The sequence below is a fragment of the Octopus sinensis genome, unplaced genomic scaffold, assembly GCF_006345805.1.
Source record: "Octopus sinensis unplaced genomic scaffold, ASM634580v1 Contig14057, whole genome shotgun sequence".
Classification (NCBI taxonomy): domain Eukaryota; kingdom Metazoa; phylum Mollusca; class Cephalopoda; order Octopoda; family Octopodidae; genus Octopus; species Octopus sinensis.
Window position 1 is genome coordinate 1 of NW_021833090.1, and position 59,202 is coordinate 59,202.

At 39.5% G+C, this 59,202-nt stretch overlaps 1 protein-coding gene and 1 long non-coding RNA gene across 3 annotated transcripts; both read left to right on the plus strand.

Annotated features, from left to right (window-relative positions):
- Positions 1 to 5,494: 5,494 nt before the first annotated feature.
- On the plus strand, positions 5,495 to 7,437 carry LOC118761487. The gene is made up of 2 exons (XR_004997418.1): positions 5,495 to 5,784; positions 7,049 to 7,437. It is a non-coding gene; the product is annotated as an uncharacterized LOC118761487 (long non-coding RNA).
- Positions 7,438 to 25,419: 17,982 nt separating this feature from the next.
- On the plus strand, positions 25,420 to 51,650 carry LOC115230016 (enoyl-CoA delta isomerase 2). 2 transcript variants are annotated; one of them, XM_029800256.2, is made up of 10 exons: positions 25,430 to 25,558; positions 26,320 to 26,399; positions 39,349 to 39,499; positions 40,133 to 40,231; positions 41,148 to 41,327; positions 41,719 to 41,788; positions 45,615 to 45,717; positions 49,456 to 49,576; positions 50,274 to 50,363; positions 51,408 to 51,650. In XM_029800256.2, exons 2-10 carry the CDS (start codon positions 26,335 to 26,337, stop codon positions 51,633 to 51,635), a joined length of 1,107 nt encoding a protein of 368 aa, XP_029656116.2. In that variant the 5' UTR covers positions 25,430 to 25,558; positions 26,320 to 26,334; the 3' UTR covers positions 51,636 to 51,650. The 2 variants fall into 2 exon arrangements, with proteins under 2 accessions (XP_029656117.2, XP_029656116.2); XM_029800257.2 differs by lacking the exon at positions 26,320 to 26,399 and having other exon boundaries at positions 25,420 to 25,558.
- The last annotated feature ends 7,552 nt before the right edge of the window (positions 51,651 to 59,202 follow it).

The following is a 59,202-nucleotide window of genomic DNA, read 5'->3' on the forward strand; positions in this document are numbered from 1 at the left end:
TTTGTAGGCAAACACGTGGTTACAAATATATATATTTAAGGTCAGTTACTTTTGAAGCTGTGTAGCTTGCTACTGACTTGGGAGAGAAACAAATAGACGTCTGTCCACTTCAACAGTTAATCCACTATCCACTATCCTTCAGTCAGATCTACTGGCTGTTATCCAATGGGCAGAAAAAAAACAATATGCTGCTGAACGAGGATAAATTTGAGCTAATCCACTTTGGAAAAGAGGATGCCCTGAAACTCCCATACTCCCTTCCTTCAGGTGAAACTCTCGCGGCGTCCAACAACATCAGAGACCTGGGAGTAATTGTGGACAACAACGTAAGCTGGGCCATCATCATAAACACCAAAGTTGACATGGCCCGCAGAATGTGTTCCTGGATTCTCAGAACTTTCCAGTCGAGAGATATCCACACCATTATCCTTCTCTTCTCCACTTTTGCCCGACCCCACCTTGAATACTGTTGTCCACTGTGGTCTCCCCACACAATACAAGGTATCATAAAAGTTGAAGCACCTCAAAGGGCAATCACAAAAAAGATAGATGGCATGACAGGCCTCGACTATTGGGGTCGACTAGAAAGCTAAAACTCTATTCTCTCCACGTCGTCGTGAGCGCTACATCATCTGCATGATGTGAAAATATTCCATCAGCATTGCCCAAATGATGTTGGCATCACCTTTAAGGTACATCCAAGGCTTGGGCCCCGTGCCATCCGCCCAAAACAAAAATCGCACTCTCATCTCATAACAACAATACGGCACAATTATTTCACCTCAATTGGCCCCGCTCTCTTTAACATTACACAAAACACATTAAAACAGAAACTGACCCTATAGGGTTCAAGAAGTCTTTGGACAGATTCCTTCAAGAAATCCTGGATAAACCCCCTACACCCGGATATGTCTCTGTAAACAATAACTCTCTACTTGAGTGGGCCATAGTGCCCAAATTCTGACTTGAAAGACTTCACCAGGTGGTGCTATTAAGTTAGACATGGCCTGGGCCAATAATGGCCGAAACCTATCAAAGTATCAAAGTATATATATATATATATATATATATATAGATAGATAGATATCTGTCTGCCTGCCTCTATCTCTCCTTTGAATTTTTCCAAAACATTTCCTTATAATGGGTTTTACTGTTAATTTACTTTTTCTATTTTCATAGTTATTCCTCCCAATCTTTCTCTTTTTATACTTTCGCTCGGGCCCCACTTTTCATTTACACATTCCCAAATATGCTGCATCACTACACATGTTTTATTTCCATATTTTCTCCATCTGTCTGCCTGCCCCCCCCCCTTTCTCTCTCTTCCTCACACTCTTTCCCATTATATATATATATACTCTTTTTTTTTTTACTCTTTTACTTGTTTCAGTCATTTGACTGTGGCCATGCTGGAGCACTGCCTTTAGTCGAGCAAATCGACCCCAGGACTTATTGTGCCAATGTGGACTTGGACCAATCGCATCGGGTCGTCTAGATCGTACTTAGATAGAGTGTTTTGTAGGCCAGCGGATAAGGACAGCGTAGGGTGTCCACAATTCCACCTAGTCGACTATATGGACCACAAATTAGGGATCTGTACGGTCGACTTAGATAGGCTACATAGACAGGGACCCGGCTATTGGAAGCTGAACACGTCGTTAACGGCATGCAAAGCTTACTAGTTAAGCGGGCGCTCACGGGGGCAATCATCAACAACAACTGGTGGTTTGCCCTCAAGAGAGTAGAGTCGATTAGGTATAGTAAGACTCTAGCTATTGAACGTAGAAAGAGAGAGCGGGATTTAGTTAAGAAACTAGACGAGGCTCTTGAGACAGGCATCGTGACCGACATGTTGGCGGCAAGGTTGGCCCTCGACCAACACTTCGATGCCAAACACGAAGGCTGCGTTGTCAGAGCTAAGGCACGTTCGCTAAGCGGGGAGGGGACTAGAGCCGCTCGATGGGCCCGCGTGGCGGAGGTGAAGCGAGGCAACAAAGCAACCATTTGGTCTTTGGTGGACCAGAATGGGTGCGAGGTTACCGAACCGAAGCAGATGTGTACGGTGCTTCAGCGGCACTTTGCTCAACTGTTTGGGACGAGCGGTGAAACGCACAATGGTGCAGACTTCGGTGTGTACCTGGACGGCCTACCACAACTCTCAGACAGCGAGGCAGAGTGCTGCAAAGGTCCGATATCTGCCTGGGAAGTGGAGGAAGCGATGAAGAGTTGCACGAGAGGTAGATCGCCGGGTTTGGATGGTTTGCCCTACGAGCTTTACACTTCAATGCCAGACTTGTTTGCGGGCCTGTTGGTAAACGTCTACTGCAACTGGCAGCAAAACGGGAGAATTCCTGCTTTTGTCTGTTGAGGAGTGGTGGCTTTGCTGAAGAAGGACCCAAACAAGGGGGACGTTATAGGGAATTTTTGGCCCATCACTCTGCTCAATGCAGAGTTGAAGATTTTGGCCAAGGTACTAGCCAAGAGATTGGCGCTTGTCGTGGACAAGCTGGTTGGCAAGACGCAGATATGCGCCGTGCCGACCAGGTCGATACACGACAACCTCCATCTCATGCGCTACATCATAGAGAGGGTGGGTAACGACGCTGGCGCGGGTGGGGCTTTGATCAACTTAGATCAGAGTAAAGCCTTAGATAGGGTCGACCATCGGTACCTGGCAGCTGTTCTCAAGGCAGCCGGCTTCGGTCCAGTCTTCTGTGGGTGGATAGCTGCTTTATACAGCAACATCTGCTCGGTGATACGGGTGAACGGTCACCTTTCGGAACCGTTCGACATCTCGCGTTCGGTCCGCCAAGGATGCCCTCTCTCCTCCCTCTTGTACATATTGACTCTCGAGCCATTACTGCGCAAGTTGGAGGCTTTGAGGGGTATCCCGCGCGATCTAGGAGGCGGAAGCAGCGTGTCTGCCTATGCCGACGACGTCATCGTGATGGTGTCGAGCCACAGGCACATTGGCAAGACACTAAACGAGTACGAAGCGGTGACAGGGGCAAAGATTAACGCGGAAAAGTCTGTGGGCTTGCAACTGGGCACCTGGAGAGGCAAGCCCATGCCGTCCAACAGCGTCGTAGGGCACTGGACAGATGGACCCGTTAAACTGCTCGGGGTCTGGTTCGGTCCGGACCTCCAGGTGGATAAGAACTGGGAAGAGGTGACAAGCAGGGTGGCACGCCTCACCCAGAAATGGGCCGAGAGGAAGCTGTCCCTGAAAGGTCGAGCGGAGGTGGCGAATGCGTACATTGCATCCATCATCTATTACCGCTTGACCATCGTCCCTTGTCCCGACCGCTGGTTGGCCAAGCTGGTACGCCTGCTCTTCAACTTTTTGTGGAAGGGTCAGGTGCCACTGGTCAGGCGATCCATCTGCTGTCAATGACCGCTGAACGGAGGCCTTGGAACGCCGTGGTTGCTGATGCGCAGACATGCGCTCAGGCTGCGACATCTCAAGTGTTTCCTAGACGGTGAACAGGTGTGGTCGTCTTTTGTCAGACGCAACTTTCCGCAGCTCGTCTTTTTTGCAGACCTGGATCAAACGTAGACCGAGAAAGGGCGCTTGGCACCTCGAGTGTCGTCAAGCTCTCTCCGCGGGCAATGCGATCGGTTACAGCTCCACTCTATAGAGGGTTAGCGGAGGAAAAATGCGACAACGTTCTCAGGGAAACTCTAGGCATTGAAGATGACGAACTGTTCGGGAGGACTTTCGGGTCGGGGCCGATGGATAATTTCCAGAGGTCGCTCGCCTGGCAGTGCTACCGAGGGGCTCTGCCTGTTCGGGATAAACTCTACCGGCACAGAAGTGCTGGGCCTGCCCGAGGTGTTGCTAGGACGACGAAACCGTTCTGCACGCACTCGTCCAGTGCCCAAGTATTGCTGAACTATGGGTTTATGTCGAACAGCTACTGTCACGTGTAGGACGGATCCGACTATCAGCCGAATCCATAGTGAAGATTGCCCCGTCGACCTCCCTTAACAAGGAGGGCGAGGCCGTTTTCTTGTGCCTAGTGGCTGTGGCGAAAGAGGTGGTATGGTGGACCCGTTTGAAAGGGCTAAAGTCAGACACTTTCCTCTTTGGTCAAGGCCTCATCAACTTTTTCAAGTTTCACTTGAAAAGGAAGATGAGGTTAGAGAGGAGAGTGCTGTCCGATAGCAAGTTTTATGAAAGGTGGGTGAATTGTGCGAGAATGGCCAGTATAAATGGACCAGTTCTCAGGTTTCGCCTGTGATTCAAAAAGGTAATATAAAAGGAGAAAAGGGGCCCTCTACCCCCCTTTTTGACCAGGCTCCCGTTGGCTTTTATGGGTTTTTTCCACCAGGAACTTTTCGTAACGCCTCCCCCTTTTGGGAATTTTTCCTGGTTAAATATTTTCATTGTAACCTTTCGTCTTGTTCTGTCCCTTTATGTTTTCAAATCATGTGTGTCAGCCCTTGTGGCCAATAAAAAGAATAAATTATTATTATTATCATCATCATCATCATCAAGAGGAGTCGTTCAGGTTAATAAACAAATAAATGTTAGAGTTTATACAGGGGTGGTAATTATTTTGAAAGAGTAGGGCAGTAACATGAAGCATCCCAAAAAGTCGATGATTTTTTTTTCTTAAATCTTACGAAAGATATGGATAGCGTCAACGCAAATTAAGACAGGTGTCTAAATCGTCCCACAGTTGTCTTTACGATGTACTTCCCCACTTTATTACTGTGTTTAGGGCAGAAGGGTTTTGCCCTTAACAGAAGGGTTTGGGGTTATAAGAGAGAAGAGAGGGGTTGCTGTAAAAGTGGAGTGCGAAATGTTAGCAAGTCAGTGTAATCTAATTATAAAGTTTGTTTACAACACTATTCTAAACATTCAGAAATGTGTCGGGTAATTCGAGAATAGAGAGGAATTTCATACTGAGAACTTTTTAATTCTTAACATAGGGCTAAGATCAAATTTCAACAATATCTTGACGAAATCACTAGTTGTTTTACGACGACAGTTTTCGTGTCTTTAAATAAATAATTATTTTACATATATGATAATTTGATCACAAGGGAGGGGTGTCACGATTATTAACATTATATAAAATTGTCATCCATTTAACATTGTATTTCATCGAGACCGCATTTATATTTTAGTTGTGGATCCATGTCTGTTTCTAATAAAAATACACGATTTTTACCCTTAAAAGTCGAGTAACTTCTACAATGAAGTCAAAGACTATATTTTAATAAAACCCAAATAATTAAATATCAAATTACTATAACGAGCATTTGTTATAACAACTGAAAATCGTGGTTGTTTTTGTTTTGTTTGAATACAAGATTTTATAGAAAAAAAAAGAAAAAAGCAACAAATCAAAACATAAACTATTTTATGAAAATAACTATTTCAAAACAAACGTCCGAAGGAGTAGAAGAAATATTAATGTAAAAAATAAAACAAAACATCATTCAAAAATAAATAAATATTGTGTGATTTTTTTTTTTAAAACATGAAGTAGTATTACCTTATACAAGCAGACAGGTCTTTTCAGAGACATCGGAAGACACTGAAGAGCCGAATCATTTTTTTTTTATTACATATTTGAAACTAATTACATCTAAATGCCCTGGTTTTGATTCATACGAAACTCACGTTCACCCAAGATGAAACAAAATGGTCGACCCACAAAGAATATGAATTATACAACTGCTAATAAATGTTACAGACATTATTATAGTACTTCTAAACATACACTTATCGGCTCCTAATTCAGTTGGATTGCGTATGCAATTTATCTTTACAAGGTAAATCGAGTTCATTAGTTCAAAATTCAAATGAAAATGAAGGACATTAAATGAATAAAACAAAGAAAAAAAGTTTATAATAAGAAGCATTACTCGCTCAGAGGTGCTTATTATGTTTCGTTACCTTTAAAACTTTATTATTGTGGTTATAGTTATTTTAATATTAAAAAGCCAAAAATATTATTATAACTGTTGCCGATGTCACTGTGTCCTGCCTGTGATTTTTCCACCCCGTTTTACAACAAGTATTTATTTTACATTCCTATAGCACCGAATCACTGGTTAAATTTAACTACTCTGAGAAATATATCGCATTTATACACTAGAAATTAAAAAAAAAAAGTAATAACCGTGAACATAGACAATTAAATGATTTTTGAAGTTTTAAATTGTGCCCAGAATCATAAACATCATCAGTTATTGAAATAATTAGAGCTGATAATATAAATACCTTCGTTTATGGTAACCAAAATATTCCGTTCCATTAAGTAAGTTGTCTACTACAAAATATCATCCTCTCAAGTGAAAATAGAAAACCTTCACCTTCCTTTTTTCTTGTTCTGGTTTTGTTTTTGTTTTTGTGCTCTTTTTACTTAAACGTAGGTAAGGTTGTTGCTGCATGTTGTAATCATCTGAGGCTGATGTTTATTCTAAGTCATCTTCTATAATTGGATATAGTGTTTACAGATAAATATTAATACTCTCTCTCGAGTTATAATATTGATTTTTATTTTTTTCATGGGCACGAGACTTGTAGATTTATAGAACAGGTGGAGGCTGTGTCATTTCCATGCCTTTCAGAAGGGCATCAAGATCGCATACGATGTGAAATTGCTACGGGTGTTTTGACGAGATGCACTGAGATTTACCATTAAATTTCTTGAGATTGGTACAGTTTATTTTTGAAATGAATTAAAATGGTATGTCGAAGTTCTTTTCAATAAATAAATGAAAATATAAAACGTTAGAATCCCTAATCCAAACGTGGCTACTGTCTCACTCTGCTCTGAGTTTTTATATTGATTTTCTTGGGGCACATGGCCAATTTTTTGACGAGAAAGCTTAGTTGTTGAATAAATCCTAATATATCACTGACTTTTAATTCATTAACCCTAGCAGAAGCCTTATTGTTTCTGAAAGCTCATTGCCTTCTTAAATTCTTAGATTTCATAGTTATTGTTGCTTCTTAGATCTATGTCACCTCTGATGGAGCAATTCTATGATTAAAGACATTCCAACCGTGATCATCCTATCTTCTTTTCAGATAAGTTTCTCTGCCAGTTTCGATAATTAGCCTCCAGTTGTTCGGTCAACTGAATTCCTTCTCGTAAAATTAACGTGTAAATGGTTGCGTATTCTACAGGCACGTGTGACTTACGCAACTGTCGGGCTGAATTAGCGAGACATTGTGACAAGACTAGACTTCTTGAATTGCAAGAACAACCCAGAGAATGAGAAAAGAAGGAACGGCGCTTCTTTTGTTTCTAGGGCCCCCTAAAGTGAAACGATTGATCTTGTCAGAAGCTGGTGCTTCTCAGATTAAGCGGATATAAAGTTTTAAATAATAGTTCAAGTGTGTTCGTATCAATTTCAATGGTCACACCAACACCATTGATTTGAATTGGATTTTTAGTAAAAAGCCCTGTGCATATATTACGACGAGCAAAACGCCCCCCCCCCGTCCAATGGACGGTGCTGAGTTGTCAAACATGTAAACCAAATTTTCTCAAAATAACTTGTCCGACCGTTCCATAGGCCTCCCCTTTCAGAAACACTGATTTAACCTAAATTTGAGACACCGTGCATTTTTCTCGCGTACGCGTAGTATAGATCGCAACAGCTGATGTACTTTCGCGTACAAATGCACGTTCCCACGGCTTTATCGATCGCATTCTCACCTGGAATCGATTTTTGTAATTTTTTCAAGACTTATACACGCCCTGATACCGTCGGTATTTACATATCAAATTTGAGCGCAATCGGATGGAGGATGCCCGAGATCCTAGAAGACACACACAGACAGACAGAACGGATTTTATATAATAGATAGTTGTTCTTCCTGCTGACACGCTAAAGCGGTATTGGTGGTGGTAAGTGATTTAGCTATTAACCTTTTTATTACCATATCTCTGTTGAAACTCACTACCTTTGTTTCAATTAATTTTTAAAATAATGAAGATTATTTTAACAATATAACTTTGTCCTTATTAAACTTGAATGTGGGGCATAAATTAACATGAAATTTTGATGAAGGCTTTTAATTTAGATTGTTTTAAAACATGAAGTTTGTTTCATAGAATCAGGGGCAATCTTGGCCAGGCTGGTATTCACATCTATTATTTATTCTTTTGTTTGTATCTGAAACTGAATAAGTATTAAATACATAAATATACAAGAAATACGTACACGTCTAGTTTAGAATATTCAAATGTATGCATGTGTGTGTGTATGTATGTATGTATGTATGTTTGCATGTATGCATGTAAGATTATCTATCTATCTGTCTGTATGTGTGAGCAGATCTCTCTGTTAGTTTTTGTACCCCTATTGCTTCTTGACAATAGGAACTGGTGTTGGTTTGTTTATGTCCTTACAACTTTGTAGTTTGGCTAAAGTGACTGATAGAATAAGTAATACTAAATGCACCCTTTTAAAGCCTAGCCAGGCTCATGGGCTCAGTTTCCCGGTTTCAATGGCGTGTGTGTTCCCTAACTGGACGGGACGCCAGTCCATCACAGCGTTATTCATTTTTGCCAGCTGAGTGAACTGGAGCAACGTGAAATGAAGTGTTTTGCTCAAGAGCACAACGTGTCACCCGGTCCAGGAATCGAAACCACAATCTTACGATCATGGTGCTGACACCCTAACCACTAAGCCACACGCCTCCACTGATAGAATAAGTATCAGGCTTTAAAAGAAAATAAGTACTAGGTGTCAATTTTGTTTGAATAGAAACCTTTCAAGGTGGTGCACCAGCATGGCTGCTGTCCAACAGCAAGTAAAAAAAATCCCCAAAAAGCTAAAAGATATTCCACAGTTAGGCGCAGGAGTGGCTGTGTGGTAAGTAGCTTGCTTACCAACCACATGGTTCCGGGTTCAGTCCCACTGCATGGCACCTTGGGCAAATGTCTTCTACTATAGCGTCGGGCCGACCAAAGCCTTGTGAGTGGATTTGGTAGACGGAAACTGAAAGAAGCCCATCATATATATATATATATGTATATATATGTATGTGCGTGTATGCTTGTGTGTCTGTGTTTGTCCCCCTAGCATTGCTTGACAACCGATGCTGGTGTGTTTATGTCCCTGTCACTTAGCGGTTCGGCAAAAGAGACCGATAGAATAAGTACTGGGCTTACAAAGAATAAGTCCCGATGTCGAGTTGCTCGACTAAAGGCGGTGCTCCAGCATGGCCGCAGTCAACTGACTGAAACAAATAAAAGAGTAAAAGAGTTCAATACATTTCTTTTTAGTATCATCATTTTGTTAGTGATTAAGGTGGTGAGCTGGCAGAATCGTTAGCATGCTGGACGAAATGCTTAGCAGTGTTTCACCCATCGCTATATTCCGAGTGCAAATTCTGTCGAGGTTGACTTTGCCTTTCATCCTTCCAGGGTCAATAAATTAAGTACCAGTGTAACAGTGGTTGATGTAATCGACTGGTCGGCTCCCCCAAAGTTTCAGGCCTTGTGCCTTTAGTCGAAAGTATTACTTTGTTGATGATTAAGAGGCAGACCCAGTTGCAAGATGAAGACTTAAAACTAATTTTAATCCTTAAACTAGCTCTTTTGATAGATTAATCTGTCATGTTTACAGCTTTCCTCCTTTATATGTCCTTATATTCAATTAAGATAGAGAAGTGAAAAGCATAACAAAAGCTTCAACTAATCCTAACACTATCCTTGACTCCTAATTCACCTTAGGTTTGAGCACTAAATGTAAAACTTCATGTGAATCTGTAAATTGATGTGAGCTTGCCAACAAGATTGAATTGCTGAAAGCTGAAATAATCCCTTTTTAAGCCACACTTCTTTTTTATATTCTATTATGTCTGTGTGTGTGTGTGTGTGTATGTGTGTTTGTCTGTCTGTCTGTCTACTATAACCTTGAGCCAACCAATGCATTGCATGGAAGCCTGTCATATGTGTGTGTATCTTTACGGCCATGTTTGCTCCCTTCACACTGTTTGACAACTGGTGTTGCTTTGTTTACGTTTTTGCGATCTAGCGATTCAGTTAAAGAGATTGACGAAATAAATACCAGACTTTAAATATAGGGCTTGATTTCTTTGATTAAAAACCCTTCAAGGCAGCACTTCAGCATGACCACTGTCCAATCACAGAAAGAAAAGAGTATATATATATATATATATATATATAGCAAATGAAAGAAAGAAGATGGAATAGATGAGAATTTATTATTAATTACGACAATTGTTTTGACACATCTAGCATTGTTTCCTCTTGGACACTCAACAACTGGTTCAGAAGCATCCAGTGATGCAGGTGTATCTCATCGGGTGATAAATAAATGTGACTTGTTAAAATGACTGTTCTGCAATGTAACTTTTCATTTTTGTAGAGAAAAGGCAACCAGACGGAGGAAATATCTTCATTTATATAGAAAATCAAAAATAAAATCACAGATAGCAAAAAAAGAAATGAACACGCAATCCAGCAAGAAAAGTATATATATATATATATATATATATATATATATATATATATATATATATATATATATATATATATATTATATATATCTATATATATAAAACTCTAGTTGTGTGAGTGTCTGTCCCCTTCGATTTAGATTCCTAACTCCTCCCACATTTTGCAGTGCAGTTTAACCAAATTCGGGTATCTTATAGTCGTGATTCATATCGAGCCCGTCTGACTATTAGCGCGCGTCAACGATGAGTCTACGATTTTAAAAATAATTTAACATCATTTTTTATTCCATTTTAATGCATAAAATGCATCGTATGTCGATGGCGGCAGAGTTGGCGTCCACGCTCACAGCTGCACCTGTTTGCTTCTCCCCCTTCCCTCCCTCGTGAAGCTGTGGGGAAGGGAGTGTAAAGAAATCAACGTCGTAATGCGTTGTGAAGGAAACCAGCGTTCTTTTAGAACAACGACTTCATGGCTTGAAGACACCAAAACAAAAATGGCTAAGAAAGCCCGAATTTATAAGGGAAGTAACTCTCTAAAAATGCTTATATAGTTATTTCCCTTACAAACCCGAGCAACGCCGGGCGATACTGCTAGTATATATATATATAGGCGTAGGAGTGGCTGTGTGGTAAGTAGCTTGCTTACGAACCACATGGTTCTGGGTTCAGTCCCACTGTGTGGCACCTTGGGCAAGTGTCTTCTACTATAGCCTCGGGCCGACCAAAGCCTTGTGAGTGGATTTGGTAGACGGAAACTGAAAGAAGCCCGTCGTATATATGTATATATATATATACAGCAGGAAATTGTAGTTGTGGCTGAAGCCAGTGCAGCCTGCCTGGCACCTGTGTAAGTAGCACATAATAAACACCATCCAAACGTGGTCAATGCAACTCTCCCCTTACTGGCTCCTGTGCCGGTGGCATGTAAAAAATCACTATCCAAATGTGGTCGATGCCAGTGCTGCTTGACTGGCTCATGTGCCGGTGGCACATAAAAAGCACCCACTACACTCTTGGAGTGGTTGGCTTTAGGAAGGGCATTTAGCTGTAGAAACCTTTCCTCATCACATTTGAGCCTGGTGTAGCCTACTGGCTTGCCAGTCCCCAGTCAACCATCCAACCCATGCAGGAATGGAAAACAGACGTTAAATGATGACGATGATGAATATATTCAAAATGTGACCGCGCGTGTACCGTTGGCGATTTTTCTTATATATATATATATATGTATGTATGTATATATGTAATGGCAGCAATTGTAACGGTAGATATTTGATTTGGTACGCAATAATATGTTGATGTTGTGGTCAGCAGTTGTGACGATAATTATTTGTTGTTATGACAGCATGTTGTAAGATGTGTAAGATGAACAATGAATGAAGTTTTAAGGAAATATTTATTTACCGTTACATTACAATACCTTGCCTTGACGAGCAGGTTTTGATACATCCAAAAACATGCGAAGTTTGGTTCTCTTTATGTTTAGTAGTAATTGCGGAGAGAGATAGAATGATGTTGTAAGAGAACAGAATTAGAGCTAGAGAGAGTTATAAGGTGTTGTCTCACAGTTGCTTTCTCCCTCTGACCAAGGTTGGTCAGCCAGACCTTGTTGAGTCGTCTCAATGTGACTGACTGATTTTTGCTTGGGATGTGCTTGCTTATATTAAGATCCAGAAGGATAGATATATCATTGAGAACAATAGATTTAGTTGGTGGTCTTGTTATCTATTCTAGCTTTTGGTGAAGTAGAAGCGGATAGAAAGGGTCAAGTGGTGAAGACATTCTTTTGGCCTAGCTAAAGGCATCTGGAAAAAGTAAAACTGCTGTCGGAGAAAAACCATTGTTCCATCGTGGGAAAAGTTCTGTAGCATAGTTGATTTAAATTTGGCTATGGTGGATCGAATCTGCTTCATGCATGCAAGATTCACTACATACAATACACGTTTTTATTTCTATAGAAAAAAATTAAACATAATCAAAATAAAACTAATAAATATAATGTTATGGTGCTCACTCAGCATAAAACAAAACTGTTGTTAGTTTAAAAGTAGATACTATAGTATCTCATAGCAAAGTACATAACTCTACTTACCTCATTCATAATAATTAGGTAGCTTAATAGTAAGAAGACATCTGTAAAAATATTTACTTTGGCAATTCAAATGGAAATATTTAAATTTACAAAAAACAAAAAGAAAATTCTAAATCCTGATCGTGCTTATGACAAACGGATCTTTTTCTCCCAAAATTCTAAATTACAAATAAATACAAGTACAAATGCAGAGGTCATCAACCTCAAAAGCTGGCCTTAAAATGGTCTAAAAGTAAATCAATAGTTCAGACATTATAGGCAAACATTCACAAACATTTAAAAATTACTTATTTATAAGACTACATGTATCAGAGTATATGTGAGAATGATTTTTCTGTATACATTGGCTAAATGTGATGAATAATTCCTTAGGTGGTTATGTAATGGGTAATGAGGCTCGAATGACATTATCTCCTTCTTCATGTCAGACTGACCATCACTTTTTTGTAAATAATTGCAGTTCCCTTCTGCTTACTGGAGGCTCTTAGCTTCTTTATCATCTACTCCTACTGCTAAGAGATGCTAAGGGGGAGACATTTATAACACAATACATGTGACATTTACAATGCAAATAGCAATAAATAATAAATAACTCATGCATCTTTTAAATGCACAAATAGATCTACTGTCAAGAGAGCAGCAGTCGACATAATGAAATGGGGAACAAATAGTGGATACAAGGAGGAATTTGGAATTATTGAAGCAGCAATCAGTACTGAAAACTGGTGGTTAAATATTTTATTTTGACTGTCTACAATAATCTTGAACAAAAGATTTATAAAAGCATATACAATTAGTTGATGGTAACCAACACAGAATAAAGATAAAAGCATGAGAGAAAATAATAGTTTATAAAATACTGGGACATTTAGAGTTAAACAGTCAAAAATGGCAATTATATGTGTCAAGCAATTTATGCTTAAAGAAAGTAAGAAATAACATAGAACATGGTAAACAATAGCTGGGATGAAAATATAGATTTACTTTTGAGGAATGATATACTCTGATTGAATTTCTTCTTCTTCTTGTCTTGAGATAGCATTCACTCGGGGTGGGTTGAGCTGGCTTCATTCATCCTCAATGCTGCATCTCTCACAAACGCCAACCAGGCTTGGCGATTTGAGGCTAAAGATTGCATGATCTCCAACCACTCCCTAAAGTCCAACCCCTCCTCATTGTGGTAAGGGGGTGAAACGGGAGTGTCAGAGCTGTGCTGTCGGATTGTTCTTACACCCAGCGGTATCAGGGCCGCACCCGGCTAACGGGGCTCTAGTGAACAGAAGCGTCTGATCCAGCAACTGGCAGCTTCAACCCGTCCTGTCCCTGCGTCTGGAAAATCTATGCAAACAAGACGTTCTCCCAACAGAGATATACTTGCGGCTGGGGACCACTAGTGAACTTCCTATTCCCAAGATCCTTCAAACATCCCTTATGATTGAATTTCACAGTTCTATTGTTAATAGCATCTAACAAAACTTGTATAATAGATAAGAAACAATCATGTTGAGATTTTGCTGGAAAACTGTAATATTGTTGAAAGCACATAAAGAACCAGAAAATATGTTTTTAATGAGATTGTTTTTTTTTTCTGAAGCATTTGATTCTTGGGATTGTGTAAAGTCCTCATAGGTTGTATTAAAGGTGCAATCTTAGGAGACAACAATTTTGAAAACTGTTCTATGTTATACACTTGTCATCTTTTCTGGCTTGAGTGTTTTCTATTATTTTCACCTTTACATCAAGAAATGAATGTGTTTTAGAAAAAGCTACATAAAATTGTCCTTGAGAAAATACTTTCTTGTGAAGAAATAATACAACTTCATCAAATATTCATCCAAAAGAATTATTTATTGTTTACTTCATAAAGAAGCACCAAGCTCTAATTGTGGAGGGAACCTATGGAAAGGGTAGACCCAGGAAGATGTGAGATAAATTAGTGTGAAAGGATCTTTGGATGCTGGGCCTCACTGAGGGAATGACAAGGGATCAGGAGTTGTGGTGATTTGCTGTACTTGAGAAGATGCATCAAGCCAAGTAAAATCACTGTCATCCATACATACAGGCCTGTCCTTTACAAGTGCCAGTGCCTCATAAAATGCACCCATGCCAGTGCTGCGTAAACACACCCATGCCAGTGGCATGTAAAAAGTACCCTGCACACTCTGTAAAGTGGTTGGTGCCAGGAAGGGCATCCAACTGTTGAAACCATGTCACAACAGACAACTGGAATCTGGACAGCTTCCTGTCTGACCAGCTCCTGCCAAACTATCCAACCCATGCCAGCATGGAAAATTGATATTTAAATGATGATGATGAATGCATTCAATTACATTGAAGATGCTAAGTAAATGTTTTGGAAACTGATCTTTCTCTAAAATGAAAGTTTAGTTGGCACTCACTTGGTTTGAGTTTGATCTATGCAATTAAATTCTTTGATCCTAATCAAGTGTTATTAATCAAGTCAGTTCAAATTGGCCAGGTTGCAGCTGACCAGGAGCAGGCTGAAGAACTATGTCAATGGAATTCTCCTTCTTCATTGTTAAATTCATGTTTCTGTTTTCATCAATGGGCTATATTTGTTATAATATTTCAACTAGTTAACACCAACTTTATGTATCAGTGAGATGTCGCTACTCAGTTTTTGATGTGCCATACAGTTTGTCTCATTCTGATGAAGCTTCACATAAAAGCTGGAATGGGGTCGCTTTGTTTGGACTGGTATCAACAAAGACACTCATGAATGGACTAAGCACTTCATCACTTTTCAGAAGGCTGAAGTCCATCATCATGTTAAACTGCCTTTTGGCACCCCTGCGACACCTATCAGACATTTCCAACTTACGCGTATCGATATTGTTGAAGTACTGTTGCCTTCTCAGAGTTACATACACTTTTTGACCAGCATTGATTGATTCACCAGATGGCCCAAGACTGTTCCACTGAATGATTCAATACTGGATTGTATGAATTGGCACACTACAGTCAAGATATGAAGAGGATGTCAGTTCAAATCAAACTTCTCCAAAGAGCTGATCTGTCTTGCATGACTGCTTACCACTATGTGGTAATTGCATAATTGAGTGATTCCATCTGCAGTTGAATTCAGCTCTTAAATCTTACACAGATAGCAGTGACTAGTTAGAATACCTTACTCTTGTTTGTCTGAATATTTCTTCTACAGTTAAAAACAGAATCAGTTGTATAACAGCTGAACTTGTCTGTGGTGATACTTTGACATTATTGGGTCAAATAGCTTTTAGAGATGTGCACAGTAAAGAACACTTGGCTCTGTTGGGATTTTGAGAAATAAGATTTGTTCTTTCTGTACATACAAAAAAAAAGTTGTCATTACTCTGAATGATAGAATGTGGAGAGAGTTTTTGTTCTGGGCATAGTCATAACAGCAAATAAAGTGTTGTTAATTGTTTGCCAGCTACTGACTTCTAATGTTGTCATCCTTCAACTGTTCATTGCTTTTGTGTTGTCAGCTGCTGTTTGCTATCTCTGTTGGTCATCTCTTACTGTATCTGTCAATGCATCCCTAATCTCTCTGCTAAGTAATCATGGTGTGTCAACTTTTATACTGTTTGGTAGGCTCAGAAGGAAATGTGCTAAAAGAAAAGATTGTTGTTGAAGTCTATTCAACACAAAGTTGTGATTGGTTGGGTTTTGTTGATGTGTGGGCAGTATTCTGGCAAATTGAGATGCTGAGCGATTGCTGAATATTCCTGCTACAGATGTTCCAGATCCAGCTCTGTACATTGACTTCAAACCTACATGTCCAGCCTGCCACTTTTCTTTTCAAATAAATACTACTATTGTTAACAGACATTCAACAATGGTCACATTGTCTTTGTTCAAAACGATGTGATCCAAAAACCACTTCAATCACCATATTCGTATCTACATAAAGTACTTCTAATAATTTACAAGTACTTCATCATTGACATACATGGAAAGAAGGAATCTATCAGCATGGGCCAATTGGAATAGATCTATTTTGAAAGTGATACATCTTACTAGATCATTTTTACTCCATCATTTCAACCTTCTTCCTGTATTCTTAATTAATTGCCTGCAATTGTGAAAACAATATCAGATTCAACATCTTTTAAGTTGAGTTGATAAATAATGCTGGTTTGAGTAAGGTTGTGTGTATAGATAAAGTAAGAACAAGGAAACCAGGATTATGTGCAGCAGTTTATTCAGTCCATTAAAAAGTGTTAAGATGACAAAGCTGTAGAGATATGTCTTGAAGGAAAGACCAGAATATATACACAATGGTTTAATGTGCAGTTGGTACATAATGATGATGTATGCGAGATAGAACAAGAAAAACACATACGAAGCATAACTTCTGCTGGAGAACAGGGACAATGTATGCGTCTAAGAAATAGCTGAGGCTGCCTGCAGAATAAAACTTGCTCTCTGCTGATGATCCAAACATGATCATGTAAAACCCACTTCACTGAGGAAAATAGCAGGAAGGCATCCCCTATATAGCTGATGGTGGTGCACTTGGTTGATCTGTCACATGATGGGGTGGACAGCCCGTGTAATGCTTCAGGGTCTTGACCATCATGTGATGAACCAAAATGTGGACACTTAAAGGTAAGGAGACAAAAAATTGTGAACATGCTTCTGCTACAATCTCATCAAATCAATTCAATAACACCACTTCTCTTGTCGTTAAAACCAGCGCTCAAAAACGTGCACCAACTAATTTGTTATGTATAAATTATTGGTTAACTACTACAACAACACCAGCAATAACAACAACAACAAAGTTAATTCTCATTTACAAAAAATAAATGCATTTATATCCACATTCTTCAAACTATTATTCGTTGTTCAGTCCTGTTTAACTTTTTATTTATTATTTAGAAAGGAATCAGTATAGTGTATCTCTTACTCTATATTTCTACTAATTATATCTTTTTCAATTTTATGCATGTTTTCAACATTCCAGAGAGGTAGCTTGGTCTTCTGTTCCTTTGCCGATAATTTCACAGAATCTTTCTTACTCATTAACTCTCTCTCTCTTCCTCTGTTTTAAATTCAAGCAGATAGTTACAACACACACACACACGACTGAATGTCTTGGTCAGTTACTACTATCACAGTCGTGATTTCAGCACCCATAAGAATGTACTGTGTCATATGACATGTTTACTTGAATGTAGCAAAGAACTGGCAAATTACATGACTGTTATTATGGGCTGTTGTCAGGAAATCTGTTTTTTTTTTTCCTTCTTTTTTTTTTTGTTTACAATGAACTGCTTGCCAGGGCCTGCTTGTCTTAGTATAAGCAGCTGCTTTCTAAATGTACAGGAGAGTCTGAACGAATGCAGTAGTGTGTGTGTGTGTGAGAGAGAGAGAGAGAGAGAGAGATGAGTAGACGGATAACAATAAAAATAGATGATGGTTAGAGAATGGGAATTATCATCATTTAATGTCGATTTTTAATACTGGCATGGATTGGATGGTTTGAAAGGAACTGATAAGTCAGAGGACTGCATCAATCTCTGCTGTTTGGTTTTGTATGGTTTCTATGGTTGGATGCCCCTCCTCAGGCCAACTACTTTACAAAGTGTACTGGGTGCTTTTTAATTTGGCACCAGCAGTTGAGAGATCACCTAATAACTTGCAAGACAAGATCCATCAATTGAGGGAATGGGGTAGTATTGAAAAGATAGTAGTATTGAAAGTTTTGAAAAGGGGTCTTGCATTAGAAAGGAAATGTGGTTGCCTCAGATGAAGAGAAAGTGGAGAGAGAGAGAGGGGAGAGTGAAAGAGAGAAGATGGTGGTGGTAGTGGTGAATAGGTCAAGGGACTGGACAGTGTGAGTGGGTGAGTTCACAAGATTGTGAAAAGAAAGTGGTAGATGGTGGTGGGTGTAATAAGTGGGCACAGGCAGAGGAAGAGATTCAATAGGGACATATTGTGTGTGGGAGGGAGTGTATGGACATGAATGACATGCCTTTATGGCCTTGATTTTTACCTGGCTGGCTGGTTGGGTTTTCTTCATATATAGCAAAATGTCTTATTCCTTTGTCATCTCCTTGTCTTCCTCATCCAGTGGCATCCTCCACATTTAGAGATCAGAACTTCTTTATGCAGCTGTCCTTATCCATTTGCATCCACACGACCATACCGGTACAGTCTCCTCTCTTGCACATTACATCTGATGCATCTTATACCCAATTTTTCTCTTAAAACATTTACACTTTGTTTTACCTGCACACTGACATTGCACATCCAGCAGAACATGTTGGCTTCATTTCTTTCAAGTCTTTGCATGTCCTCTTCTGTTACAGCTCATGATTCACAGCTGTGCAGCATAGCTGTTCATACACAGGCTTCAAACAATTTGTCTTTCACTCTGAGGGAGAGTAAAGTAAATAAAGTTTCCTTCTTGAGTTTATGGTTCCTGGTTTCTATGGCATATATATTCCTCACCTGGAGCAATGTGAAATGAAGTGTTTTGCTCAAGAACACAATGCATCCAGGAATCAAAACCACAATTTTATGATTATGAGCCTAACAACCTAACCTCTAAGCCATGTACCTCCACAACTCTGAGGGAGAGACTCTTTATTACTAACAAAGTTCTTTGAACTTAGCTTAGCTGGTTCTTTTTCTAGCAACTAAGTTTTCAGAGCGACCTCCTCTGCTGTTAACTTGGTCAGCTAGGTAACAAAAACTCTCTACAACTTCTAAGAACCCCACTTCTGAAGAGGTTTATTTCTTGTACAGTCTTAAAGTTTATTGTACCTGCACATCTGCCACACATAAAGACTACTTTCTCTGTTAACCTTCCTGTGATTCTGCTGTGCCTCTTATGTGTCCATAGCTTGCACCAAGTTCACTATATGAAATTTCTCCCTACACCTTTTCTACATATTGAGCAAGTCCATTTCCTTGAAGAGATTAGTAATTTGTCTGCTTTTTTGATAATAATGAGTAATAGAAGGAATAATTGCAATAAAGAAGTAATGATAGGGGAGGACTGGACGGATAGCCTGGTCAGTCACATGATCATGTAAAATAACTTTTTAAACCTTAGTTCAAGGTTTCAGATTTATTGAAGAGCATGTATATAGTAGAGTGAATATTCCATAATATATGCTGAATACTTATTTAATCTGCCTTGGAAGGATGAAAAGACACTGCTAGTGGGATCTGAACTCAGAATGAAAGAGATATACTTAATTCTTTTATCTTTTGCTTGTTTCAGTCATCAGACTTTGCCTATGCTGGGGCACCACCCGGAAGAGTTTTAGTTGAACAAATCTACATCAACACTTACTTTTAAAAAAAATTTATGTACTTATTCTCATGGTCTCTTTTGCCACACCACTAAGTTATTGGGGACATAAACAAACCAACACCAGTTGTCAAGAGTTAGGAAAGGACAAACACACACACACACATCAACCCATGCCATGATGATGATGATAATGATATATATATATATTATATGTATATATATATATATAAATTGAGATAGGGGTTGTGAGTGCAACCCACCATGGGATAACATATATCCAATATACTGCCAGTAAAGCACCCAACAAAGTTAATACATAAATGTTAAGAATTGCGATGCAATTAATTCATTTATTGTATTATATGGGCAAAGGTAAAATGTTTTACCACAAATTAATAATACAAAATAAGAAAATGGAGAAATACACCTTAATCAATAATCAACTACCAGATAATACCCAATCTCATAATTTATTAAACCACTACATATGAACATCACGGTCAAACATAATAGTACAGAACAAAACAATGCACATCAATGAGTAATTTTGATACAATAAGTACAATATGTATAAGTGAATATAAATAAATATAAATATAAACTACATCTTACAGCTGTTTCAGCCATGTAGATATGGGTATCTCATTATGCTCATATTAGCCAGGTGTGATAAGTTAATATGTGGTTATAAATGAGACACTTACAGAAATATCCCAAGGCCTCTTCAGAGATTATAAAGTACAATCTAAATATGAATATCAGAGGAGGTACACCCATACAAGAGTGGGTACATACCCAATTTATATTTATTTATATTCACGTATAAATATTGTACTTATTGTATCATATTACTCATTGATGTGCATTGTTTTGTTCTGTATTATTATGTTTGACCTTGATGTTCATATGTAGTGGGTTAATAAATTATGTGATTGTGTATTATCTGGTAGTTGATTATTGATTAAGGTGTATTTCTCCATTTTCTTATTTTGAATATATATATATATATAACGGGAAGCTTTATGAAAATAGACAAAAGACGAAGGCAGGTGGGAAACAAACAAACAATTGTATTAGTATGGCGCTCAGGAAATATAAATAAAACAAGTCTTTAACGTTTCGAGCCTACGCTCTTCAACAGAAAGATACACAGAGAGAAAAAAAACACAGAAAGAAGGAGAGAAAAAAAATGCGTGCAGTAACTAACGAATCAACATGGCGATCTGATTTCGGCCAGAGGTCAAAGATCAAACATGAGACGCGAGAGCGAAATAAGGGGAGATAATAGGGTTGAATGACCAGCTCCGACATGAGGGTGTGTGTGTGTGTATGAGAGGTCTGGACGTGTGTATGTATAGGGTTGGTGTATGTATTAGTATGTATTAGTACGTATTAGTATGTATAAGTGTGTGTGTATGTGTATGAGAGAGTATAAGTGCGTATGAGAGGTCTGGACGTGTGTATGTATAGGGTTGGTGTATGTATTAGTATGTATTAGTACGTATTAGTATGTATTAGTTGGTGTATGTATTAGTATGGCACATCATATATGATGTGATATGTAAAGTCGTGTGGTGTAGTGTGGAGAGAGGAGAAGAGGGGAGAGGGGGAGGAGAGGATGGGGAGAAGGAAGGGGGAAGGAGGAAAGAGGGAGAGGGGGAGAGAGAAGGGGAGTGAGGGAGCAGAGGGAAGGAGGGAGGGAGAAAGAGGGAAGAAGGGAAGGAGAGTAGGGGTGAAAGGATGAAGGAGTAGGGGTCGGGGGGGAAAGGTAGGTGAGGAGGGGGGGAGAGGGGGGTTAGATGAGGAGGGGGGGAGAGGGGGGTTAGATGAGGAGGGGGGGAGAGGGGGGTTAGATGAGGAGGGGGGGAGAGGGGGGTTAGATGAGGAGGGGGGGAGAGGGGGGTTAGATGAGGAGGGGGGGAGAGGGGGGTTAGATGAGGAGGGGGGGAGAGTTGAGACCAAATGGCGTATAAGAGCGAAGAGAGAAGATTAATTCCTGTTCACGGCGCAAACGGGAATCCGGATGGCCTCTGTGTAAGGACAAACCGAACACAGATAGGTGTTGCAAGGAGTGACCGGTGGAGCGGAAATGGCGTGAGACCGGTGTGTCGTTCGCAAGGTGGATGTCACGAAGGTGTTCCGCGAACCGGTCAGCCAAGCGGCGTCCCGTTTGTCCGATGTACAAGGAATGGCAGAGAGAGCAAGAGACGCAATAGATAATATTGCTGGAGGTGCAGGTGAAGGAGTGGATGATGGGATAGGGTCGATGGTGGGTGCTAGTGAGGAGGGTGGTGTTGGAGAGGTAAGGGAAAGTGCGGCAATGTGGGCGGGAGCAGGGGAACGAGCCGGGTTGGGAGGTAGGGTCAGGGAAGGAGCTATGGACCAAAAGGTCTCGAAGGTTGTGGGCTCGTTTGAAAGAGGGGAGGGGTCGGTTAGGGAAGAGGTGTGAAGTGGACGGGTCGGACTGGAGATGACGGAAAGCTCGAAGAATGGTGCGTTGGAGAGGTAGGGTCGTGGGGTGGTAAGTGAGGGGAAAATGGAGGCGGGAGACTACAGGGCGGGTTCGGGGAGAGAGAGCAGATACACGGTCCACGGACCGTGCTCTGGCAAGGGCGGTGTGGATAGTGGTGAGGGGGTATCCACGTAGGGTGAAGTGGTGAGCCATACGTTGAGACTGAGTCTCAAAGTCATGGTCGTCACTACAGAGCCTACGTAGACGGAGGAATAGGGGATGGAAAGCTTGGTGTGTTCTGGGTGGGAGGAAGAGAAGTTGAGGTATGAGTGTGAGTCTGTGTGTTTGTAGTGAATGGAGGTGGTAAGAGTGGAGTGAAGAATGCTAACCGAAATGTCGAGGAAGGAGACAGAGGTGTTGGAGATAGTGGAAGTGAAGTGGAGGGCTGGATGGAAAGATTGGACGAAAGAGAGGAAGGAATCTAGATGTTCACGGGAGAGTGATATATATAAAATTAACGGAATGAGATAAAAAATCCAAGGCTATGAAAGATTTCAGACCATTTATAAAGAGGTCTTACAGCTATTTCTGGGATATTTTATATGTCTCTTCATCAGAGATGGTGCAAGAAAATGGTTAAGCAATAGTTATTATAGCGAAGATATGAAATACAGAGTGAAGTGCAGGAAGGAAAATAGAAGTGAGATACATAAGGATATTGTGTCTGCAGTTCCATTATTTGAGCAGAATGGTGTATATAAAAGTTTCCTGTACTTTGTGTGTGAGTTCCAATGTTTAGAAGTTATGTCCCTTGCTTGGGTATGTTGTGAAGCTGGCAAGAATTATCTTGAAGTGCGGAAAGTGTGTATTATTAATGCGGTGCTCCTGTGGGGATGGGGTGTGTGTCATATGTATAAATTTTTCTGGGGGTGTAGGTATATACATCTGTGTTTGTTGGTCTATTTTCTTTCTGTAAAGGATAAAGTCGTGGGGGTGGGGGTTATGTTAGTGTGTGGTATGCAATGTGTGTGTGTGCATTGGATCTGTGTATATGTGAGGGTACAATTTGTGCGAAGGGATATGTGTTGGTGGGAGAGACAGTTTATTTTGTGGGGTGTTCGCCTTATAGAGGTATGTGTAGACGGGTGCTTTGGTCAAACTCTTTTTGCCAGGCCCAAGGGCATTAGTGGAAGGTTGTTTGCGGAAGGTTAGGGCAGAGGATCTGTGGTTGCAATCATGGTGGGGCGTGCAGGTATGATAGAAGGTACTTACTTTCATGCGGGCAAAGGTTAACCACCTTCCGTCTGCTATTCAGGTAAACATCCAGGTGTTGGGTACCTTTTAAAATTGCTCTCTTCTCAGCCAGGCACAATCTGCACTTCCTGCTGCAATTGAAGTGTGGTTTGCATGTGAGGGGATCATATATCCGAAAAAGAAGCACACTCTAAAGAATAGAGCAGTAAAGTATTTACAAGCAGTTAAATATATGTCCTATTATAGAGTGACTAATGGTTTCGCATCCATGAAGCACTAGGCCTTATAGCCAGCTCATCAGAGTCAATGGCAAATGCATATCCCACATCAAACAAGAAGTAGAAAACCATAATGGTCAGTTAATATGTAAACAGTGGCCGTTTGAGGCTTAGTCGAGTTATCTTTCTTAGACTAGTTCAGATGGCAGATTTTACGGACTTACGTGGGAAAAGGGCAATCTCTGCTCCTAGATTGTTTCCAGTCTGCAGGGACATTTTTCAGCTCTAATCAGTGAGTGGGGAATCTCATACTTGTAGCAGGTAGCACTTGAAGTAGAGGCATCGGCTACAAATCTCTCTTCTAGCATTTGATATAGACTCTGTGTCACTTGAGTATTCTTGCTTGCTTTGCTATGAAGAGCTTGCATCAGCCGCTCCTGTTAATGTAGAGCCCTAACCACTCTATGACCCTCTATTTAATTTCGTATGGGGTTCCATTAACCAGGGATGTGACGTACCATCTTTCCGTAATCATGTGTACAGGTACCTGTGGTTGTACAGGTGCTGCTTAAAGGCAGTTCCAGCTGCTCCGATATATCTCCAAACTTGATTGCTGGCTGCGTTCACATGCCTGGTGTATCTTCCATAGACTCTGGGCCTAGGGTTGATGTTGCAGCCGCTGCTGTTACCGGAGCTGTCACTGGTGCTATTATTGCTGAGCATGGGTCTGGCGATATCGCTGTAGTTATTATCGTTCCAGTAGCCATTCTTGGCTAAAGTGTTAGTGTTACAGCTGCTGTTTGTTTTTTTTTGTTTGTTGAGCGAAGCGGTCTTCGTGGGAGAAGTCCGAAACGTGGTCCTTTGCTATTCGTAAGACCCGCAGAAGAGAAAGCAGGTCAACCGAGAGCATCGACGGATGGATGAATGCGCATCCAGGCTCAGCGGTTGTGTAGGAAGTTAGGGACAAGAAACAGGAAGAAAGAGTGAGAGAAAGTTGGAGCGAAAGTGTACAACAGGGGTCGCCACCAGCCCCTGCCGGAACCTCGTGGAACTTTAGGTGTTTTCGCTCAATAAACATACACAATGCCCGGTCTGGGAATCGAAACCGCGATCCTCCAACCGCGAGTCCGCTGCCCTAGCCATTGCGCCTCCTGCAATGTCACTGTTTATGTCACTGTTACGAATGTTGTTGTGGCTGCTACGCTGGTGCTCTTGCCCGTGGTGTTGTGGCTACCGTCGCCACTAACATTGAGTGTGGGAGTGGTAGCTTCGCTAGTGCTGCCGTTGCTGTTGTGACAGTGGTTATAGACGAAACACAATTTGAACTGATCTAAGGGAGATAACTCAGCGAAGCCTCAGAGGGCCCTTGTTTACATATTACCATATTAACTGACCGTAATGGTTTTCTACCTCCAGTTAGAAGAGGGTTGTGCACCCGCTATTTCGTCTGACAAACCGGCTATATGGTTTATATGACCGGACATATATTTAACTGCTTGTAAATATCTATCTATATCCACATATATATATATATATATGTATACACACACATACATATATATGTGTGCGTAATATACGTGTGTTAGCGTGCGTATGTAAAATATATGCACAAAATTATTGAAGAACTACTGTTTATATAGAGGTCGGGGCAAAATGAGTAATTTGTAATTTTTATCATTTTCCCTCCCTACTACTTTGAAACTATTATACTGCAAGTATTGCATCGTCTTTTAGTGCTGTTGTATCATCTTTCGGAGTAAAAATTGGTCAGCATTGTTGTTGTTGAAGTTGAGAGAGTTTGAAACATAGCTGACAGGTACTTTTTTTCAAGGAATTTTTTAACTCTGACCCGATTGTAATTGACGTTTGTTAGAAAATATCTGGTTAATTTTTGGCGTTTAACAATGAAAAGTCTTTTCTCTGTTAGATTCCAAATCAATTTTTTCCCACACTAATGTCTAATTTGAAAATTTTCAAAAAAAAAAAAAAAAATGATGCCTAAAGCGGGGTAAAATGAGTAATGATTTATTTCAACAAATTCTTCTCTTTAACTGGATGGTGCGTAAATCTATCGGCCAGAGAGCTACTCTAGCAGATCGTGAAGAAACCATAGATAATATCTTCAGTCGAATTTTGTTAATTCTATATCATGTGCCATTTTTCCATGCTCCTCTTTCATTTGACCTAGATATTTAAAATTTTTGTTGCATTTCTGATTAAGGATGGATATTGTTGCATTTCTGTTTAATGAGGAGTATTGATGTGTGTGAGTCTTTTCTCAAATGTAATTATGGATAACTGAAAAGGCAAATTTATCTCTGTCTTTTTCATTTTGCCCCATTTAAATGCTCAAAGAGAACAGAGATGATTTTCTGAAATATTAGCATATTTAATGCCTTCAGAGACGGTCATTTACTTAGCTGATATTGTTTTTGTAAGATAGTGAACATTAGTAAAAAATATATTTCCTCCTCATAGTTAAAACTGCAGTTCCTCACCACCAATTAGCTGTTATAGTACTCAAGAGTTATGTCCCATGAAAATTTGATCTTACATATTGTTTCTTCGTCTGTGCAGAACACACATTAGTCAATGATCAACATGATACGAAGTATATTTTCCGCTCCTAAGTTTAGGACTCTAGTATCCTATACTAGGTAAGTAAGAAGTTTATTCTTGTAATTCTTTTTTTATATTTATTAGTTTCATAGTATTTTTAATTTTGGAATATTTTGTATAATTTATGAAGATCGTAACTATGCATACACAAACTTTTACTTGTTTGTGTATGTCATTAGGTCAAAAACTAGAGACATTTGCTAACGCTTATTAAAAAGCAAAAGGAAACAAAAAACATATCGTTTAGTTATAAAATAAATGTTAAATAGTTAAACCATCAAATTTCACTTATATTTTTGATTGATTATTCACTTTCAACAATAATTATCTTCATTACCTTCTATTCCGTGAAAATCGAATTAATGAGAGTTACCTGGTTGGGGTTGTTTGTTTAGCCGCAGGTCGGGCTTGATCAACTCGGTACAAAAAGAGTATAGATAGGATACAATCTAGACCACTACCTATTTCTTTATTACCCACAAGGGGCTAAACACAGAGGGGACAAACAAGGACAGACATAGGTATTAAGTCGATTACATTGACCCCAGTGCGTAACTGGTACTTAATTTATCGACCCCGAAAGGATGAAAGGCAAAGTCGACCTCGGCGGAATTTGAACTCACAACGTAACGCAGACGAAATACCGCTAAGCATTTCGCCCGGCGTGCTAACGTTTCTGCCAGACCACTACCGGGCGTATCCCTTTCTCATACTTAAAGCATTTTAGTCGTCCCTTGTTAACGTTTCCGCACAAACTTGACGTCGACCAGGCGCTACTCTTAATGTACATGTCTGTCACCTGAGTGGACTGGAGCAACATGAAATAACGTGCCCCACCTCAAAGTACAACGTGTCTCTTGGATCGAGGATCGAACTCACAACCTTACTACTAGGCTTCACGTCATCTCGAATTAATAGACCTACGGTCAAAAACATTCCAATCGTGACCATCTCTTTTTTTTTTCTATATGCAAGGAACCTAGAACAACATTATCTGGTGTGTCCTTTTCTAAGACGGTAGGCTGGGATTCGAGAGAGACTTGGTTGCTTTTCCTCGCTGCTCGAGCAGCGACATAAGGCTTCCATGTTGGATCGTCTCTGCGTGGTCACTTGGTCTGCTAAAAATAGCAGCTCAAATTACACACTACCGTCTTAAAAATTGGAGGATACGTTGGATAGTACTAGACACAACGAAGACCAGATGGTAACGACCGGAACACCTTTGATCATAAGGTCTGATACATTTCATGACAGAGGCTGAACACAAGTGAAAAATAAACATCGATGGTTGATTGATCATTGACAGTAATTTAACCTACGGTGCTCGTCTTGCGTTTGATTCTAGTTGTTGCTTATCTTCCAGATAAATTCTGATCATGCAATCTCACGGTCAAAGACATTCCGTCCATGACCATCTGTCTCTTTTTCAACGTATCGGAAAGACTTTCATTGCCCCCCTCCCCATTTTCTTCCAAATTTGTTTATTTAAAATTTTTTTTATTGCCAAAAACACCCGTTTTCGGATACGGAGGTTCCGGAAAATTGCCAAATATCGGCATAGTGAAATTTGTCCCCCCATTCCTCCCCCAAATTCTTCAATTTTGACTTTTTTCCCCAACACTAACCCTAATCATAACAACAGAAATGTTTTGAAATTTTTGTCCAAATCATGATGTCTGTATTTTCCCGCATATTTAGAATTAAAAAAAAAATTTTTTTTCAAATTTTACAAAAATTTTTGGAAAGTTTTTTCAGAATCATAATCTCTGTATTTTTTCACATATTTTGAAAAAAAAAAAAAATCTGAAAAAAGTAAATAAAATGAAGGAAATTGATGGTGGGATAATTTAAAAATGCCGAATTTTGGCAATTTTTTTGCAGATTCATATTCCCTGTAGCCGTAAAAAAAAAAAAAATTTATAAGGGTGGTTTTAGGGTTAGGGATGGGCGGAAGTCTTGCCAATGTATCTAATATGATTATATGTTTATTCAATTATGTTCCCTTTTTAATGACGGCAACTTCTCATCTGATGGAGATTTCTTGCATGTTGAGGTACTGCACAGGGATTCCCCTATTGACTGAATTTTGTTGTAGCGGTTGTTGTTTAGCTCCAGGTCAGCTTTGTCAGGTTTGATTTCATATAGATCTGGCAGCTATTTCTAACAGATCAAGTGACCAACAGTGGGGCGGCCTTGTTTGCTTGATTGGTTTTTGTTCACAAGATAAGTAGAGAAATAAATCCTATTGATAAAATTTATGAACGTTTCAATATAGTGTCAAATTTAATCCAGACAGACGACTTTTTGGTATTTGATACTTCAAATAGATTCCTGCCAATTTGAATTTTTAAAACATTTTATGTTTTTTAAATTTCAGTCATTCTTCTTCTTATTATATCTTTAAAGTGTTGATTTTTAAAGATATATATCAGGTCATCCCATAAGTTCTGTCCGAATTTTGAATAAAGAAAAAAGTGATCAAATATTTTAATTGATATTTAATCATCAATGTACTTTCCTTGATTATCTATGACTTCCTTCCATCTATTTACGAGCTTTTTAATCCCATCAATGTAAAACTCCTTTGGTTTCAAAGTAAAGAACTCTGAAATGTTAGTTTCGACCTCCTCCTGGCTTGTGAAAGTTATGTCCCTCAAATGATTCTGTAAACTACAAAACAAATGGTGGTCTAAAGGAGCAAGGTTGGGAGAATAAGGTGGATGAGGAATTTTTTCCCAACCAAGCTCTTTGATCTTCTGTGATGTGATCTTTGCAGTGTTGGGTCGCGCATTGTCCTGATGAAACATAATTCTTTTTTGATTCACTAAAGCGGGTCTTTTTTCAAAGCTTGGTTCAAATGCTTTAATTGCTGACAGTAGACTTGAGCATTGATTGTTGCATTAGGTGGTAACAATTCAAAGTGAATTACTCCTTTGCGATGCCACCAGATAGAAAGAAGAACCTTTTTTCCATGAAGTTCCCTTCTTGGTTGTGGTTGAGCTTTTTCCCTTTTACCAAGCCACTGTTTACAAGACTTAACATTTTGATAGAAGATCCATTTTTCGTCACCAGTCACAAGTCTATCCAAAAAGGGTGAAATGAGTTCGCGAGAATGGAGAGAAGAGCAGATGTCAACTTGGGATTTCCTATTCCTTTCGGACAATTCCAAGTTTAGAACCCTTTCGAAGTTGTTGAAGATGACGATGAACAGTTGTATGGTTTGAACTAAGCTTTATTGCTAATTCTTCAACTGATAATGCAGGATTTTCTTCAAGTAATGCCCGAAGGAGCTTATCAAACTCAACTGGACGTCCTGCTCGATCTTCATTTTCAAGGCTGAAAACTCCACTTCTGAATTTTGCAAACCATCTTCTGTAAGTTCTTTCATTCAAGCATTCTTTCCCGTAAATTGAGTCGCTTCGGCTGCAGAATTTCGTTTTTTGTACTCATAAAGCATTATGTGCCTCAAATGCTTTTTGGATACTTCTATGTTAGAAAGGGTTTTAATCAAAGAAATGTTAATTCTATTATTCTGTAAAATATTATTTAATTAGTTTAAATGTGCACAAATGCATGAAAATAATTTTTAATTTCATTAAACATTCTGAAATACTATTAAATTTCTTTCAATTTTAAAAAAGGTAAAATCGGAAAGAACTTATGGGATGGCCTGATATATTGAACATAATTTATCAGTTCAGTGTTTTTCCAGTGTTTTGCAGCCTGCTTGTTTGTCACTGGAGGGTACCTTGATGTGCATTGTTGTTTAACAGTAGGAGTGTCTGTTGACATCAGTATATTTTGGGTAAAATAGATGGATGTGGTTATAGAGAGTCTTGGTTATGACTTCTAGTGGGTTGACCAATCTCATAAGAAGGTTTATGGAAGTAAATTAATAGGAATTGGTCAATTTAAAAAAAAAATGATATCAATACAATTAAAACGTTCAATTGTATACTCCATTGTATTATTACTATGTATATTCATATATTTATATGTCCAAATATATTTTTAATATATATTTTTATATATATTTTTAATATATCAATATATGTATTTTGGACAATTTTTATCTTAAATCTGTAAACGTGTTCATTGTGGTTTACCACCTCACCCTCTTGTACCATCTTATATTCCTCCCCACCACTACGAAACTATAAAATGATTAAAATTCCCCACAAAGGAACTTATTTTGATTTGAAAACCCCACTAGAATGGGAGAAAGCGCTAATGATCTAAGTGATATGATATATATGTAAAAAATGTAATATATAAATAAATATCTGTAAATATAAACCATCCGATCTTCTGATTACCTCATTTCTTCTAATATATAATACCTATACATCATCTCCAAACCTTCCAATATATATATATATTTATATATATATGTAGAGTTGGCAGTTGGAATAACTGTCTAAGGGATAAGAATATCCGTTCTTACTACCGGTATCATTTACCTATGTTAACCCTGGGCATGGGTATACAAGCACACTATGCTCATAAGCTACAGGTAATAACAGAATAAACAAAAGTTTATCAGGAATCAAATTTAAATAAGCAGAAAATAGAGAAAACTTTTGATCAACAAACAAACAAATTGACCAACATCGGTTAATTATTTTTTAATACAAAACATTACATAACATTTCCTTCAGCTGTATTCGGCTGCCAATGTCAGTTGGTGTTTATATATATGTGTGCGTGTATCTATATATATATGGAGGCTGCACCAGACCCAGTCTGATCTGGCAATGTTTCTACGGCTGGATGCCCTTCCTAACGCCAACCACTCCATGAGTGTAGTGGGTGCTTTTTACGTGCCAGACGAGGCTGGCAAACGGCTGCGGTCGGATGGTGCTTTTTATGTGCCATCGGCACGGGGGGTGGCGAGGCGAGGCTGGCAACGGCCATGATCGGATGGTGCTTTTTACGTGCCACTATATATATATATATATATTATCTAAGGCCATCTTAGTGTGTGTGTGTGTATGTGTGTCTATATATGTGCTTATGTCAACATGTCTATACTTATCTTTCTTGATTTTATTTTTTTATTCTTACTCTTTGTCATTTTTTTCTTTTTTATGTTATTATTTTACGCTATGTCATATGTTCAGAGCCATTTACCTGGAAACTGTATCCATCACCTGTCATTATAACCAACACCCTACTGGCAACAACAACATGCCAGGTGAAACTGAGTATATTTAGCAGGATGTCCTCTTTAAAACAAGTCACATGATAAGATACATCTATACTGGCAGATGCAGCGCAACCAATTGTATAGTGTCCCACCCACAAGAGACCTATGCAAGACAGGTCGAAACAATTGTTGTGATAAATAAAGATTCTCATGAACTCCATTTTCTGTCCCCCCACCTCTCTCTCTCTCTCTCCCTATATATATATATATATATATGCTTCAAATAGAGAATCCTTTGAAGGTGATAAAAGTGTAAACATGTAAAACTTAGTGAATAAAATAATATTGCAAAATTCCAGTTTCTTTTGGGTATCTCCTCGTATGTATGTATAAATGTTTTTATATATATATATGTGTGTGTGTGTGTATGTATGTTTGTGTCTGTGTTTGTCCCCCCAACATTGCTTGACAACTAATGGTGGTGTATTTATGTCCCCGTAACTTAGCGGTTCAGCATAAGAAGCCGATAGAATAAGTACTAGGCTTACACAGAATAAGTCCTGGGGGCTATTTGCTTGACTAGAGGCAGTGCTCCAGCATGGCCACAAACAAATGACTGAAACAAGTAAAAAAGAGTAAAAGATAAATATATATATATATATATATATATATATATATAAATCAAAATCAAACCAAATCAAAATAGATGAGCATCAATGGAATTTGTATCTTTGTGGTACCAGTGCCGGTGGCACATAAGAAAACCATCCGAACATGGCCGTAGCCAGTACCGCATCAACTGGCCTCCGTGCTGTGGGCACGTAACAAACACCATCCGATCGTGGCCGTTCGCCAGCCTTGTCTGGCACCTGTGTCGGTGGCACATAAAAAACACCATCCAAGCGTGGCCGTTCGCCAGCCTCGTCTGGCACCTGTGTCGGTGGCACATAAAAAACACCATCCGAGCGTGGCCATTCGCCAGCCATGTCTGGCACCTGTGTCGGTGGCACATAAAATCACCCACTACACTCTCGGAGTGGTTGGTGTTAGGAAGGGCATCCAGATGTAGAAATACTGCCAGATCTGACTGGCCTGGTGCAGCCTTCGGGCTCCCCAGACCCCAGTTGAACCGTCCAACCCATGCTAGCATGGAAAGTGGACGTTAAACGATGATGATGATGATGATATATATATATATATATCATCATCGTCGTTTAACATCTGTTTTCCATGCTAGCATGGGTTGGACAGTTCAACCGGGGCCTGGGAAGCCAGAAGGCTGCACCAGGCTCCAGTCTGATCTGGCAGTGTTTCTACAGCTGGATGCACTTCCTAGCACCAACCACTCTGTGAGTGTTGTGGGTGCTTTTTATGTGCCAGGCGAGGCTGGCAACAGCCACAATCGGTTGGTGTTTTTTACATGCTACCAACACAGAAGCCAGTCAAGGCGGTGCTGGAATCAGCCATGTTTGGATGGTGTTTTTTACATGCCACCAGCACAGGGATCACAACTACAATTTCCATTGATTTTGATGTTGATGTACTTGACTCAATAGGTCTCCTCAAGCACAGGGTCAAAATGGTGTTTCTTTACTTGCCACCTGCACATCCAAAATTTAGGGAACAGAATAGATAAAATCCAGGCTACATGTTTCATAGCTAACATAATCTATATAATCACGGTATCTTTGGGCCTGAAGAGTAGCTTGTGGTCTACCCCTCATTTGGATAATTTATTGCTTCCAAGGTTCTGCTAGCTATGAAATATGTATCCTAAGAAAATCTCTATTAGAGACAAAAGCAGTATTTTGTCCTGAAGAGTTACTTGCAGTCCACCCCCTCATTTGGATAATTTACTACTTCTGAGGTTCTGCTAATTATGAAACACGTAGCCTGGATTTTATCTACTCCACTCTCTAAATTTTGGATGTTCATTTACATATGAAACAGCCCCTGTTGCTAACCGGGAATTATAAAATCAATTTTTTTCAGCTTATCATACTTTGATACAAAAAAATTCACAACCTTCTGTGCCAATAAGCCACTATTGTTCCTGAAAGTTGTTTTTTTATATCTTCTACGGATTGCTTGAACCTCACTAACTTCCTCCACCTTCATCCTTGGATCTTACCATTGCATATCTATCTCTCTGTCTTTCTGTGTGTGTGTGTGTTATTTGAAGTGGTGTACTAGTTTTATTAAAGTCTTAGTAAGTAGGAAAGTGGACAAGTCACAAATCCATTCAGGTAGATGGCCCTGCTCGATATGTAGAAAAGGCATAGCTATAAATTCCATAAGATGCACCTGGTGCAAACTATGGACACATAGAAGGTGCAGCAATATCAGAGGAAGGTTAACAGTGAAAATAGTCTTTGTGTGAAGCAGCTGCACAGGTACAGTAAACACTAGAAATGTAAAGAAAATAGATTCCATCAAATGCTATATGGTATACCTAGAAGTAGTTGATAGCTTCTGTTATCTAGGTGACCAAGTCAGCAGCAGCAGCAGAAGTGGGTGCTCTGAGAATGTAGCTGCTTAGGTTGGGCAAAGTTCAGAGAGCTTCTACTTCCATTGGTAACTAAGGGCCTCTCCCTCAGAATGAAAGGCAGACTGTATGTTGCCTTTGTGTGAACATGTATACATATGTACATGCGTGTGTGTGTATATATATATATATATATATATATGTATGTAAGTGTATGTATATGTATATATATGTATGTAAGTGTATGTATATGTATATATATGTATGTAAGTGTATGTATATGTATGTATATGTATGCATGTGTATGTGTCTATGCATATATCTATGGATATGTGTGTGTGTGTGTGCATATATATATATATGCATCTGTGCATATGGGTTTAAGTACATAAGTATGCAGGCCCATTTAATAGTACATATACACACATATATGTATGTGTATATGCGTGTGCATATATCAATATACACCTCCTTCTTTCTCTGATTCCTCAACTCCCACTATCACCTTAGCCAGTACAATAAATACCTCCATCTATATTTAGAAACTTGACCATTATATCTTATTCTTCCCTTCCTTTTGGAGGTTTACTAGTCACTTTAGAAACCCCCTCTGTACCATTTTCTGTACCCATCCCTTCCACCTTAGTGCCTTTCAAGCATATCACCCCACCTCCCACGTATTCATTCCTTACATTCCTATCTCTTCCTATCCCTACCCTACACCTCTCCCACCCCTCATAATATCTTGACCACCAACTAACACTCCTTGTTTTCATTTTTTTCATTTTCTCTTTCTTTCCTCACCTATTCCTTTTGACCATTCTCCTCATTTTAACAAACACATATTTTCTCTCCTCTTTATCTACTTAATACTACCGCTACTTTTTCAAATTTCATTCACACCACAAGACTCCTTTGAATGAACAACACATGGAAACTTTGTCTCCACACTTGCTATTTGTAATGACATAATATGAACTCCTTTTGGAATTCACATAACATGGACAAGAAGCATTTCTACCACTTCTACACACCACTTTCCTTGGATTATGGAACTACAACTATAGCATCTTATATATATATATATATATATATATATATATATATATATTATTTTTACTTTTATTCTCTTATTTCCTTCCTTTTCCAAAATAACTCCTTATATTGTACTCTAACTATTTCATATCGTCTCCGATAACAGGATATCCCTAATATCCTAGAAACAGCTGTGAGACTGGCTTTCTCTTTATAAATGTCCTTAAAATTCCACACAGCCATGGCTTTATTGTCTCATTTTATTTAGCATATATATATATATATATATATATATATATATATTATATATATATATATGTGTGTGTGTGTGTGTGTGAGTATCTTGTATTATAAAACAGAGTTTGTGTGTGTGTATGTGTATGTTCCTTATGGATTTGAAAACTGAGTTGCTGATTTTGATGTATGAGATATCCAAAGATTCGGTAATCTTTCGGTTACCAAATAAAGTATGTTTTTTGCACAACTCTTTTTTAATACAAAAATAACCTCACATACGAGGTTGGGTCACATAATTTTGAGGTCTTTAGCTAAGGGAGGCAGCTCTGCCTGAACAATTTTTATGTCTTAGATAGAGCATAATGAGAAAATGTTTAAAATACATGGAGTTTTACCAGGAAATGAAACTTCAAAGATATACCGTCAACTTTATTAGTATTACTTAGTAGATAATATTTTCATGTGAAGAATGTTTGTCTGTGTTTTGTTTAGTCCAGAGTTGCTTCTGATGTAGCAGACCCAACATATACTTTTTTTTCTTCCTGAAATACTGTAAACCTGTCTCTTTCTTTTGATGAAAGGATGTGTTTTAAGATTTGGCTGCTATTTGTAGTAGCTCAAGTTACCACAGAGACACCTCTGTGTGTGTGTGTTTTGTTGTGGTAAAAAAATACTCAGAATATTTTGCACAATAATTTTTAAAGAAATCTTGACATTTCTTATTACTAACTATTCAACTACAAAGTATAATTGTTAATTGTTGGAAGTCAAGTAGACTGAGATGTACATATAGCGTTATCATACAGAGTGGAAGTTTATGGAGTTTTGAGCTTATTATCTTGTGGTTAGTAATCCATTATCTTAAATTTGAAGCCATTAAGTCTCAAAAAATGCATACACACTTTGAATAACTGTAAAGGGAATATGTATTAAAATGCACATCCTTTTCATGGAATAATGTAATCTACAGACATTATTTAATTGCATTTAAACCCCACAAAATGTGTACATAATTTAAATAATATACATAATACCAGAAACTATTGACATTCATGTTTTAAAGATTATGTTATTGCCTGTTTTCAAATTGACGTCCATTCTGGTCCAGACATTGTTGACAATGCAAAGCAATGGAATCACAAGCAGCAAATAACATTTTGTTAGGTATTTGTGTGAATTCCTGTTCAATAGCAAGATCTCATTAAGGTAGGATCGTATATCACGATGGTGGTGTGGTGGTGCTCCATCTTGCTGAAAATAAAATTTCTCATCTTCAAAGATTTTTTCTAATGGCATGACAGACTGTTGAAGTATGTTCAAGTAAACAGGACCAGTCACAGTAGCTTCAAAAAAGAATGGTCCAATTAATCCTCTTAATGTAATACCACATCACACTAACTCATGATAAATTAACTTCATGTTCCACTGTAACATGCAGATTTCCATGTCCCCAGTATGAGCAACTGAGGTGGCTAATTGAACCATCACTCCTCATCACTCCACACTGCTTTAATTGGAAAGCATGGATCTTCTAAGCATTTTCCAAAGTGTCACTTGCACTATTCTTTTCATTTACCAGGATCATCTTCACTGATAGCATGAACTAATGTTGGGATATAACTTTTCCAGGGGCAGTGTTTCAAAATGTGATGGACAGATGTTTTTGAAGTTCCTATGTCATAACTTGCTTGCCATCCAGATTTTCTCAGATTTCTGTGAAAACTTTACAATCCCCTTTCATGCTTTCTGGGGGTAGTTGATGTCCGTGGTCTTCCTGGATGCTTCCTGTGTTAATCCTGTACAGTTCCATCAGAATAAAAAAATTTATTCCTGATTTGATAGATGGTTATCTGCGTAGGCAGATCTGATTGAAACTCTCTTCTATACTGTGTTTGGATTTCAACTGTGCTTTCATACTTGCAGTAGCATTTCAAGATGATGTTATTATTAATTCTGATGGGTGAAATTTGAAAAGAAACAAAGATTTGGGTTATCTGCTGTAGAAGTGTGTATAAATTTTTTGGACACTTTTGTGTAAACTTATCACCTCTTACAAATCAAATTTGCTGAACATAAATTCCATTTTTATTGCTGACTTTGTACCGTTTGCTCTTATCTAATTGATCTTTCCTATTTTATGACTAAGTGGGTGTTCTGCTTTCATTGAATTCAAGAGACTTATAATCACAGGTCTCCCAATAGTGGCCATTGCATCTTTTATTCAGACATAGTATTCTTTGGATTGCATTATTTAGTGAGTCCTATTATTATTAAGAAAGTGAAGTTTAATCTCAGGGTGAGTTTGCTGATATTTCTAACTGGTTAATGACTTAGTTGTTATTATTTGGGATTGATCAGTATAACCTTATCTTTTCCTCTATATATGTATAATGTTTGACCTTATTGGATGTGTGTTATTGTGGTATGTTACTCACTATGTATGTTTTCTTTAAAAAACATTTGAAATTTGTTTTCTTATCTGATCGATGAGTCCCATATTATGACTTCAATCAGATAAGAAAAAAAAATTGGTTAAGGATCACAAACTTTTTCTACGTAACCTTTGAAATACCAACCAATCATTGTGTAGTTGTTTTGAAACTATTAATCTTTTCCATATTTTGATGCTTTGTTTTCTCTGGTTCTGTCTAAAACAGACTCATTTGCCAAGTTACTTTCTATTGTATATTTTACAACTTTTAACTTTGAGATATTGGTTTGTCTCTTGGTCTCTTCTTTATAGTGTCTTGAGAAAGTGTGATATCAAAAATTAGGATTTGATCCATTTCAACTACTTTGTATTTTTTTCTTTTTTGGAGCACTACAAATGATGGTGTACATACTTTTGGAATGAAAAATTCAATATTTTACATTGTCATTCTCATTCTGAGTGTGGCTTGATTTAAAAGAAAAAAATAAAAGAGAATATGATTGGTCTCACTTTGCTTCAAAGTTAAAAAATCAGTAGCCAGCAACATTCCAGTTCTAAGCTATTCACAAACTTGTGTTTCATAAAGTTTAGAATTTTTTTTAAATGCATTGTCATTCTTACTCTGACTGTGACCTACTTAAAAAAAAAAAAAAGAATGGCCTAGTTTCTTTTCATGGACTTGGCTTCTACCAGCAACATTCCATTTATGAACTGTTCACTAACTGTCGTGTCTCATAAAGTTTAGTAATTATTTTTTAAAATAGCTGTAACAAAATTTCTTTGGAGAAGACTGAAGATATGGAGATTTGATACTTTCACTAGGGGAAGCCTTGAGGATGAAATGGAGCTGACCAGAATTGAGTGAAAGCCTGTCAGATGAACTGTATCAATTCTTGAATGGCTGACTTTACCCATTGTTCAGTTTAACTCCTCAACCAAGCCCTTGAGTGCTTTTAACTGAATCCATTGTGTTGTAAGCATTCGGACCAAGTCTCTGGAATGAGGAGAACATATAAGATAAAGTTCTTTCCCTTCTTTCCTCCTACAACTCTTGGAGTTTGTAGCAAAATGGTCATAGGTGCTACAACTTACTCCTTTGTATACAAAGCACCTAACTTAAATTTACATATTTTAGTTCACTCAGCTGTTGGAATAGATATAAGATCTTTTAAAATGGTTTCCCTTCTCAGGAGCACACATATCTCTCATCCACTCAACATCATAAGCCTGGGCTAAGGCTTCGGGGCAGTTTCCAGACTCCTGGAAACATATTTTAATGATCTTATTTGCTTAACTCTACTGGATCCAGAGAACATGTAGAGCATTAGCCATAATGCCTTGTGCCATTTACTTAATGTGTTCAAATCTCACTTGCATCAACTTTACTGTTCATCCTTCTGAGGTCTATAAAATAAATACCATTCTGTCTATGAATGCTGGGTGAATGTAAATGACTATAACTTTTGAAGGTGATGATCCAGCAAGACCACAACTCAGTGATTGAAAGCTATAGAACTGGTTATAAGTGAATTTACATGTTATAAGTGAATTTACACATGACACATATTTTGCCTATTTTTTCTATAATATATCTATTTCATGTATTTCTATGCCTTTATTTATAAAATCTATTTTCCTTTTAATTATTTTAAGGTCCCATATACAGCACCGAAAATTTCATACCAATTTACTTGCAATGGCTTCTCATGATGCAGAATTCAAATCTGCTAAAGATAATTTAGGAACATTAAAAGAAGACCCTGGTAACATGGCTAAATTACAGTTATATGCTTTGTTTAAGCAGGTAAGTAATATTTCAGTTATAATAGTAAATTTCAAGCATAAACATTTTATCAGTATAGTTTATAGATAAAGGTGCTACGTTTTGGATATAGAAGGCTCTAAAATAGGGCTCATTCTTACCTTTTATCTAATAGGCATTTCTGTTTTATTGATTAATTAAGATAGTCAGTATTTATTTCTCTCTTGCTGTATCTTCATATTCTAACAGAGGAGGTTAAACTGCTGAAGGAATTATGGCAATCTATGGATATCATTGCTAGGAATGTGTCTTGTCAAAAAGATAACTCTCTATAATATGATTTCAGTGAGTTAAGTATTCTGTCTGATTACAAAACTGAAGTTAGTCATATCCATTAATTGAATAAGTTGACTAAGAAATTTTAAGTTCCTTGTTTTCTTTTGATTAGGAGCACTTCAAAAGTACTCTTTTATTTGAGGACATAATATTGAGTAGTTCAAACTAGCATTGCTGAAGTCGTCATTCTTTTCTGCGTGAAGGTGACATCATGTTTTGGAAAGGTCCCAAATTGACAATGTTCACCTGTTATGTTGTATTTGTCTATGTCTAGGTAGAACATTTGGGAATTTGTACGGTTGTTGTTCATCTATCTTTAATTTTCATGTCATTTTACAGGCTTCAATAGGAGACTGTAATGCAAAGAAACCTAGTATGGTCGATTTTGTTGGGAAAGCCAAGTATGATGCATGGAATAAGTTGAAAGGCATGTCACAGGTATGTATTTATAAAGCAACAAAATATTAAATTCAATGCATGTTGTTACAGTTACAGCCACAATTTATTATTTTGAATCAGTTGTGTTTTCTCTTTTAATTGAAGACAAATATCTTTAAAATCTTCAGCAAACTTTGATTTTCATTAAGGATGCTGATTTTGTTAAAGTGATTTTGTTAAATATTTTATTTGTAGAGTAAATAGAAGTTAGGGCAAAATACCTTTTGGTGTTTGTTCTAGCTCTCTGTACTTTGAACTCAAATCCTGCCAAGATCAACTTTGTCATTCATACCTTTGAGATCAATGGAATTGAGTACCAGTTGAAGGTAGTTGATTGATGTAATTGTTACATCATCAGGCAAGATGCCTTGTATTAATTCCAGTTCTCAGCATTCTGTGTTCTTAAGAAATAGGCTTATCTGGTTTAACTACCTGGGCCTTTAGTGCTTTTAACAGAGTTCACTCTGTTGCAAATATAAGGTTCAGTACTACTGTGTGATATCTTTGGTCAATCCAGCTGCTGAGAGTGAAATTGGGAGAGATGGAAACTATATGGAAAATCATCAGATGGGCTCTATCTGTAATTAAAAGGGCCAGCTTTGTCACACACTGTGTTATGCTGATTCTGCCTGAAGATTATGTTTGCGAAATACTCTGCCACTCATGCATCCATGCCATGTGGAGGTAGTTCAGTTGATCAAGCAACTAGGAAATAACTACTCTCCTTGTTGTTGAAACTAGTGAAGGAGTCATTTATATATGTGTGTGTTTGTGTTATGTAGCCACAGTTCGTTTACCATAATAGACAAAAGCTGAAAAGAAACAGTTTTATACAGTTTTGATAAATCTTCAATGTTATTGTATTGAATAATACAAACTTTTGCTTTGTTAAATTCTACATTTTCTTCTGTTTTAGGATGAAGCTCAACTGAATTACATTAAAACTGTAAATGAATTAGTTGCAGCTGAAGCTCCAGCTAAAACAGAACCTTCTGGTTCCACTGGCAATTACAAATTTCTCCTTGTTGAATGTAAAGATTCTGTTTTCAAAATAACTTTTAACCGACCAGCTAAAAGGAATGCAATTACAATAGATGTGAGTACATTCCAAATTTGATTTATATCTTGTTTTGATAGTTATATACATAATGATTTCTTGTATCTGCTTACAAAGATGAGAGTGCATAATGTTTATGCCCCTTTCAAGTGCTCTGTAATAAAAGTGAAATGGTTGCAGCTGGGAATGGAAACAGATTGTAAACTCAGCTCACTAGGTGTTAAGTTTCTCTTCTACATTAGCTTCATGTTTGAAGAACTATAGTTGTTTTGATTTATTTGATGGACTTTGGTCAAGTTGATGTCAGTAGATTAACCAAAGAATTATCAATTTGTATTGTTGCAGGTAATGCATTCTCTTCGATATTTGAACATTTTATATCTTACTAGCATTTTATTAAATTTTCTATATTTTCTATTAAATTTTTTAGATGTATTATGAAATTATTAATGCCTTGCAAGAAGCAACTACTGCAGATTGTTCCATAGCTGTTGTTACAGGTTTGTAACTGTGTCATCATTATCATTGTCAACATCATCATCATCATCATAATTTTTATGTTAGCTTTCCATGCTGGCATGGGTTGGATGGGTTGTCACTGTCCCAGTCATTTTCTTATTTGGAGTTTTCTTATTTGCTCTTATAGACTGGTGCTTATTTTGGCTTACTCTCTTTTACTCTTTTACTCTTTTACTTGTTTCAGTCATTTGACTGCGGCCATGCTGGAGCACCGCCTTTTAGTCGAGCAAATCGACCCCAGGACTTATTCTTTGTAAGCCCAGTACTTATTCTATCGGTCTCTTTTGCCGAACCGCTAAGTGACGGGGATGTAAACACACCAGCATCGGTTGTCAAGCAATGCTAGGGGGACAAACACAGACACACAAACATATACACACACACACTTATATATATATATACATATATACGACAGGCTTCTTTCAGTTTCTGTCTACCAAATCCACTCACAAGGCATTGGTCGGCCCGGGGCTATAGCAGAAGACACTTTCCCAAGGTGCCACGCAGTGGGATTGAACCCGGAACCATGTGGTTGGTTAGCAAGCTACTTACCACACAGCCACTCGACTCAATAGCTCTTCCTGTCTCCAACCACTTTATAGAGGGTACTGGCTACAATTTTTTTGTGGTATGAACATAAGTTGAATAGACACCTCAGTAAGATAATACTAAAGAGATCTCAAAAACCTACACTTTCTCTTCTCAATTTACCAGTCACTTTACAATGTGCATTGAGAGCATTTTTTTTTGTGGCACTAGTACTAGAAAGATTGTCTTTTTTGACTAGTTACTTGAGGGCAGGCATAGGCAACCTTTCTTGAGTAGTGGGTTGCATGAGACATCGCTCATCACTATGCAGGTTGCATGGCAAAAAAAAAAAAAAAATAATAATAATAATTAATTCGTTTATTGGCCACAAGGGCTAACAAAATCAAATAAAACATGTAAGGACAAAATACAGGACGAAAGTTACAAAAAGGGTTTTGTCCGTTTGTAAAGTCCGTGTAAAAATGCAAGATAACAACGAAAATATAACAAGTTAAAACTCCCAATAGGGGGAGGCGCTTCAAAAGGTTACTCATAGAAAAACCCATAAAAGCCACAGGAGCCTGATAATAATAATTTTCTGTTAGGCATGCCTTTCAGAAAGTTCTGTGGGCTGCAGTTTGCCCACAGCTGCTCTAGGAGGAGTACAGAGATGGCACTTTCCATTATTGACACCAGAACAGTAATGTGTATGTGAGTTGGAGGATAGGTGTCTACAGTAACTATAGAGAGTTTTCAGTGATCTGTATAGATTGAGGAAGGGAATAGGAGAAAAAGTAATGATAGTAATGAAATAAGTTGGTGGGAGGAGTGAGAGTGTAAATGTAGAGGGTGCTCAATCATCTGGGGTATATACTTTTGTTCAAGTGACTGAGGAGGGGAATAGGAGAGAGTGGACAATGACCAGTAGAAAGATCCAAATGGTTGGGTGGTAGGAGCAAGAGTATGATGGAGAAGGCAGGCTCAATTTGAGTGGAGTCAAGAAAGGAATATGGGCAAGTAGCAGAGGTGGGCAAAGACAAGAGAGGTGATGAGATAAAGGTAAGAGTAGGTGATCAGTGACAAGTGAAGTGGATCAGAGGATAGAGAGTGTTGATTGGCAGTATTTCTATACTGCCAAGTTAGAGTCTATTGCGTACAGACAGTTTGATACAGCTCCTTATGTATAGGCCTAGCATAGGGTGAGAGTGTCAGCGTGAGGAGGAGGATGTAACAGCTACACGTGGTGTGTGTGTGTGTGTGTGTGTATGTATGTATGTATGTGCATGTTTGTTACACACACACACACACTAAGAGAATGGAAAGGGATTCTGGTCTCTGTGGCTGAAGAGGAGATACCACTCTGAAGTGATGATCTGAGCTGACTTGGGGCATTTACACCTATTTGTCAACAGCAAGAGATTTTCTCCATGACAACATATCAGGGTAAGTAAAAAGTAAGCAACGTCTTGAACATTGAAGAATTTGTGCTGGATTTCTGTAGAGTTTTGAATTTTTTTTAAACATTTTTTTGCAATAGTCTGGTAATACAGACATACACTTGTCCAAATGCATTAATAAATTAACATTGATATTTTTTCACCGTTGTTACAATCATCTGAAATGGAACTGTCAAAGCTCGATATTTGAGCAATTTTGCTATTCAACTTTAAAAAAGGATGTAAAGCAGCTGAAACTGCTTGCAATATCAAAGAAACATTTGGTGAGGAAATGACTAGTGAGTGGTCAGCTTGAAATTGGTTTAAATGATTTCACAGTGGAGACCTGAGCTTTGAAGATTGTGAGTGTAGTGGACGCCCATCTGTCATTGATGACAATCAATTAAAGACCATCATTGAGAAAGATCCATGTAAACCATTCAAGAACTGGCAAAAGAACTTCAAGTTAGCCAGAAAACTGCCTGCAACCATTTGCATACAACTGGAAAATCAAAAAAGCCCGACAAATTGGTACCAAACAATTTTATTGAAAATCAGAAAATGCGCAGATATGAAATTTGCTCATTGCTTCTTCACTGTAACCAGACCAATCCATTTCTTGATCAAATTGTAACTTGTGATGAAAAGTAGATTCTGTACAATAATAAAAAACGTCCAACACCAAAATGAAGGACTGAAAACCTTCCCTAAACTTGAGCTCTTCAAAAAGAAGCTTATGATGACTGGCGGTGTACTGCTGGACTCATCCACTATAACTTCTTAAAATCGAGAAAAACCATTACTGCAGAAACACATTGCCATGAAATTGCCAAAATGAACAAAAAGCTGCTACTCCTCCATTCCAGACTGGCCAGCAGAAGATAGCCAGTCATTCTTCATGACAATACTTGACCATACGTTTTACTAATGATGCTCCAGAAGTTGAGAGAACTTGGATATGATGTTCTTCCCTACTCAGCTTATTCCGCAGACCTTTCTCCTACCAACTACCACCTTTTCAAGCACGTTGATTTCCTGCAAGAAAAGGAGTTCAAAAATCAAACCAATGCTGAAAGTGCATTCTAAGAGCTCACAACTCTAGAATTCCAGATTTTCATGTTACCAGAATAAACAAACTTGTAACTTGTTGGCAAAAATGTGTTGATTGTAATGGTAGTTACTTTGATGAATAAAATTTCTGCATTGTTGACTGCGTCAGTTGTTGACTGTGTCAGTTGTTGACTGCGTCAGTTGTTGACTGCGTCAGTTGTTGACTGCGTCAGTTGTTGACTGCCATGACACTGCATCCTTTAATGCCCTCATGCTTTCCGAAATCCACCAAAACTACACCTGATTGTCCCTCTTCCATACTCATACACATATGTGTATGTCATGACTCGTGCACTGTTCTTTTCCTGACGCTTGTACATTACCCTATGTACTATACATACACTTTAGATGAGTTGTAGTGCACCTGTAGTAGTACACAATGTTTTATTGTAGTACACAATGTTTTATTATTATTATTATATTGTGATGAATTTCATGTTTCAAAACATTGCTTACATTTTACTCAGCATGATACATAGAATGAGTTTCTTATGGGTTTGAATATGCTTCAAACATATTTGAAATGGTAACATGTTTGACTTTATATACATCACTGCCTTGTGTTGTCACCCCACCATTTAATAAGGTATTATTGAGTTAACTGTTTGATGCAATGTCTTTGTTATAGTGGAGGATTTTGCTTGCAATTTCTTATTTAGCTGTTGTGTCTGATTTAACAAGATTTCATTTGGAATTCTAAAATTACTTTCATTCTTTTTCTTACTCTGACTAGGCGCTGGTGAATACTTCTGTAGTGGTAATGACCTCAATAACTTTGCTAATGTTGCACCTGAAAACATTTCTGCTATGGCTGAAAATGCTTCTGTAATCCTAGGGTGAGTTAACAGTTTTAATATTTGATATACCAATGGTAGCTATAAAGTAAGAGGTGAGCTACTTGTAGGTGGCATGTAAAAAGCACCCACCACACTCTGTAAAGTGGTTGGTATTAGGAAGGGCATCCAACTCATGGAAACCATATTACAACTGACATTTGGAGTCTGAACAGCTTCCCTGCTAGCCAACTCCTGTCAAACCATCCAACCCATGCCAGAATGAAAAATGGACGTTAGACGACAATGACAGCGACAATGATGTTCTTTTTTCTTTTTCCTGTTTCATCCCTTCTACTCTGTATCCCTTCCCTTCGTGGGTAAAATTTGCCTATATTCTTGCTGATTGCCTCCCTTCTTTGATCATATTTCCCTGCCACCAACACGCTTTAGCCTGTGACTTCTCTCCCTTATGTTTCATTTCTTTTCTCTTTTCCTCTCTCACAGCTTAAAAATTTATTCAGGTTCATCGAGAAAACCCATGCACATATATGTGTATTTTTATGAATACTTCTTCTTAAAGCACTAAGTTGATATTGGTTGCTTTAAAGACAATCTTAATATTAATAGAATATGATAGATAAGGAATTAAAATATGTTAGGAATTACGTTGCACACACACACACATACACACTTGATGGACTTCTTTGAGTTTCCATCTACCAAATCCATTCACAAGACTGCGGCTATACTAGAAGACAGTTGTCCAAGGTATCACACAATAGGACTGAACTCAGAACCAAGTTGTTGGGAAGCAAGCTTTTATCATACAGACATGCCATGTAGTATAGTTGTGTATATATATATATATATATATGCCTCTACCAAATCTGGGAGATGGTCTAATGAATGGGACCTGTGTCAAAGTGCTGTCATCTGCCTGTTGGCTCTTCTCCTGCAACTCAACTTGATTTCGAGCCGGGTCGTCTGCTGCTGGAGAGGACCGACCAGGTAAAGGACTTGGGTATCTTGGTGGATTCTTCCTTTTCGCCTTCGGCCCAGTGCGTCCATGTTGCCAACAAAGCACGCGGAGTTCTGTTTTTGGTTTGACAGTCATTTGGAATGCTCACAACAGCCATATTCCTACCGCTCTATGTCATGCTGGTGAGACCCATATTGGAGTATGGGATTCAAGCCTCTTCTTCTTATCTCCTCAAAGACATACAGCATCTTGAAAGAGTCCAGAAGCTGGCTAACCGCATGGTTCTTGGTCTCAAGCATTTTTCTTATGAAGAAAAGCTGAAGACGCTCGACCTTTATTCTCTAGAAAAACGCCGCTGCCGTTGTGATCTCATTCTTGCTCACAGCATCATAAGCGGAAAGTGTAACCTCTCGAAAGAGCTGTTCTTCATTCCTGCTCCAGAGCGTCGGCTGCGGGGTCACTCCGAAAAGCTCTATCTGCAACGATTTCATCTCAATCGAAGGAGAGGGGCTTTCTCCGTCCGGGTTGCAGATCCGTGCAATAAGCTGCCGGACGAGATAGTGAAGATGCTGACGACCGCTCGGTTCAAAGTCTCCCTTGACCACAAATGGCCTGAACTCTTTGCATGAACACCACCCTGTACATAACTCCATGTCCCCCTACATGGCCTTGCTTTTTGCTTTTTGAGCCAAAAAATTAACTTAACTTATATGTGTGTGTGTGTACAGCTATGTTACATGGCAGTGAAACATGGGCTATGACTACAGAGGACTTGCAAAAGCTTGTAAGAAATGATGCTAGCATGCCCTGCTGGATGGGTAATGTCAGTGTGCACACAAAACAGAGCGTAACTGATTTAAAAGGAAAACCAGGTACAAGCGGCATCAGATGCTGTGTGCAAGAGAGAAGACTGCACTGGTTTGGACATGTGATGTGTATAAATGAGGACAGCTGCTTAAAGAAGTGCTAATCTCTAACTGTGGAAGGGGTAGACCCAGGAAGTGGTACGATGAAGTGGTGAAAAAGGATCTTCAGATGCTGGGCCTCACTGAGGAAATGACAAGGAACCACATATTGTGGCTATTTGCTGTACTCGAGAAGACGTGTTATGCTGCATAAAAAGCACCCATCACACTCTGTAAAGTGGTTGGCATTAGGAAGGGCATCCAGCAGTAAAAACCATGCCAGACACAGACAATTGGAGTCTGGACAGCTCCCTGGTTGGCCAACTCCTGTCAAACTGTCCTACCCATGACAGCATGGAAAATGGGTAGGACGGTTTGACAGCATGGAAAATGGATGTGAAATGATGATGAAGATGATGATATTAGGAATTATGTTGATTGTACCCTGGCAGATACAATTATCATTCTTTTAATTTCCCACATTTTTTTCAAAACTTCATGGGTTAGGTTTACTTACTGTACAGTACATTAATAGTTGTTACAGTTATAAAACCCATTTTATTGATTGGAGATTGTTTACAGATACATTGAAGTAAAGGAAAATAAAAAGATGTGTTTATTACATTACTGCAGTACTCTCTTTTGAGAAATAGATTTTGTTTTGAAAACTATGAATGTAAGAGTGAGTTGTGGAAGTTGCCTTGTTTTCATATACTGACATAAAAAAAATTCCTGTTTTTCATGCTGGCATAAGTTGGATGGTTTGACAGAAGCTGGCTAAGTAGAAGACTGCACGAGGCTTCATTGTTTTGGTAGGGTTTTTATGGCTGGTTGCCCTTCCTAACACCAACCCCCTTACAGAGTGGACTGAATGCTTTTAACAAGGAACCAGCATTGCCAAAGTTTATTTTGGCACAATTTTTGCAGCTGGGTACTCTTTCAAAAACCAACCACTTTCCAGTATGGACTGGATGAACCAGCACTGGCAGGGTCACCCAGTAACTTGTAAGACAAAGATCCTTTGAGAGGCAGGGCATTGGAAGAGGTGGCCTTGTGTCAGGTGATGAGGGGTTAGAATGTCACAGAGGGATAGAAACAGGTGTCTTGCTGTAGAGGAGATATATGGTTACCCAATCAGAGAATGAGAGCAAGAGAGAGAAAGAGAGAAAGGGAGAAAGTGAGAGAGACTTCTTTCAGTTTCTATCTATCAAATCCATTCACAAGGCTTTGGTTAGCCAGTGGCTATAGTAGAAAACACTTGCCCAAGGTGCCACGCAGTGGGACTGAACTCAGAACTGTGTGGCTGGGAAGCAAGCTTCTTACCACACAGCCATGTCTGAGTAGAATTAACAAATATATTGCCAGTGATCTGGCACAAAAGCCAATCTTTAACCCTTTCATTACTGTATTTATTTTGAGATGCTCTGTGTTTCTTTCAATTAATTTAAATATAACAAAGAATTTAGTAAAATAACTTAGTTATCATTAAGCTAGTGTTAGGCACATAAATTGTGACTAAGGTTTGGTGGAAGATTTTAATTGAAAACTTATGAAAACAAGACATTTGTGTTCAGAACCAGAGCCGGTTTCAGCTGGGTTGGTAATGAAAGGGTTAATGGTGTAATAATGCTAACAGAAAAGCAACTTGCTCTGCACTTAGAGAAGACTGATTCTTGTTGGGGTGTTTGTTGAAGTTTTTATTGAAGTGTTTGTTGTGTACTACTTTAGATGGTGTTTGTTATTGAATTTATTACAAAGGTCATTTGTAAGGCCACAAAGTGAAACACTTCAAAAAGGGAGTAATTAGATTGCAATTTTTCCATGTTTTGTTTTTCTTTTTTTTTTTGTTAATAAACATTTTTTTCTAACCTGACATTACTGTAATACAAGCATTTATCTTTGTTTCTTTTCTAGAAAATTTGTTCGTGCACTCATTGATTTTCCCAAACCTCTAATTGCCTTGGTAAATGGTCCAGCTGTTGGGATTTCAGTTACAGCACTTGGTTTATTTGATGCTGTTTATGCCTCAGATAAGGTTGGTTTAATTGATTACATATTCTATCATTCCTTCCTTCCTTATCTTCTTCTTTCTATGCAATTGTCATAAAGTCTATTTTCCCACACTAATATGAGTTGTGTAGATTGCCATATTGCATATCACTGTTCAGTTTACTGTTTTTGCCATCTCTAGGAATTTCAACATCCTTAGATATTCCTTTCCTGCAAGTGCCCCCCACAAAACACTTTTTCATGTCACATTCATCATCCATTTGCATCTTATGTCCTTATCAACACAGCTGTCTTTCCTACAAACTTTAGCTGGCCCACAGTGGGACTGAACCTGAAACCACATATAGTTGTAAAGCAGACTTCTTAATTTCACAGCCATGCCTGCACTTATAAATATGAATATAAATAATGATTTCAATATCAGTATTAATTTTTAAGGCAGTGAGTTGGCAGAATTCTTACTGTGCCAGGTAAAATGCTTAGTAACATTTTGTTCATCTTTATGTTCTTTGTTCAAATTCTAGCAAGGTCAGTTTTGCCTTTCATAAGTACCAGCTCAGTCCTGGGGTTGATGTAATTGTCTTACTCTTCACCTCGAAATTGCTGGCCTTGTGTCAAAATCTGAAACCAATATTGGTATTTATTTTGTATAATTCAAAATCCCTGTATGGGAAACCTTCTTGTAATATATTAGTAATGGTACATAAAACCTGGTTTTTCAGGCAACATTCCACACTCCATTTTCATCTTTAGGCCAGTCACCTGAAGGATGTTCTTCATATGTATTTCCAAAGATCATGGGAACAGCAAAGGTAAGTTCACTTTGTATTATTTATACTATATGATTCAGCCGAGTGTCCCCTATTAATCCTCTTTATATTGAAGCATCTACACCACTACAACAGAAAAATTTGATCTCCTATATTGTAATGTCAGTGTATTCATTTTCTTCTCATGGTCTACCACTACCAACAAGAACACCATCATCACCACTGTTGTTGCTGCTACCACAACTGTTACTATCATTATCATCATCATTGTTTTAACATTTTTCACCCAATGGTGCATCATGTGTCTACATAACAGCACAATGCCATTCTTTATTTTCTTTGAAGTAAATTAATTGTAAAACCAAATTTTTATATATAGCTATACATTTGGCAAAGATGCTGTTGTCTTTAGTATTTTATCATTTGACTCTTATACAGAATTAAAACTTTCTCTTTATCTTTACCTTTTCCACTTGATCATTTTCTGATAAATGGCTTTGAGTTCAATATGCTGCACTGCTGACTAACAAAATATTGTATAAGATATTGTATTGTATGAGGTATTGCTGAAACATGATGAAAATGTTGCATTAAACATCATTACACACTAGGATTTAGAACTTAACTTTGATGTTAAATATATCAAAGGAATCAGGTATTTTTGAGAGCTTGGTCACAATTTTGTAGCAGAGCATATATGATACGCAGACTAAATAATCAGAAGAAAATTAACAGATAGAACTGGTGAGCAGAAGAAGACTGAAAGAGGAGACTGGTTAAAGGAAGCAAAAGAGACCCCCTTGCATATACTGCTGTCTTAAAAAGAAAGGGAACTTCACTTTTAATTAGCACGTAATTTCTAGGAAAAGGGATTGTTAGAACTAGAATGCCTAATGATCCTAGGTCTGTTAGGTTAGGGCTGATCTGGTGCTAATCAACCAGCAGCCTTCTGGTAGCTGGTTGAAAAATAACAAGTCATTATCACTGCTGAAGTCTTTATCTTTAAAAGATGTTTGAAATTGTTTTGGAACATATATGAAGCATTGAATCCTATTTTATATGTATACTATTTATTAAATCTTGCAGGCATCTGAGATACTTTTATTTAATAAGAAGTTAACGGCTAAAGAAGCATTTGAACGGAATTTGGTGTCTGAAGTTATACCCCATGGCTCATTTGCTGAGGAAACAGAAGCAAAGGTGAAACTATATGCTTCTTTTCCTCCTCAGGTAAATACTTTTTTGGCAATAGATTTTTTTCCTCTTTTTGTTTTATTTAGTAGAAGCACTAATACTGAGCTTACATCATGCTAATGTGTTAACCAACAACCATATACTGTAGTTCTTTGTTCAATATTTAACTTTGTCCATTGAAAAAAATTCCCTTGCACAAATATGTACAACCAGGAATGTGTGTGTATGTTTGTGTTCCTCTGAAAAAAAAAGATCACTCAGTTATGGATTTTGATGTTGTTGAAGTTTCTCCTGTCAAGAGGTCTTCTGCTGGTTTTGTTCTCTCAAAAATGTTTGGTAAAGAGTATCCCTTACCTGAAAAGCAGGTAAAAGGGTTAGTGATAAGAAGGGCATCCAGCTGTATTATGCTAGCATAGAAAAACATAAAAATAAAATGAACAATATATGGCAAAGCTGTATGGTAAGAAGCTTGCTTCCCAACCACATGGTTCTGGGTTCAGTCCCACTGTGTGGCACCTTGGGCAAGTGTCTTCTACTATAACCTCAGACTGACCAAAGTCTTGTGAGTGGATTTGGTAGATGGAAGCTGAAAGAAGCCTGTTGTGTGTGTATATATATATATATAATATATATATATATATGTATATGTGTATATGTATATATGTATATATATGTATATTTGTGTCAGGTCTCCGCTTGGAGCTACTGGTAACATGTAACCCAGTACAACCTGTTACATGGTCGGGTCGTTGGCGACTAAACTGGCAACCCCACCAAGATTTCTTGGTGAGGAGGGTGATTTGGACACCCAGCAGGACTAAAAACAAAACCTGTCAAAGGGCAGAGGAACTCTCTCATGAGTCAATGGCCATCCAAAATCCGGAGTGGAGCCCCTAAGGCGGTTGGATTGCGCCATGCGTGCCACCTTCCGGCAGCTCCTGCATCCTGGTCTACCCCCAGCCGTCTTGACTTTGTCTTGCCACTGGATCCGGCGCACCAGGACAAGAGAGTGAGGCTGATCCTGCGCAAGTCACCCTCACTATAATCCAAGTCACGCGCATGTCATGACATCATGATACCATCACAAAGTCCTGTGGCGATGGGGAAACGGCGAAGTAGCAGGTGAGGATACACTGGGAGCTGCAGTCGTGAACCCACACACAGGCGGCTCAGGACATGTGGTCGCCCCTCACTGAACTGAGGCAGCAGTGGAGTCCGGCAGCCTCCTGAGTGACCGAGCAGCCCTCTTCAGGATTGCTCTGCTCGCCTCCCCAGCATGAGGACGGGGCTAGAAAAGGTTGCCCTAAACATAGCCCGCCTCACCTCACCCTGGTCAGCAAACCGCGGCTGGTGGGGATCCTTTCCAAGCGGTCGAAACAAAGAAAGAAAACAAACAAAGGTGCTCACTTTCGCAACTTGGAACGTGAGAACTCTGCTTTGCTTGACAACACCAAAGCGGACAGACCAGAGAGACGAACTGCCCTGGTGGCCAGAGAACTGAGCCGATACAATGTCGATATCGCAGCACTGAGTGAGACCCGCCTTGCGGACAAAGGCCAGCTGACAGAGACAGGTGGCGGCTACACTTTCTTTTGGAGTGGTCGCAGCAGCGAAGAGCGTCGTGAGGTTGGTGTTGGTTTTGCCATCAAGTCAGTACACGTGCGGAAACTGGAAAGCTCCCCCGAGGGTGTCAACGATCGGCTGATGAAGATGCAGCTCCCACTTGGAAACAAGACTAGTGCGACCATCATCAGCGCTTACGCCCCCACCATGACCAACCCTGAAGAAGTTAAGGACAGGTTCTATGAGGAACTCGACTCCCTCATCACGTCAGCCCAGCCTGGGAAGCTCATCCTCCTTGGGGATTTTAACGCCCGTGTCGGGACTGACCACCAAGCCTGGCATCACGTACTGGGAAAGCAAGGAATCGGAAAGTGCAACAACAATGGGCAGCTCCTCCTGCGTGCATGTGCCTCTCATGATCTTACCATCGCCAACACCTTGTTCCGTCTGCCAACACGCAACAAGACATGGATGCATCCACGCTCCAAACACTGGCATCTGATAGATTACGTTATCGTCAGGGCGAAAGACAGGCGGGACGTGAGACTGGTCAAAGCCATGTGCGGAGCTGATTGTTGGACGGACCATCGCCTCATCATCTCCAGGATGGATTTCTACATCCGACCTAAGAGAAGACCACAGGGTCAGAAAGTGACGAGGAAGCTTAACATCACGAAATTAAAGAACCAGCTGACTGCACAAGATCTTCAGTCACGTATGGACAGCAAGCTGTTGGACATTCGGAATGACCAGTCCAGCATCGATAAGCAGTGAGAATCATTCAGGGACACGGTTCATTCCATCGCCCTTGAAACTCTAGGCCAAGTTATGAGGAACCACCAGGACTGGTTCGATGAAAACGACCAGGAAATCCAAAAGCTCCTGGAAGAGAAACGCTGTCTGCTGCCGGCTCACCAAAATGACACCACCTGCACGGCAAAGAAGGCTGCTTTCAACAACATTCGCAGCACAGTCCAGGCAAAACTCCGCCTCATGCAAGGCGGATGAGATTCAGGGATACGCAGACAAACACGACACCAAGAAATTCTACGAGGCGCTGAAAGCTGTCTATGGACCGCAATTCTCCTTTGGATCAACCCTCCTGCTCAGCTTGGATGGAACCTCACTCCTGACTAACAAGAAGCTGATTCTGGAGAGATGGGCGGAGCATTTCAACATCGTGCTCAACCGACCAGCCCAGATCAACGAGGAAGCCATCGCACGACTCCCCCAGGTGCCGACAAACCACGAGCTGGCTGTTCCCCCTGCAGTTGAGGAAGTGAGCAGAGCCATCAAAAAAATGTCCACCGGCAAAGCTCCAGGCTCTGACGCCATCCATGCAGAGGTGTTCAAGTTGGGCGGCCCCACCATGATCAGTCAGCTCACCAGCCTGTTCCAGTCGATGTGGCACAGGGAACAACTCCCTCAAGATTTCCGGGACGCAACAATCGTCCACATTTATAAGCGGAAAGGAGATCAGCAGTCCTGCGACAACCACCGAGGAATCTCCCTCTTGTCCATAGCAGGCAAGATCCTGGCCCGAGTCCTGCTTGACTGCCTTCTGGAACACTTGGAGCAAGGCCTTCTCCCTGAGAGCCAGTGTGGCTTCCGCGCGGGTCGAGGGACTACTGACATGATATTCGCCGCCCACCAGCTCCAGGAGAAATGCATGGAGCAGCACCTTGACCTCTGCATGACCTTTGTTGACCTCACCAAGGCTTTCGATACAGTCAGTCGGCAGGGACTATGGAAGGTCATGGGAAAATTTGGTTGCCCCAGCAAATTTATTGCAATTGTCCGCCAGTTCCATGACGGAATGACAGCCAGAGTCCTTGAAGACGGCAACTCATCTGAAGCCTTCCAGGTGACCAACGGAGTCAGGCAGGGCTGTGTCCTGGCCCCAACACTGTTCAGCATCATGTTCTCGGCAATGCTGTCCGACGCCTTCAGGGACTGCAAGTCCGGTATCGACATCAAGTACAGGACAGACGGGAAACTTTTCAACTCCAGAAGATTGCAGGCCATCACAAAGGTAAGGGAGACAGTCGTCAGAGACTTTCTCTTTGCTGACGACTGCGCCCTTAATGCAATCGATGAGCAGGTGATGCAGCTCGGGATGGACAGGTTCTCATCAGCCTGTGACAACTTCGGTCTCACCATCAGTGCCAAGAAAACCGAAGTGATGTTTCAGCCAGCCCCCGGCAAACAATACCATGAGCCTCAGATAAAGGTGAACGGACGGATCTTACGAGAGGTGGAAAACTTCACCTACCTGGGCAGCACTCTCTCCTGCAATGCCAACATAGATGCTGAAATCATCAACAGAATCTCCAAGGCAAGCAGAGCGTTTGGGAGACTGCGAAAGAAAGTCTGAGAGTGGAGAGGAATCAGCCTCAACACCAAGCTGAAAGTCTACCGGGCAGTTGTGCTTACCACCCTACTATATGGCTGCGAGACGTGGACTGCTTACCGAAGGCACGAGCGCCAGATAAACCACTTCCACCTCAGGTGTCTTCGGAACCTCCTTCACATCTGCTGGCAGGACAAAGTCCCAGACACGGAAGTTCTGAAGCAGGCAGATCTCCCTAGCACCATCACGATCATGCGCAAGGCCTAGCTGAGATGGGCGGGCCACGTCTCCCGCATGTCCGACACTCGCATCCCAAAACAGCTCTTCTACGGTGAACTCAGCCAGGGCAAACGCAAAGTCGGAGGGCAGAAGAAGCGCTTCAAGGACAGTCTCAAGGTCTCTCTCAAAGACTTCTCCATCGGCACAGAGACTTGGGAGACACTTGTTGCTGACCGCTCATCCTGGTGCAGCGCAATCACCACAGAAGCAGGGACAGCCGAGGAGGGACGGATTCGGTCAGCAGAGCAGAAATGCCAGATGCGGAAAGCCAGAGCCGCCTGCACCAGTAGCACGGCCCCTACCCACTTCGGCCCCACCTGTGGGAGGGGCTTCCTTGCCCGGATTGGCCTCACCAGCCACCTCCGGTCTCATAGCGGCAGTTCCACCAGATGATGTCAGTGGTCACCTTCGAACTGGAAGGACGGACATTATTATTATTATGTATATATATATATGTATGTATATGTATATATGTATATGTATATATGTATATATATGTATATATATATATATATATATATATATATATATATATATATATATATTATGTGAAATAGAAAGATGAATAATCTTGTAGTAGATTAATCAAAAGTTTAACCGATACCTTAGTAGCAAAAATCACAGCAGTAAACAGCACGGTTGGAGGTACAACCATATGGTGTTGCAACCGTGCGTTGGTGCGGATAATTGAAATTAAAATATTATTGGTGAATGAAGAAGAAATGGAGCTGAACGCAGATTGAACAGAAATCGTTTTATTTCATTCTACACGTGTTTCGAAAGGCACAATTTACCAAAATCCGATTGAATAATGGGACCATATTGTGTCTTTCTCTTCAGGAAGAAAATAGGAAATCCGTTGGAAAAAACAAAAACAGAACAGAGGCGGAGCAAAAACAAATCGAACTAGGCTCCTAAGAGCCCATGGCGAAACTGTTTATCAGTGTATGTTGAGAACGGTGGCTGAAGAATTTAACGGGTCAGGCATCGGTCAATCATGTGGGTGAGGGTGTGTAGATGTTCTTTGTGACCGAGAATAAAGTTCTGACTATTTAAGGAATATTGGATGTTTTATAAGGGGCGAGAAAAAATCTACTTAGAGACGTGTGTGTGTGTATACTGTTCTATATATGGTGTGTTGGCGTAGGGGTAGAAAACATTTTTTGTGTACGTGTGTGCGTTTGATCGTTCGGCTGTCAGTGGCTACTGCAGTGAGAACCGTTGGGTGGCAGAAAAAATTATATATATTATGTTTTATGTGTGTGTGTGTTCATCTAGCCTGCCTTGTCAAGGAAACCCCCGTTGTGAAAAAAAAAACCAAGCCCCGTTTATCTTACAGGAGTAATTCCCCTTGCAGTGGTTAATCGTAGATATCTTAAAGGCTATTTCAGATTTATTACCAAGGGCTATGGGTGCCGGTATTATTTATAAACGCTATTTAAAAGCCAGATAAGTGTAACGCCGCCAATGGGGGCATCGAAAAGCCGACTGTAAAAGCCCGTTTACCATCCGGCCTCTGCAAACAAATATGGAAGAGTTCGGAGACACAAAGGTTGCACTGCCTTCTGCCCTATCATATGGGAGGGCCACTGACAAAATTGACCATTCCAGCCTGTAGCTTAAGTTCGTATCCTTCAGTCGCCATATTAGCTTACTGAGTCTGTGGTCTGGCGCTTGTTCATGTCCCGAAAAGTTGCGTAATGGTTGGAGACTCGCAAAGACAATCTTGAGGATGAGGCCCCTACATAAGTGAAGACATCTGAGTCCGTGTAAACCTTGCATTGGTAGACGGCGTTTTTGATCTTGGAGTTCGCCGACGTGATCTTATTCTGCTAGGATTAGTTTCTGAAATTAGAACTGCGTTCCTGTCACTATATTCGTTCCGAGACCTGCAGCCGCTTACTACTCTATTTTCCACTACGTCACTATTAACTATAGGAATAACCCCTGATTCTCCACTATCTATCAGAGTGCTGTCATTGCTAGTGCCCGTGGTGCTGCTATTGCGGGAAATGATGCTGGGGATGCTATTGGGGCTCACTACCCTACTCCCATTGTTACCGTCAACCACAACACCCCTATTTATAACTATACCCCTAGTGGGTACTCCCTGGCTGGAGCTGAGATTATGTGTCACTGTACTGGCTCTCATATCATTATTACTACTAAATATTCCTACTGACATTAAACCGGGAGCGGAAGAGGCTGTGCCTCCGGAAAAAGGTGATAGGGTCTTAGTAAGTAGCCTATTATTATGGGAGGCGATTATCTGGGCGAGGTTTTTAGTGTTGGAGAAAGCTATCCTAACTTTATGCGAGTTAACCGTGGAGTAATATTTGGAATTTGGGGAAGTTATTGGCGATGGCTTGTCTAAACATGAGGGGGAGGTTAGTTCTAATCTGCTTACCAAAGGGGATTACAAACCATATATGCTTATTCCTATCAGTGTGATGGGTCGGGACGCCAGCTCTCGCATTCGGGTGGGTGATTTTCGGATGAATAATGGGTCTTGGGTTAGTGTAAGACCTCCCGGACCGATAATTATCCTTGTTCGCTAAATTAAATGCGGGAGCGACTACCTCGGCATCCGCCGCCGCTCCCGTCCTTACTTAAATTGTTAATGTTATTATATACGGCCCTATCCTGATGACCGAATGATGGCATCGGAAGGGCCGGATCAATATAAATTACCTTCTGCCTATAACCGGCCTGGATAGTGCGGCGTTATAAAGTTCCGCTTTCTGCATAAAAATATCGGCACTGGCGGACCAGCAGACAATCTTAGAGAGATGTTTTAACCAAATTGTCTGTTACGGTTTTGGCATGATTTGAGAAGACACTGACATACTTCAAATTAGTGGAAGGCTTATGGTAAGGGCAGTATGAGTCGCTATTAAGGTAAGTGTAACGTCTAGGAAATTAGCCTTGGTGAGTTCATTATCAAAAACTATACTCATGCCCATTCTATTAAAAAACCTAGCTAACCTGCTCTTAGTTTTCTGCACTATTCTGTTCGTGGTGTTTTGCAGGTAAAACAGACAATCGTCACGATACAGGCCGCCCGCGATCTCGGGAATGGTCGGACAATTCGTAGAGAATATATATTCCGACCAAATCGGCTATCTGCGCACTATCCGAACTACCCATAGGCACATCAAATTCATTGGGAGTATCTTTACGGATCCACAACTTATTATCAAACTTAATAAACGATTTCCTGGCGACTAACTAAATGATATCTATCTCTTCTCTGGTGAGGCCAGCCTTGTTGTGAGCATGCCAGAGGGCTTATTTAGCACACTAGGGTTAATCGAGGGTGTAGAAGCTGGCAATATCAAAATGAATGAACCTAGTACAGTTCTTATTGGGGATGGAAGAGAACCACTTCACTACCTGCGAGGAGTTGGCCCAGAGGCTGAGCTTCAGCTTGTTTACTAAACTTGGGTATATTTATCTAAAATGTACTTACTGATTATCCCGATATCAGATCTAGCA

Coding starts and splice junctions, on each gene's coding strand:
- LOC115230016 (XM_029800256.2), top strand. CDS start 26,335: ATGATCAACATGATACGAAGTATATTTTCCGCTCCTAAGTTTAGGACT. Junction 39,500..40,132: donor TATATGCTTTGTTTAAGCAG/GTAAGTAATATT, acceptor GTCATTTTACAG/GCTTCAATAGGAGACTGTAA. Junction 40,232..41,147: donor AGTTGAAAGGCATGTCACAG/GTATGTATTTAT, acceptor CTTCTGTTTTAG/GATGAAGCTCAACTGAATTA.